The sequence below is a fragment of the Adiantum capillus-veneris genome, chromosome 12 (assembly GCF_014529385.1).
Source record: "Adiantum capillus-veneris isolate H3 chromosome 12, ASM1452938v2, whole genome shotgun sequence".
Classification (NCBI taxonomy): domain Eukaryota; kingdom Viridiplantae; phylum Streptophyta; class Polypodiopsida; order Polypodiales; family Pteridaceae; genus Adiantum; species Adiantum capillus-veneris.
This window is the reverse complement of record NC_140942.1, coordinates 61,805,932-61,878,020: the sequence shown is the minus strand read 5'-3', so window position 1 is coordinate 61,878,020 and position 72,089 is coordinate 61,805,932. Positions and strand designations below refer to the sequence as shown.

The 72,089-nt window shown below is 41.3% G+C and overlaps 1 protein-coding gene and 2 pseudogenes across 1 annotated transcript; 2 read left to right on the top strand and 1 right to left on the bottom strand.

Moving 5' to 3' along the window:
* Positions 1 to 17,872: 17,872 nt before the first annotated feature.
* Positions 17,873 to 18,579, top strand: LOC147445815 (uncharacterized; annotated as a pseudogene).
* Positions 18,580 to 24,979: 6,400 nt separating this feature from the next.
* LOC147445814 (uncharacterized) lies at positions 24,980 to 26,713 on the top strand (annotated as a pseudogene).
* Positions 26,714 to 30,482: 3,769 nt separating this feature from the next.
* On the bottom strand, positions 30,483 to 33,358 carry LOC147445813 (uncharacterized). Its single transcript, XM_086524635.1, has 7 exons — positions 33,297 to 33,358; positions 32,975 to 33,053; positions 32,786 to 32,877; positions 32,215 to 32,420; positions 31,993 to 32,115; positions 31,377 to 31,505; positions 30,483 to 30,700 (listed from the first exon to the last, which is right to left on the bottom strand). Exons 1-7 carry the CDS (start codon positions 33,356 to 33,358, stop codon positions 30,483 to 30,485), a joined length of 909 nt encoding a protein of 302 aa, XP_086380761.1.
* Positions 33,359 to 72,089: the final 38,731 nt, after the last annotated feature.

The window sequence follows — 72,089 nt, the reverse complement described above, 5'->3', positions numbered from 1 at the left end:
TGCGTACACCCGCATACTAATAATTGACAGTTTTTATCAATTTCTAGGTGATGAACCACGTGTTAATCATGTCCAAATTGCAAATTGAACACACAAATGTCTAATTGGGCATGGCCACATCAGATTTGAAAAATCACTAAGCACACATTGATTTTTTGGCGGAACACACAAGGGCAAATTAGTGCATACACCTAAAATTAGTCATACAAACACTCAATTAGAGTACTCGCACACACACTTGATCGTAGTGCACACAATTGCAATTTACCATTCAAGCATGCAATTAGCAAATAAACAATGAAAATTAGTACATGAAACCATCAATTTATGCACATTTGATTCTAGAAAACTTTTGGCATTGCTACAGCATGCAAAAGCACACATCCAAAATCCAAAATCATAAAATCAACAATGGCTACGCATACCGTATAAGTTTTAAATTCAATGGCACCATCCAATTGCCGATTTCTCAATGTGTAGGCCAATTTCGTCCATGCTCCAAGCCCTAATCTTGCATTCCAAAATCAACAAATGGTTTTGTGATGATCAGCACAAATCGACATTGTTAGAATGCAGTCCAAGCCTCTAATTAGGACAATATCAAAGCATGTTAGTTCAATTAGTAGAAAATTAGTGTGTAATCTAGCACAATTAATGAAAGTATCAAGACAGTAGCGAGAAACTAGAGCGTGTAGGCACACAATTAGCAAGAATTGGTATCAAATCAGGGAAAATTGAACACAATTCCATATGCACACACATTCAAAATCCACAAAACAACAAACACACAATTTGAAATTCGTGAAAATTTTAATGAGAAAACCAATTTGATTATGCCATAATTACACTAATGTAGGCCATCAATCCCCAACAATGGCGCCAAATGTTGCGGGTACCATCGTAGCATAGCTCCAATGACCAACAATAAATCTCAATCCAAAGAAAGTTACTAGTATTTTTTGCAAATTATTAGTATTTTTTTGCTAATTTATTGCCCAAAATTTTTAATTTTTATCCAAAAACGACAAAAAGAAAATATTTTGATGCAAAATATAAATCCAAACTGTGTGTTCCGTACCGATGAGTTTTCATTGACTTTTTGGCTTTTTTGGGTATTTTTGCGTAATTTTTGAATTTCGAACAAATTTTTTAACTTTTTTCATTGTTTTCTTTTTTTTTAAAACAATAATAAGGAAATTTTTCAGCTAGTGCATGGAGGCATGGAGTCAAGAGAAATTCAAGAAGAGGATCCTAATCAAGAGACAAGAATAAGGGAATGTAATGCTAATAGTGAATGCTACTCAATGTCTACTCTCTACTCTACTCTAATCTCACAAATAAGGTGGACAATAGTGCACACTCTCATTAATCACTCACACACATAGATAAATAGCTCAAATAGCTCACAAATCAAGTGAAAGAGAAGAGCCATGAGAGCGGGAAGCAACAATTAGAGACTAATTAGCACTTAACTACACACCATTAATACAAATGACAAAGAGATAGAAAAGTAAGAGCACGCCATAGGAAGAGTGGAATCACAAAAGGAAGCTCCACTACAAGCATCACCATCTCCACATTCCTCACAAGCTTTCCATGAAAGCTCTACTTTTGAGAGGATAAGTAAAAAAATGACCTAACTTTCACTTTTATACCTAGGGCATAAAAAATATGTTTGGCCTCCCATGAGATGCATAGAATTGTGTGCATCTCTACAACTCCTCCTAGGCATCATGGTAGCATCAAATATACAATCTAGAACTCATATAGAGCCCGTAAATACATCAAAAGTGTATATACAAATGATATGTCTGTCAGAAATGAAGCATTGTATGCTTAAAATAGCATCACTAAAGGTCTTTTGTTGCTTCATGTTGTCACTGCTAATAGAATCCCTCAATGCCAACTTTTTCCTTCAATAATCCTCTCTTTGAGGATTCAAAATTACTTATACCAGACAAAATGTTTGTAGTAAGAACAAGAATGTAAAAAGTCAAGTTGCTAGGGTGCAAAAAACACTCTTTGTCATAGTGAGAGTTGGGTTGTTGACCCAAAAAATGAGCAAAGCATTAGTCCCAAAGCTTCAAGTCTTATTAAACTATGTGCTAAGAGTCGTGGTTATTAGGCTTACGCTCAAGCTAGAGAGTTTCAAATAGCTAAGTCGTGTCGCTCATGTTGGAAGAGATGAGCATACGAGTCGAAGTTTATTAATTTAATCATGGTGGAGTGAGTCTATCATTCATGCAAAATGCACAATAAGATAAGAGCACCTATAATAGACAACAAAAACCCTTCCTAAAAGAGTGCTAGCTTGTAAATCCATGTCATATGATTTTATAGCTACACTTTCTTTCTAAAGAACCCCTCAAAAATCTTTCTTGCACAGCATATCATTTTCCATGCATTTCTATGTATTCATATAGGATGTCCCATCATTGGACATATGCATTAAACACTCTTTTTTGCTTCCACCTATGCACTTGAGGGACTACAATAGGCAAACTAGCTTCCCATATTGCTACCCTCATATTTATTGCTCTCTTATTTCTATATCCATCAGCAAATAGTCCCTTCAGTTCTATATTAATATTTCCCATGCTAATAAGCACTTTAATAATGCATGTATTCCAAAGGTACTTTTTTCCACTAGTTTTTTTTCGCTTTGGTCATCCAAGTATTAGAACCTAATTTAGATCCTCACCATTCTACTTCCTTTGCACATACTCTTATAAACAAACAAAATTCTCGCCATTATGCTACTACAATAGACAATGCGACATCATCTCTCACATTAGAGACAAATTTGGACATTCAAAATGCTACAAAAAAATGAACCTCATCAGAAAATTCATTGACCAATGATGAAAATATAGCCCATCGACAATCAATCAACAACCTTCCAACTTGCTCAAACGCTTCTCAACAATGCCCAAGGGCAGGCACTAAAATTAGAAGGAGGAAATGTTAAATGTGGTGACGTGAGTTAAGAGGAGTTGCTAAAAGGCCCAACCTTGCAAGTTCACATCAAAGACAAATACGAAAAAGCAGTAAAGATTGGAGTTACAAATTTTCTCAATGCCCTAATTAAAAAGAGAGGTGCAAAAACTACAAGATATAGTAAAAAAGAAAGTTTGTTGCAATGTGGCACTAATACGCAAGGAATTTTGTTGCAATGTGGGACTAATGGCTCACAATTGCACCCAAAATGCAACCCTTTCCTAAGAAGGGAAGTTTTTTTAAGGCCTTCAAAATGAAAAGTAGAGTCAAACTTCAAATTTGAGGGTTGATTGGCATTTTGAAAAAATAAAATAAAAAGGAAGAACAATAAAAGAAATAAAATGAAGTAAACCATTGACAAATAAAAAAAATTCAATGTTTTTATAAGAAAAGACAGTTTAGTAAGCATAGAAAATAATAAAACAATTCAATGAGATGGACCTTTATGAAGCTTTTTCTCTTCCAAACTCACAATTGTGAGTGGAGATGTTACATTAAATCAACAAAGAAATGTAAAAATTACCTCAAGCACAGCTTGTGCCTTGAGGGAACATCCCTACCAAAGAAGGATAGACACAAGAGAGCTACTAAGATAGATACAATGAAGGGTACCAACCACGAGATGGTTTTGAGAGATTTCTTCTGGTCTTTAAATTCTTGAGTTACCCATGGTGATGAGCACATCCATATTTTCTCATACAATCGCTGAGAAGACAATTGTCGAGAGGTCTATTCTAGAGATGCAACAATACTGATCTTCCAAAAATGCAGAAGAAGCCATTTTGGGTGCAGAGGTTGGCCAGGCTGGGATGGAATCTAGTCATTGCAATCGTCTTTCATGGTGCCAACTAGCCAAGAGCGAGATGGCTTGCACCGTTTGAACCCACTCACCAAAGCTCCTCCTACTTTTTCCAATAGAAATTATCACATCCTTGCTTTGTTGGACAATCAGATTGTTGAAGAATTAGGACAAGACACTTTTAGGCTGAAGGATGTGTTTGGAACTCCCGTATTGAAGCCGATGAATAAATTTTGACTAAAAAAGTGTTATGGGAAGATCCCTTATATCCCTCATTGGATGGTGAGTAAAGTTGAGGAGATAGCAGTTAAACGGGTAGAGGTTGTACCACAGGCCACAAAGGAAGCCTCAATGGATTTTGTTGGTTGTCAAGTGATCAATCATGATTCATGGCTGCGGATTTATTGAATGTGGAATGCGGAAAGGTACATAGAAAGGTCACATTGCGAAATTAATGAGCAGATTTGTCATATGAGAGATCATCTTTTGGGGGTCCTTAATATCTCAATGGGATGTTCAAGTGTGCCATATGTGAGGAGGCTTAAGTCAAGTGCGCCTTTTGAGGATACTCATTACTCATGCAACTTGCATAATAAGGAGAAGTTGAATGATAAAAGCATAAGGGAGCATACGATTTTGCTTGTACATGCATTTAAATCCCTTGTATGTGAGTGTTTGCTATCACATATCACCATGTTTTACACAATTTGAAGAAGCAGTAGTTGGCTGACAGGCAAGAGCTCACAAAGTGAATCAATGACACAAACATGCTCCATGACCACTACGATGGAGGAGCTCCTGCACCCAAGGCGAGCCATCTTAACTATTGTTGATAAAAGCGAGGAAGCTGAGTCTGGTGGAGATAATTTAGCAAAGGAGATTGATGTAGATGAGGGCTTGGATGTGCATGATAAGGAAACTCACGTTTGGTTGCGGCGAATTGGTCTTTATGGCTATGCATGTTTGCCATGGGGGCTTTGGGAGAAGAATGATTTTGTAGAAAAGCAGTTATGCCATCTTAGGGAGAGCTCGGGCTACATTTGTGGATGATAAGGAGGTTATGCCTCAATTAATTGCATAAGTTTTCAAATTGCATCATAATCAGGGGAAAAAATTGAAGAAGATTATTGATGTCACCCCATGAGGGTAGAAGTTGGAGCACTAGAAGGGAGTAGGTCATACTACATGTTTCGGAATTGCGGAAAACTCTACAGTGTGCATTTGTTTTGGTACTTGGATGAGCTGTGTTTGTTGGCGAAGTCATCGTATATGTCCAAAGAGACTTTTGCACCCTTGTATCATGCAGTGAGGGGAGTAACAGTAGACTGGGCTACATTCATCTTTGATCGGATGTAGTTGATGGAGCCTCAAGACAAGAGGAGGCCTCCATCTCTTGCAAAGGTATCACCTTATCTGGTGGCAATCTTTTCTCATGTGTTACAGGTGTCACTAGGTACGTCGGTATCACCGGCACGTTTTATCAGATGACTAGATCAAGGTATTTTGAGTGAGATCAAGAAGAGGAAATTTGAATGGGAGCCACAGTCACTTGGAAAGTCAAAGAGTGGAATGCGGCTAGCTGTGAAGAATCTGGAAGGGAGCCCCAATAAGGAAAAGGATGCAATGAAGATACTCTATTTCCTCAGCTACATGTGGTGCCTAGATCGGATTGTTGGACAACGACCATCACCTTGTTACTTCATAAGCATAAAGACAGATTCAAAACTTTGGCCTCTCAGTATTCCATGTGGCAGCACTTTTCAAACAATTAGTTGTCTAATATAGCTCCTATGGTTTTAGACTCTTGTACAATGTAAATCAGCTTGGCGTTTGCTTCTTCTTCTGCAAGGCTTTCCAACAGCTGAAGTTGCACATGTGTAGCATCTGGAGCCATTTTTGCAAGTGTTTCCTGTGTGTCTTCTTTGTCATCATCAAGATACATCTTCTTCTAAAGATCTTCTTGCTCTGCTGTAGACCCCTTGGAGCACCTCGATAGCTTCTTGCATGACGTTTTGAATTCAAGGAATCAAATTACAATGTTAAGGCTAGAGCTAGAGGTTGCGAGGTTTGTGAAGAGTCCGAAGCAGCAACGATTGATTTTGAATCCAATGTCTCTTCATCGTGTTGCCCAACACTATCCATGGCACTAGACAACAATATTCCACCATCTCCATCACAAATTCTTTTGGTGAAAACTCTAGAAACTAGAGTGCTAAAGCTAGCAGGTATACCTGTTGATTTCATATTTGACTCAAACCCGCATCATCGCCACCTGGGAAGCTTGCGATTAGGCAAAGAACAAGGGCGAGTTCCATTGGCAACAATGATTAGACTACTTCAGGAAGGATGACCCCGATCAAATCTGATGGACAAATACAACAAAGCTAGGGCACACATCTTTAGCAATATTAGTGATATATTATTATAAAGAGCGATGAGTGCCTTAATGATGCAACAAGCAGTAGTGGATCTGAAAAAGATGAATATGACAAGTTAAGGCAGTGAGCCAGTGGCAGTCTTTAGAGATAGAGATAAGGATATGAAAAAACCTGCAAGGTTCTAACACAAAAAATAGGTTGCGAACAAGCAAAAAATAAAGGTCGCTACATTTGGGCTTGGTGGTATTGGGAGGGGTATGTATGACTATTGCGGACTCTTAGCAGCAGGCCATCGTGGACCCAACAAGGGGGCCACAAGATGTGCACCGTTAAGAAAGTTCAGGGAGCAGATCCAACACAGCAGGGCATTAGCCCCTCACTCTCATATATTTTGAGCTTTGGTGCCTGCAAAGGATTGTGGTACCAATCCCTCTCCTTGAGGGTCAAGTTGACATTGATCCTGGGAGAGCTATCATGTAGCATGGCTGATTATTGTAGGGTTTAATAAGTAGGTTGTTGAACAAGCCGTGAAGAAAGGCCTTTCCTTCACACTTGATGGGCATCCTTTTTTCGATGTCTCTTCGGGCGCGTTGATTGTAGGAAATTCCCAACATGGTTGTGAGAGGACCGAATGAGAAGAAAATACCTCTTTATATAGGCAAATACTTTGAAAGCATCACCCTTCCTAAGATGTTGACAAGGGTGAGAGAATTCATGATGAGAGTGCTAGAAAGATATCATTCTTTGGAGCAAATGCCTCTCTCTAAATGAAATCTCCTTTGCTTGCACCTCTCACCTTCTGCAAGATCTTCACATGGGGAAGAGAATTCATGATGATATTCCTACATAGAGGATGTTGGAGAAACATGTGCTTGGCAATGCTTTGGTGAACATGTATGTCAAATGTGAGGTCCTTATGAAAGCGCATAAAGTTCTTGATGATATTTGGAATGGGAGTTGGTCTCTTTAGACAGCTATTCCAGTGTTAGAGTTCAGAGCTACTGATTATCTAGGTGGTTCAATTATTAAGGACTGGAATTAAGTGCTGGACTGAAACAGAGAGCTGAACTGAAAAATTGTAATGAAATGGGAGACACAAACTGAAAGACTGGGAATGGTATTATAAGTTCAGATCGGTAGTACAAAAATAATCAGTATAGTGTACACTATCTGATTCTTAGATGGAACTACCCAGTATCCTTCCACTGAACCTGCTTTCTCTTGCCCTTCTTCTTTGTTGGTGCCTCAGAAGTCCCAGTGCCAACATTGTCCTTTTGAATAAGTCTGTAAATGGCCCCATGCTCAAGCTGATCTCGCCTTTCTATGGTTATCTCGATTTTCCCCTCCTTTTCCACATTTAGTTTTTTATCTCCACCAAATTTGGTAGGTATACTTTTCATAGTGTCTATATGTCACCCATTCACTTGTACTTTGAAATTGATATGTTGGGCAAGGTGTAAGTTAGTTTCAATCACTTGACCAAGTAGGAAATTGATGAGGATAATCTCTATAGCTCCAATGAGTGTGAAACCTTGTGGGTAGGGCTTGATAATTTAGGGTATCACATATATAGCTTCAAAACAATCTTTGATGTCATGAAAATCACGATTTTCTCCTTGTTTTTCAAATTTGACTTCTAAATTGAGTGATACTTGGTCAGCACCTTGTACTTGATTCTTTAAGATAGTTGGTCACCTTGCACTTGATTTGGACTACTTTCACTAGTTTGGGACTAGTTTCAGGCCTTAATTTTGAGGGAATTTTGTCATAGGTCATGGTGACTTCCATTTCATAGGGTCTCTTCTTAAAACTAGTTTCTAGCCTAAAGTGGATATTAAGCATAGTAAATCAACTCCATATTATCCGAGGTGCAATGGTCAAGCAGAGAGAAGTAATAAAGCCATCAAGAATATTCTGGCTAAGATTGTTCAAAAAGAGCCACACCGGTGGGATATCAAGCTCCAAGCTGCTCTATGGGCCTACAGAACAACTTATAAAGTCACCACTAGAATGACACCTTTCAGAATGATGTATGTATTGAAGCTGTAGTGCCTATTGAATTTGTAATTCCTAGTCTCAGAATGGCAATTGAATATGGATTAGATTTTAATCATAATCTCAAATAGTCTGGAGGAATTATTGCAACTTGATGAGTTACAATAAATAGCCATGCTGGAACAAGAGATTGTTCCTCAACGCAGAAAGCAATGGCATGACAAAAGGATAAAGGTTAAGGAGTTTCAAAAGGGTGACTTGGTTTTGCTATATCAATCCAAAATGGGTCCTAAGAAACCAAATTTAAAGATAGCTTGGGCTGGTCCATTTGAAGTTGATTGGGTATTTTCAAATGGCACAGTGAGGCTGAACAACTTATCTAAATTACTGTTGCCAGGTGTTTATAATGGAGCCAAGATCAATTTATATTATTCTAATGACAAGGATACTTCCGGAGGTGATCATATTGGTATTCCAGGAACTAATGACCAGGGATTGTCCGATTCCGCTATTTTAAATCTTTTCCATGTCAATCCACCAGTAAAGTCTTAGTATGACAAACCAGTACCAGTAACAAAGCGAGTGGAGTTTCAAAATCAGTACCAGTTTCTATGGGAAAAAGGGCCAATTGGAATAATTATGGTAATCATGAAGGCGATTATGGAACAGCATGGCCAATGCATGTGTGCCACGTCGCCACCAGCGTACATAACTCTAGGAATGGTAAGTAGTGGAGCTTTTATGGCACGTATACGTATAAAAGTGAGGTGTGTGGGCACTCTTCCTCACATGTATCTTGCACGACAACTACCTGCTATCACGGACTCGCCATCGCCAAGCTCCAAGAATTATTCGCTCCAACCTGAAACCTCCTTGTCGACAACTTTTGTTGGTCCCTATCCGACAGTACCTGATACACCTCGCTGCGGGTTAGCATACACAAGTAAGTCTTCTTCCTCTACAACTTCGCAGTCATGGCAGGATATGGGTCCCAAGAAAGTGTTAGAGAAGATGCAGGACACAATGGGTGAGACTGCAACAGTCATCGCTTCTATTCAGGCCTCCCTACCACTCATTCCACATCGCAAGATACACAAATATGTGTTTAATGAACAGACAGAATCACCGCTCTGCAACTATGGGGTTTGCATGTGGTAGTACAGTCTAGGAGGTTTGACTTTGATGCAGATGTTATTAAACATTTCCTCGATTCTTTTGATGCTGATGAAGGTAGTGCCACTATCAACGGAATCAAAATAACAATGACACCTAAAGCTGTTGCTTATGCCTTCAGATCACCTAATGAGGAAAAGCCCAACACAACATCTGCAGAACAAATCAGTCATGCTCTTGAGGAAGATGAGGCCACCAAGAAGAAAAGGAAGGCTGGTGGGCAAGGGATTCCAGCAGTTGCACTGGATGTTCCCTCAACCTACAGATTTTTTGCAGAAGCTGTTAGCTTGAAAAACAACCCAACATATGTGTCTGAGAAATTGTTTGCAATAATGTTGGCAAAAAGGCTAGATGATAAAGCCAAAATCAATCTCTGCCAGATTTCATCTCACGATGTTTTACAGCAAACTGCCAAACTGAAGTCACAAAGTGTACTCAAAGCTTGGTATGTTTGGTAGTTTTTGTACTGGGCTACTGCTCCAGAGGCCTTTCCCTAGGTAAAGCGGGCTTGGAGTCCTAGGCCTATTCCATTATAATGGACAATTTGGAGTTATCTTCAGATGAAGAGGACCAAGGAAATCAACTGGCCGTCACTGGGCCAAAAGAGGAAGGCTGCACCACTGGCCGAGGCCAGTAGTTCAAAGAAACCCAAGATACTGTTTGAAAAGAGTACTGCTCTACTGAAGCAACTTCAAAGTCACGTCCAGTCCCTGCCCACTGGGAAATCTGCTAAAGACCAGACTTCAACAATGCCTAAAGGGCAAACTTAAATAGTAGTCAGCACTGACACAAGCCAACAAAAAGCAAGCATTGAGCAAGTGGCAGCTAATACTAGCAAAGGAAAGGGCCCAACACTTGCCATCCCAGTCACCAAAACTCTTTTCAGTGAACTGGATTTATCAGTAGCCAAGAAGAATCGGTTACAACAATTGTAAAACAACCATTTAAGGGCAGATTGGTCCTTCAAAAACCAGATTTGGCAGCATTACCATATGTAGCTCTAGTCATGGTTTATGAGCTAGTTGAATCTGATGTAGCTACAGTAGTTGATGGCTGCTTAGCGATCATCCAAGCATCATGAAACACTATTGTACATTTTCTAGGACATATGATGGATGTATCAGCTTCCATTGTAGAAGTGGCTAGACTGAAAGAAGAACTGGAAAGCAGCCAACATCAGGCTCATGAACTTCAACAAAAAATGGCTAATTAGTCTCTCAAGCATGCTATTGTTGAGAATCAGTCAACATGAACAATTAAGGAGTTGCAAACAAAGATGCTGAAGCTCAAAGCCTAAAATCGATGACTGAATGAAGAAAAGGAAGCTACCTGAGATGCTGACAGATTTCAAACCATGTTACGAATGAAGCGTGCAGAGTTCAAAGAACTGCTCAACAACCACAATGTGTTAAAGGATTCCATTGTTGAGAGATACATATGCAATAACCTTGCTGATATATTGAATCCTCAGGGGAATAATGAATATGGATAATTTGAAGGCACTCCTTGAGCCTATTCAGAGTCATCTGGAAGATAAGAGCACTGAATATAATACAGCCATGGTAAATCAGGCTCTTATGGATTATATTAGCAAGCAAGATGATCCTGACGAGGAGTATGAGCAGGAAGAAGAGCACGAGAAAGAAGAGGATGACAAGTCGGACGACAAACCTCATATTGATAACTCTCCTCCTTCCCCACCCTTAGGCTTTGGAGCTAGAGGATTAGCTGCAACTGGGGGCAGTGGACCCAACAAAGGCAATACGGGTACTGCTCAGGACCAGCAAACCCAGCAGACGGATGATCAACAGTAGCAAGGCAGTGACCAGCACCATAAGGGAAATGTTGGAGAACCTCCAATACACCAGCCACATCATATTTCAGACAGCAAAGGAAAAGCCAAAGCTGTGACTGGATCTTTTAAAGCTGATATACAACACTCCTTGCACCTCATCACACTGAATAAGAGATTAAGGCATCAACAAGCTCATATTACTAGACAGTATTTTGAGGATGACACTCTGGTCTCTGATTTGGAATGCTTACAAAGGATGTATGTAGGAGACAGGGAGATGGTTCAGCATTGGAAGTTGGCTGCTTTTCATGATCAAGAGCTGTGCCAACGACGTGTTCATCCCAACAGTATTCAACTACTGGAAAGGGTGCTTGAGTGGACATTGACTTCTGATGATATGATAGTCAACTCACATTGGCAGAGACAATCTAATGCAAATTGCCACTCCATAGCTATTGAATTGGATTTGCTGCTAGGAAACAGACCTACATACAGATGTATGAAAGAGGTCAGAAGTCAATTAAAAGAACTCTTGCTCCAGATGCAGATTGCCAGAGGTGCAGACCACCATTGAAGATCAGCCTTCTAGCAGTAAAGGACCTAGAACTCAAATGCTAGTAGGAGAATAGGCAATTGCTCTTCGAAAAAATCTTTTAGTTGGTCCGGATTACTAGGAAGATGATGCAGCAAGAGAACCAAGCTGTTGTCAATTTTTTGGAGTTTGTACCTGATTCTTCAGTACTCTTGTATGCTTTACCTGCCAAGGAGGTGGAATTGCTAAGATTCTTTGCAACCTTGTATCCTCAACATCCGGAACCAGTAGATCGGCTCACTTATCTCAGTATCATTGATGGACTCCGTGACTGGTATGAGCGGGTCACTATGGAATGGAAAGCCTGGCAATCACTTATCAATAATGCCCTCAAAATGGACACAATCATGGATCTACAGGGAGAAATAAAAAAGTTCAACCTCTGTATGGGTCAGTGGAAGATCCAACTCCGTGGATTAATGAAGATCACAAATCAATTACTTCAATTGACTGTGAAGTCCTCCAAGATTCCTGAAAAGGATATCACTACCAAACTAGGACTGGGACCACAATACAGAGAAATGTGGAGATTCTCTTCAAAGCTAGAATGAAGACGAATCAACCACTCCCGCAAGGATGGATTCACAAAGCCTTGCATTGTCATACACTGGCCAAAACCCGTATGATTAAGGGCAAACGTAGTTTATATGATCCCGACACCAAAACTTACAACGCTCTCACGACTTATCTATCACCTGAAACAGCTTTGCATCTATTGGCTCATCCCTCAAGGATACTTCGGAGTAGCCTTCAATACTTTTAGAGAGAAAATCAGCACCACAATGAGATCTACCAGGCTTGTGGAATGTGCAAAACTCAAACTCCATCAGGAACATCATCCATCTGATTAATCTTCCTTGGATAATAACTTTGTTGATCAGAAATAGTAGTGCCTGATGATCCACATAAAAATGAGATAATTTGCCTAGTAGGTAATGTTGAAACTTGGTGGCACTGAAAACCATACCCAGTGCTTCTCTCTTTGTGTAGTATATCCTTGTTCAACTAGAGTAAATCTTCGACTGGCAAAATAAATTGGATAATCCGTCCTTCCATCTGGTTGAGCCAAAATTGCCCCCACTGCCACCCCCAAAGCATTGACATGCACATGGAATATAACATTCCAGTCTAGTTGTCGGAGTACTGGCCTACTGATAATGGCATTTTTAAGACATTGAAAACTTTCTTCACATTCAAAAGTTCAAATGAACTTATTGGTTTTCTTGGTAAGTTCATATAGAGGTAATGTCTTTGTAGCAAACATATGAACAAAATCTTTTGTAAACATTGACATGCCCCAAGAATGAACTCAATTCAGATGCTGTGCGGGGTGCCTTGGCATACACTGGACTTTATCATTGGCCATCTCTATGCCATTTCTAGACACTATATGCCCCAGTAATTGTCCCTTCCAGACCAAAAAGACAGACTTGAATGGATTCAAGCAGATTCTCTTCTCCTGACATCGCTGAAAAACCATTTCCAAAAATAGTAGATACTTCTCCTTGGTTGAGAATACAGTGAAGTCATCCATGAATATAGCTAGAAATATATGCAAGAATTCACTAAATATATCCATCATGCAACGTTGGAATGTTGCTAGAGCATTGTAGAGACCAAATGGCATGAGTAAATACATGAATGCACCCCATTTAGTAATAAAAGTGGTTTTTCTCCTATCTTCAAGATCAATCTTTAACTGGTTGTAACCGCTGTAGCCATCCATAAAACTATAATATCATGGCATGCAATCTCATCAAGAAGCATATCAGTAAAGGGTAATGGAAAAGGATCTTTGATAGTCTGAGCATTCAATTTTCGGTAGTCCACACAGACTCTGAGTTTCCCATTCTTCTTTGGTACAACCACTATAGGGAATAGCCAATCACTGATGGCGACTTCTGTTATGAATCCGGCTTTCAGAAGGTTGTCAATTTTCTCTTTGACCTTCTTAGAATAATTTGGATTTATTATCTACCTCTACGCACATACTGCTCTGGAATCTGGCTTTAGAGGTATTCTATGTTGGCAAACCTCTGGATCTACACCTTTCAAATCAACGTGTTCCCATGCAAATACATCTTTGTATTTCTGGAACATAAGTCTAGCTTTTTCCTTCATTTTTGGGTTCAGATGCTTATTCACCTTGATTAATTGAGGACTCTCTTCAGAACCCAAATTCCATTCTTCGGTCTCTTGATCATCTAGAAGCAGACAATTCAGACCACCTCCTTTTCTTTTGGTTGACTCCGCAGCATAATCCCAAGACGGATTTGTTAGTTTTGAATTCTCATTATGGACTCTAGTGACCTCTTTAGTCTGCACTGGTGTATTGGGATCTGAATACCCCTCTTTGGAGTCAGATGGTTCCTCTAACCGTCCAGTTAACTGAACTGGTCTCTCTCCAGGATTCAGTTCAGTGAACTGATCTGGAAACTACTTTCTCTATTTCTCAGCTTGAGCCTTGTCAAATATTACTGCATTCAAATTGATTTCAGCTAATGGAAAAATGTTCATGGTGGCTGCAAGCATCCGTTCAATCTTCTTGACCCCATATTTTTGGCAAAGTTCCTCCGGTCGAAGTGCTTTCTTCTAGCTTCTGGTGTTATTTGTCTGGAGCTGGATTCTCCTACTGGCTCCCTAAACAGTTAAGGTCTGATTCGCATAATCACGAACAGCTTGCGACATTTGAAGCCTACCATATGCTCCTTGAACATCCAATACGATAAAGCTGGTTTTGAATTTCTCTTTTCCCACCCAAATTTGCATATTCTCAATCATACTAGTTGCCTGAACAACTCTATGATCAGCCATTCTAAACTTAAAGGGTGCTATCTTTAAATCAGTGATACCAAGACGTTGTTGAAGATGTGCCCCCAAAATATTCACACCGGCCCCTCCATCCAGTATAACACTAGATAGCAGCTCCCATTGTTTCTTGACCTTGTAATCCACCTGGATTAGTGGCACCTCATCATCTCTGACAGTCGACAAATCAACTGCTTTGGCATCTGCTTCAGCTTTTCTTTGTTGTTTGATAAACTTTGCTGCTTCAGGTAAAGTCTTCCTGATATCCTCTAATTTGATTGTCAATTTTTGAATTCGTTCACATATTTTGACATGGATCTCTTCTCTCTTCTGGTCAGAATTATCATCAGAACTCAAGGAATGAGGACTATCTTCACATTGCCAATCCTCTGTTCTGGTGTCTGTGCTGATCCTTGATTGACACTGAGAAAGACACCATGCTTTCCCAAGTTCAGTATTTTCTATTGCATTCAAATCTAATTTGACCTTCCCTAGATCATCTACCAGTCCTTGCACTGCAGAAAGCAAGCATGGTCTCAGAGATTCCAAATCCTGACTGATCTGGGTTCCCTTTTGTCAAAAGAGTGGGCTACTATCTTCTAAATAACACAAGCATTAGAACTCTCCCTGGCTGTTTTGGTAGCTTCTTAGCTAGATCCTCTATGATCCTAGCTACGAGCTCTCGTTGCTTTTGCCATTCATCGACTACCTTCTCCTTATCCTTAGCCTTCCAGACTACCCTCTGCTAAGTCCGTTTAATTGGTTTCAGGACTAACCGGTTTCATAGGCTTGTTTGGGATTTCTTCAATAATCACCCCTTTACTACGAGCGATTGCCCGTACTAGAACTAGTTTCGGCACTTTTGCCTGAGTAGCCGCAGTACTGGGTGCTTCTAGACACTAAGCTGCAAAGTGCCCATATTTCCCACAAGTATAACAATTAAGACTTTGGTTCTGAAAATTTCCACAACCTTAGCCTCGGCCAGTACCCCTTGGTATCTGCCGCGACCAATACCAGTCCCACTGGTACCTAAATTTTATTCTTTGGCTCCACTGGTCATCTATACCTTAACTCATTCGGCATTTGTAAATGCAATAAGAGACAAATCCTTACCTTTCTTGAAATGATGGATTTGAATGCCACAGTTATTCCACAGATGGCCATACGCTTTGCAGTACGTGCACTATGGGCATTCGTTGGAAACATGATCTCTGGATTTGCATTTGGAACACCAAGTTTCCATATTCTTGACTGGTTGTTTGGTCTGGCTGATTTCAGCAATTTGCCTGGCCATTTCGTCAATTTTTCGAGACCAAGACCTTTTCTTAGCCTTGTCCTTGCTCTTTTCATCTGAACTACTATCAAAACTTCTGGAAGTCTCACTGGAGTTAGAATTCTCCGTAGAAGAGTTGCTACTACTAGACCTCCACTTTTTATGGCTTCACTCCTTCTTGGCTTGCTTCTCAAGCTTTAGAGCTCTCTGTACCAAGTCATTAAACTTCTTTGTAGGTGCAGGTACCTCTTGCTCTCTCAGTTTCTTGCTGCAAAACCCATTTGTCCGAGTACTCAAGTCTGAAAGCTTTGATCAATTTATCGTAAGACTTGAGCTAACAAGTTGGATATTGGTAATACCATTTCCTTGCCGCATATTCTCCCCATTCATCTTCATCAATATGCTTTAATTAATCATCTTGCTCAAAGGATTGAATGTGGACATCAAGATCGTCTTTTTTCCCACCTTTGAACACTAGAAAAGAGATCTTTAATGAAGCAGTGTAATCAGGCCTGTCTGTATCAACACTGGTTCCTCTAATCTTGGTAGCTTGAATGCGTCTAAATGACTTCTTGTAATGATCAGTGTCGGTATCCCAATGACCTTCTATTTTAGTTTCAACCTTAGTCTCTTCCTTGGCCTTCCTGCTTGTACTATGACGACTTGTGTTCCTCACGCTCAACCCTTCTCCTCCTTGAGTGACTGGAATGCTGAGAGTCTTGGGCCTCTTCAGCATTACTCTGCTCCTCCTGAGCCTCAGTCTCAGTCTCGGGGTTCTTCTCAGTATTTCATTCTCTTTCTAACACTTCTGGAATAGGGTCAACTCGCGTGGAATCAATGCGCGATCGGGTTGACAATTTTGGACCACGACTGACTCTGGGCGGCATGCTTGTAGCCAAGAATTCTAACTGGGAGACAAAGCTCGCTGGTCCAAGAGCACTCCTCTCTAACCCCTATGATCGCCAAAATGGAATGGGATATGGTCTCTTTAGATAGCTATTCCAGGGTTAGAGTTTAGATCTATTGATTATCTAGGCAATTCAGTTACTAAGGACCGAAATCAAGTACTGGACTGGAAAATTGTACTAAAATGGGAGACACAAACTCGAAGACTGGGAATGGTATTATAAGTTCAGATCAGTAGTACAAAGATAATGAGTACAGTGTACAACAGGCTTAAACTCAGATGAAGTCTGAGAATTGATTATAGGAGTAAGTGATTACAAAGTTGAAAGCCAAAAGCTTATGAAGCTAAAAGTCTAGAAGCAAGAGCTCGTAAGCCAAAAGTTAAAGAACCCCCAAAAGCCAAAAAGTCTGGAGACACTATAGCGGGTCCTATTTATAGGCTTACAAAGTTACTACAGTAACTACTGTAACTACTACTGAATTACTATTGATGTAGCAATTCTTGCTGGTCAGCCTTCTAAGGAGCACTTCTTGCCTAGTGGGACTGTCCTTGCCTTCTACAAGATTTTTGTCCAAAATGTCAAATTTTGGAATGTATTTGTTGCAAGATATGCATGGCTATGGCAAGGAAGCATTAAGATGTTTTCACCAGATGTGAAGGAAAGGCCTTTCTTCACGGCTAAGATTTTCTTACCAAATATGTGCAACATGGGTATGGAAAGGAAGCACTGAGATGTTTTCACCAGATGCAGAGGAAAGGCCTTTCTTCAAATGCAATTACCTATCCAGTTAGGATCTGCGAGGAGTCTGTTGGAGAAAACTATTGTGTGTGGCAATGTGTTGGTCGATATGTATGCCAAATGTGGTGCCCTTATGAAAGTGCAAAAAGGACTTTCTTGATGGGATTTCTGTCTGAAATGTCCTCTCTCCTTAATGAGCTTCAGAGTCAGCTTCAGAGTTGTATAGATGAACGTGATCACTAAACTAGAGAAGCACTTCAAAAGTTCATATTATTACAAAATGATCTGGCAACAAATATTACATTGGCAAACTCCTTGATTTGCATGCATGTTTGCTTTGGGGATCTTGCCCAAGCTAAATGTGGTGCCCTTATGAAAGTGCGAAAAGGACTTTCTTGATGGGATTTCTGTCTGAAATGTCCTCTCTCCTTAATGAGCTTCAGAGTCAGCTTCAGAGTTGTATAGATGAACGTGACCACTCAACTAGAGAAGCACTTCAAAAGTTCATATTATTACAAAATGATCTGGCAACAAATATTACATTGGCAAACTCCTTGATTTGCATGCATGTTTGCTTTGGGGATCTTGCCCAAGCTAATCAATTTTCAAAGTTTTAACCTAGTGCTTCTACCTAGGGTGTCATTAATTCGGCCCATGCTAGGCTATTGCTCTTTATCATGAGATTCTCAACTCAGGAGTATTGGCAGATGGTCTTTCTATGTAACAGCTCTTAAAGCATGCTCTACTGTTGGAATCCCTTTAAAGACTGGCATATAGGTGCAGGCTCATACTGTCACAAATGGTGAGTCAGATGGTCTTGTTGGCGGTATGTTGGTTGACATGTATCTGAAGGCCCGAAAGCTTGATATTGCCCAAGTGCTCTTTGAAAGAGTGCCACACAAAAATGTTGTAAAATGGACTACATTGATCACAAGGTACATATATCATGGTCAAGCAGAGGAAGCACTTTATTGTGCAAAGCAAATGGAGTGGGAGGGTCTTCAACCGAACAAAGTCAACTTCCCTGCGCTTCTCAAATCATGCTCTAGCATTGCAACTAAAGAACAGGGCAAATGGGTACACGGCCAAGCTATTGAAAGGGCCTAGATATGGACCCATTTAATGGAAATTCCCTTGTTGATATGCATGAAAGTGCAACAACATGGAGGAGGCTTGACACAAGGGAGGGGAGATTCCATCTTATCTAAGGGTTGGCAAGGATGATCATGAAGAGGAGGTAGATATTAGAGATGCATATACAATGATGCTTGATGGTGCATACAAGAAAGTTCTTCAAAAGGAAAGTGGTGGGGTAGTCATTAAGAACCCAAAAGGCGATGTAGTCTTTTCTAGATTTTACAAACTTGATGAAGCTGAAAGTAACAATGAGGCCGAGTATCCCACGCTTCTCCTTGGGTTGAAGCAGTGTGATGAGTTTGGATTGAAGAGGGCAATTGCAAAAGGGGATGTGTTGCTAGTCATGAATTAGTAGTCTATAAGCTAAGGACACATTTAAACATATCAAAATTGGGATATAAAAATCATGCATTGTAAACACAGGATTATGTCAATCTCTCTCTCTCTCTCTCTCTCTCTCTGTCCTCTCTCTCTCTCTCTCTCTCTCTCTCTCTCTCTCTCTCTCTCTCTCTCTCTCTCTCTCTCTCTCTCTCTCTCTCTCTCTCTCTCTCTCCAGGATTTTCTCTTCTAGGTTCTTGTTATCTCTTATCCTCGGACTCACTTAAATTGAATACAAATGTGGCTAACAAAGCACTCTAGTAAGGAAAGTGAGGGAGAGCTATGGGGAACAGAATCCGATTACACACGCAGTCAGAGAGAGACTCCATCTCCATTTTCAAAGGGTCATAGTCGGTAGGTAACCGGGATATTCTCTGTGCAAGATACAGTGCAGAGTATGTCGGAATTGAATCATTCATATGTAATCATGAGGCTATGATATTAACTTTGGAGACACAGAAGTTGTACGAGAAAAGATTGACATGTTGGAAAGTGAGGTTAGAAGATTGCAGGAGCAGATGGCTCATGCATGAGCCAAAATGAAAAAAAATCTATGCATAATTGATCATTGTAGTGCATGAATTTGAATGAGTTGAAGGAGGCCACTGAGAAGCAATTCCATGAAGTGTAAGATAAGATCACATATTTTATTTCTCATAACAATTTTTTGATGAGCAGACTGACACCTTTGGTGGAGTTGGAGAAGGCCACATTAGATGGGCAAGGAGTCATTGTAGTGCTGCTAGCTGAAGTGGATGCAGATTTAATGAGGAGGGAGGTGTTTGATTACACCAAGGAGATTTGGAACCAGTCTACAGGACTGTTTCAAGAGCATTTGGCATGCCCATTGACAAATACAAAGCATGGTTTAAGGTTGCAGGAGAGCATGATGTCAAGGTGGAAAATGTTAAGTTAAAGGAAAGGGTTGTAGGATTGGAAATGCAGGTGGAAGCAGCAAGGAAGGAAGGGATGATGCACAGGACCAAATTGTTGACTGATGGATACCAACTTGTGCCTACTCTAGATGCCATAGTTCCCATAGTCCCACCTCATAAGAGAACCGTATGGCCTTTGCATGCCGGCCTTGCCTTGCATTGCAACACTATCTTGGTCCACTCTTTCTTAGGGTACTATGTATCTACCCCTCATCCAAGTCTTGCCATTGGCTTGTTCGCCCCTCCTCTGTAGGAGCTTGTTTGTTATTGCCCTACTACACTAGCAATGCCCAAAACTATAGAATTTCATGAATAGTTGCACAATGCATTCTTTCCCTCCTCCCATGATTTGCTTCCACCACACATACGTGCATTCACCTGTATCCTACTCCGTTTCTTTTGATTTGGAATTCCTTTCCCTCCGTTGCCGATTGTAGACCTTGAGTAGCCTATCCCCCTTCGACTTCAAGCATGCTCTTGCCGCGTCCATACCCTTCACCCGGGAGCATTACAGAACTTCCATGCACTCGCCATACCTCTCACCTATTGTCACCCACCACTTCAATCCTCTTCTGCCTTGGATTTGCCTTACTGATTAACTCTAGTCCCCACGCCCTCCACACATCCACTCGACACCCTCAAGGCCCATTACCTTCATTGTGGCCACCATCATAGCCCTACTCACCTTTCGTCCTCCATTGTTTTCTACTTGTTGGTGTGCCCCTTTTCACCTTTCCAAGGCCGTGCCCCTTGGATTTATCAGTAGCAAACATGTCATTTTTGCCTTGCTATCTTAGCTATAATCTTTCCATAACGCTCGCCTGCTCTCTAAGACCATGCCCACCATTGCCAACTACATTGATTGCTTATCTCTACTAAGCATGTTGCCATTGACATAACATTGTCACCCATGGAATTTTCCCTGTTGCTCTAGCCATTCTAGATATGCCTCGTGGCGTGCAACGCCTTGTTGATGCTCTCTACACATGCTGTTGATCGACTCAAAACCCATTATTTGTGTACAAGTGTTGTCATTACCTTCTCCACCTTGCCGCCTTAAGCACCATGGGGCTCCCAACCTAATGCCAATTTCAAAATGTCTACCCAAACAAGCCAAAATAAACAACTGCAAGAAGAGAAAATAGCAATGAGAAAATAAAAATAAAAATAGAATGAGTCTCCCTTCCATGATTCACTTGCAATATATTTTATTGCCTTTGTAATGGGTAGATCTCCTATCTCTTGCAACTAATAAAAAATTGTGCATCTTATTAGAACTAACCTCCCCTTTTTCATCAACAAAAAGGGCGGCATCTTGTTAGAACTAACCTCCCCTTTTTCATCAACAAAAAGGGAGGCATCGTTAAGTCCTTACCCCTTTGGGATAGGCCAAAACAAAGGTGTGAGAGGCTCAAAAAGACTTTGTGTGGCCTAATACACAATTCCCTAATTAAAGAGAGAGGTACACAAATTACAGGATATAGTAAACAAGGAAGTTGTAATGTGGCACTAGTAGGTCTGCACTCATGTCTGATTGAGAGGAATCTCACAAGATACCTCTCTTTGAGAAAGGAAAAAGAATAAGTCTAATCATAACTAAGCTTAGTACATCTTTCCACGTGCAGGGAGGCAGCAGTGCCATCTAGAAATTTCTCTCTCTTGTTACCAAAATACCCTTCTAATTTGTGGAAATTCTCAAAACACCCCTCCAATTTCAAAATTCCCAAAATACCCTTATATTTATTGTGGTTGGATTTTTAATCTTTTATTCCTTTTTGACAATTGAGATCTGCGTTTCGCATGTAATTTGTCTAAGTATAATGAAGCAATTTATCTGCTAAGCCTGCATAACCAGCTCAATTTCTCAAATTTGAAAATTTGGAAGGACATTTTGGGAATTTCTGCTCGGATTCAGAGAAATTTTTTGGAAGGGGTACGTGGAGCAGAGAGAGAGAGAGAGAGAGAGAGAGAGAGAGAGAGAGAGAGATGCCAGTTGTGTTCGTAAAGGCACTAAAGGCAGATGTGGACGGAGAGAGAGAGAGAGAGAGAGAGAGAGAGAGAGAGAGAGAGAGAGAGAGAGAGAGAAATTGCGAGCTGGGACAGCAAGGGTGATCAAGGCTTCATCAAACACTGTCCGAGAGAGGAAAAGGAAAGCATGGTTATCTCTCTCTCTCTTGCGAGAAGCAGTGGGAAGTAGAACAATGCAATTTTGTTCTCTACTTAATATAACGCTCTCACGCCCTTTATGAAAAAAAAAAAAAACATATAGACAAACAATTTTAAGCTCAAGAAGTGTCGATTTTATAAGGCGAATCACACAGTCTTGACTCACTGCCTGGGAGATTACAATAGTCCTAATTGTGACAAGCTACAAGAGGTTCTCATGAATGGGTCTTACGACAGAGTCAAACAAAAAATGATTGATGCTAGAGTAGTAGATGTTAAGATGGTTGGACAAATTGCTGATGTTGAGAGACTCATCACTCATATTGATGATGCTATTCATGCCTTTCCTTGAGGTGCTTTTGATCCCGTCTATGAACAGTTTTGTATATTTTTGTATGGAGCTATGTGGCGTGGGAATGTACCCTCAATTCTTCGGATATTGTAATATTTTGATATGTCTCTCTTAATATAAATTCTTATATTTTTTTTGGGAAAAAGAAATCATCTAGGCCGTTTTCTTGCAAACATGTCACCATCTCCACTTATAGGCCGCTAAGGGTCAGGCACACGATTACTGTCCAATAACAAGTCAACTACTTGGAAAGGACAAGGAAGTCAAGTGACACAACGAGCAAGTCGATTGCACCACAAGGATAGCAAAGCTAAACAATAAATTTCACACCTTTTGACGGTTAAAACGTTCATTATGGTGAATTGGAGACGCCTTAAAGACTGGCCGCCAATGAAGAAGACCGGACAGTAAGTGGGAGCGCTAATCCACGCGACCAAGCTCTTGAAAAAGTAGATTCCTTTGAAATGTGAAACTTTAGAATACGCTTTTATAAAATTCGGAAGTTCTAAAACGCGTGTGGGGCTTCTCTTTTCATAAGTGGACTGTGGCTATCTACAAAGAATGTGCTCTTTAGACAAGGAATGGGAAGAGAGTGCGTCTTTTCCAATGTCTACGACTCAGGGTCCATTCAACTTGATGCAAGTGTCCAATATTCCCACAGAAAGATCGCACGTACGCAATCTGTTCTTGTTGTACATGAGAGAAATATATTCAACACACGAGCACAAAGGAACCAGGATACACGTATACGGTATGGATTTTCCCCTGTGCAATGATATGGTTAGCTCACATGTGACGTTAAAGCTCTATATGCAATCCCTAGTGACTAAATGGCAAGAGGCCTTGAATGAAGACGTCGCCATGGGATTGTCGATGGTGGACGACCGAAGGTGGGGATCTCGAGGAGATTCGATTGCAAAAAGAAACAATGGTGCGTTCCCCCCGGATTTCAACCTTGACGGGCGCTGTGATAGCTCAATGTGCTAACTGTGTGCGTAGGTTGATTTCGTTGAAATGGGTGTGTGTTTAAACTTACTTATGCTTGTCTGAGTTTACTCTCTATATATTCGAGTTTACAAAATTTGTCCAAGTTTACTTTTTAAAAATTGAACGGTGCCGCATGCCTTTGCTGTTCTGCCTAGAGTTCTCCTCCGTGGATCCCATGATGGGGTCTTCATTCAAGACCCCGTGTTCTTTAGTCATGAGGGTTGCAATCCATAGAAATTGTGTTGTAGAGTGTAAGGAAAACAAGAACCAAAAGGACGAAGGAATCCATATATCCAGAATGCCGCACTGTAGATTGTGTACAATGAGTTTCTCTTAGTAAGAGTCAACCCGCAGTGCGCACTAAGGGCTAGCAGAAGGAAGTGGCCACAAAATTTTCCTTTTTTGATAGATTGTCCTCCTAAAAATGAAGGGGTTTTGCTATTATGTAGGCGAAGCAAAATTGACTATGGTTTGTCTACCCATTTTAACCAATCAACTTGTTGAAGCTTCCGTAGCCTTTTTGCATATCTCAGCACTATTCTCCTCCCAACAGTGCAGGGGTAGTGGGGAGAAGAGTTAACCATGGGCGCAGTGCTGGGAGTAGAGTAACATTGTAATAATTCTGTCGAAAAGTTGAAGAAGCTTCAACAAGTTGATTGATTGAAATGGGTAGATGAACCACTGTCAATTTTGCTTCGCCTTAATGATAGTTAGCCCCTTCATTCTTAGGAGAACTAGTGGGGCGATTGCAATGCTGTTAGGAAGTAGAAAATCTACCCAAAAAAAGAAAATTTTGTGGTCAATTTCCCTTGCTAGCACTGAGTGCCAACTGAATCTTAGACTCGAGTCCCGCTTTGCTCTGGTAAGATTCATGAGATCAAAATCATTTGCTTCCTACTTCAGAGAGCCAAGGGACTTGTGTGTTATGGAAAGAAATAGACCAATTGGCTACCCAATTTCACCTCAATGGTACTGAAAGAGTGCCAGTTAACAAAGTTTTTGAAGGGCTAGACAACATCTTGATGCCTATCAACGAGTCTAAATTCGAATGGAAAGCTTGTTGGTGGCCCAAGAGTAGACATCTATATCTATATACTACATTAAAAAGATAGCCTTGAAGCTCCACGTGGCTACATTTGCATGCACCCACAGCCTAAAGGTCTGCCAAAGGCTTCTGCCATGTGGGCATGAGATTGCCAAAGGCTTCTATATTATATTATTATCGGCAAGGGTGGATAGCAACGTGGTAGCAAATAGATGCAAGGCCTGTCTATTTCCCTCCACCTTTGTTGCCACGTTGGAGAAATACCAAACTCACCCATGTGGATCTCCCTTTACTTGCACTCACTCGCCTTGAGCTGCGGGTTTTCTTTCCTTGACCTGCGGGCCTGGCTTTGATCTGCGGGTTTAGTGGGTTGTGTTTATTGTTAAACACCTACCCCTCTTTAGCAGTCCCTGCTTCCACCTTCAACACCCACGCGTTGGCCTTGCACACATTCTTCTCCCCCTGCCCTCTGCTAGCGCACACAAGCTCAGCCAAGCCCTGTCATTTTGCTACCATGCGGGACATGGCACGCCTTTCCTCATTGAGTTGCCTGAAGGAAAGTCCCCTTCAAGCCCTACGCCTCCAGCATACTAGCCTCTGGACCCAGCTTGGCGTGGAGGTCAGCGGCACAACCGAAAGCCTGGCTGATTACTTGCTCTCCCTCTTTGCTCCCTGCTCTGGTTGGAATGCAGATCAAGACATTTATTTGACGAGAGCCAAGAGTGGGAGCTCGCCCAGTCCTTGATCCACAACTTCTCGCTATGCACGTTGGTGCTCCCTGAATAGCAAAATCCTGCAGCAAAGGCCAAAGCCATGTCCATCATGCGTCGAAATTCCATCTACAGGTCTGGCCAACTCCTGCAAGAGCCTCAGGTGAAGCCATCTGTGGCCAAGCTCTTTCTTTGTGGCCATGGAGAAGCCAATCATTATTGGCACCCTTATGAATTCCAGCATATTGTGGTTTGCTTCGCAAGCCAATCAACCGGTCACGAGGTATGGATAGTGGGTGGTTTTGCAATAAATTCATAGGCAATCTCTTGGCAGCCTATATGACACAAGAAGCATCTAGGAATACTTCAAGTGTGGAAGATCTGTCAGTGCTATAAGTTCATATGCAATCTCTTCGCAACCGACTATCCAGAAGAAAAGAGCATCTGGGGATACTTCAAGAGTGCATGATCGGTCACTATGGAGGATAGAGAGATCAGAGATTTACTGAGAAAGCAAGAATGCAAGGACGAGTACCATCTTGAAGAGATGGTGCTTTTCTTAATTAAGGAGAGAACAAGCACAACACATGATGCTCACGCCTCACAGATGTTGCTTTTCCCCGCATTGGTAAAGCAAAAGCAGGTTGTATATCCAAAAGTGGTACCCGATTTAATACCTCACAGCATGAAGCCTTCTTTGGGAGGAGACTGAAATGTCAGGAAACTTCAATGCATCTGATACCATCTGGACTTTTTACCAGGCTGTAAGTGAGGCTACGCACCCCTTTGCGATGATTATTAATGCTACCACCTTGGCTATTGCTGGACATCCTTCTTGAAAGGCAATGTTGGTGTTGTGGTGCGCTTTGGAGGGGATGTCACTGAACCATGGGAGAACAAAGCATGGATTGATCTTCTGGATTTTTACCCCACTATAAGCGGCTCCGACATCAGTCAACTGCAAGAAGTTGAGAACTCCAGGTCCGGCCTAACTGCTCCAGAAGATCTGATGACCCATATAAAAAAGTCTTATTTATGAGATATGCCAGTCAATTGATTCTTGGGAATTCCAACAGTGGTACTAGAAGAGTGGGTTCTGCATGGCACCCTATGCCTCTACATTTGCCATCATAAGAAAACTAAGAGGCTTGAAGGATGCTATGAATTGGGGATATGTCAAAATACCTCCAACACCGGTAGTCGAGGTTCTCCTATCAACGGAGCTCGAAGAACATGTTACAGATAGGCAACTCATCCCTCTTGCAACAATCACAGCTGAATTCTCTTTGAGCACAATTGATGGCGAATTCCCAAAACACTCACATGGAAAGGAACATGTTGACAATATTGTGGTGCTATTAGAGCAGCCCCAAGATGATAGTCTGAGTAGAGCGACACATGAATCTCCACTAGATTCATTGTTTAAACGGATCCAACGGGAGCTGCAATGCTATGATCTACGGCAAGAGTCAAGGTTTAGGACCTTATATCCGAGTGTACAAATGCTTAGAACACATATTGATGCATTGGGAAAGTGCTTACGCTGAGCTGAGAGGGACATCATCTTCAACTGGTCCACCCATCTTCTGAGATATGAGCTTACAAGAGACCATGCCACGATAAAGGGAGAGAGGCCGCCGAAGGCGGCCGGCTGTACTAGTTTCTATAAATCACAAACCAAGGATACCTACCACACTCTAATGATCAAGGCCGATTGGTTCCCCCCCTTAACAAGCAGTGGGGTAAGCAATAGCCTGAATCAGGATGGGTGGAGATAGCAAAAAACATCTAGAGTCCTCAGTGGACTCTTTCGATGAAGATTGTTTTGTGGAAGGTGCTATGGGGGCCTATGCCACCAATAAGCATCAAGAGTCAAGATCGAGGTATCGGCTCAGATAGGTGCTCATGGTGCTCGACTATGGCCTTGGGGGACTATGCCACCAATAGGCATCGGAGATTCAAGCTCGAGGTATTGGCTCAGAAGGGTGCTCACGGTGCCCGACTATGGCCTTGGGGAAAGATTTGCAAATGGATTTAAAAGACCTCAAAAATTGGGTTTCAAGAACGATTTATGTCTAGGAGGGAAGGTGGTGAAAATCCAAGCACTTTTCATCTGTATCTGTATGTAAGTTGTTAAATTTTTCTACTTTTAGCAAGTCTGGAAGGCTAGAAATCGTCGTCACTATATGGAACGGCTCTGGCCAGGGGGGATCTAGGGCCCAAATTTGGGGGCATCAGGCGGCTTTAATCTTGGCCGTCGAATCACGGGGTGAACTCGGGGCAAAAATGGCGCCCCAAGTTCACTCCTAGTTCACCCCCCTAGTTCACCCGCCTCGCGGGGTGTGGGTCGAACCTGGGACGTCTCGGTTGCCACACGAATGCCCTACCACCACGCTAGCGCGTATCGTTGTCCATGTTGGCATGGCACATGATCATACCCTAGTTTAGGCGCCCCTAGTTCACCCCAGTTCACCCACCCCTAGCTTACCCGCCCCTAGTTCACCCTCAGTTCACCCCTAGTTCACCCCCAGTTCACCCCTAGTTCACCGCTAGTTCACTTTGTGATTCGACGGTGGAGATTAAAGCCGCCTTGCGCCCCAAATTTGGGCCCTAGATCCCCTCTGGCCCAGAGCCGTGCCATATAGTGACGAGGGGGGGGGGGGGGGATGCAAGTGCGCAAAGGCATGAGAGCAACAATGAGAAAAAGATACAAAGAGGGAGAGAGAGAGAGAGTGCATTGCTAGCTAGCCTTTCAGCTTGCCAATAGAAAATTTCTAAGTAGTAATTATGGGCAAAAGAATTTACGATCATATTTTTAGTTGGGGACTCTTGAAAGAAAACATCGAGCTTGGCAATGCCTTGGTTGAGATGCATGCCAGAGGTCGCCTACTTCATAAAACCTAAAAAGTGCTTGAAGAGCTACCCATCCCGGATGCCCTCTCTTGGCGATTTTTGATTGCAAGATATGTCCAACAGGGGCAGCCTTAGAGGATGTGAAGCGAGGGCATCTCTCCATAGGCAATTAACTACTCTTGCATTATGAAGGCATGTGACTCTGATATGGGCGAAGTCACGATGAAATTGTTAGTTAGGGGCAATTGAAAGAAAATGGCGTGCTTGGAAATGCCTTGCTTGACACGTATGTCAAATGTGGTGCACTTCAAAAAGCACCAAAGTTGCTTGAGGAGATACTTATCCCAAATGTTGTCTCTTGGAATTCATTGATGGCGAGGTATGCCAAAAAATGGGGCAAGGCCACGAAGCTCTAAGCTGTTTTCAGCAAATGCAAAGCGAGGGCATCTCTCCACATGTAACCACTTATGCTTGCATCTTTAAGGCCAAGAAGCTCTCGGTTGTTTTCAACGGATTCAAAGCAAGGGCATCTCTCGACATGCAATCACTTACACCTGCATTTTGAAGGCATGTGGCACCACTCAAGATGTTGATTCGAGCAAAAGAATTCACGACATTATTGTTAGTCAGGGACTGCCCAAAGAGAACACAATTAAAATCACATACCCTTTTGTCTTGCACGCATATGGCACTATGCAATACACTAATATGGGCAAAAGAATTAATGATCATAATGTTAGTTAGGAGCTATTGAATGAAAACATCGTGATTTGCAATGGCATGGTCAACATATATGCCAAATGTTGTCTACTTCAAAAATCACAGAAACTGCTCGAGGAGTTGCATGTCCTATATGCCCTCTCTTGAAGTGTTCTGATTGTGGGATATACCCAACAGGGACATAGGCAAGGAAGCTCTATGTTGTATTTAGAGGATGCAAACTGAGGTCATTTCTCCATATGCAATCAACTATGCTTGCATTTTGAAGGCATGTGGCCGTGCGCAAGACAATGATATGGGCAAAAGAATTGACGAATGATATTGTTAGTTAGGAGGTGTGGAAGAAACATGTTCTTGATAATTCCTAGGTCGACATGTATGGAAAATGTGGTCTACTTCAGAATGCATAGAAAGTGCTTGAGGATTTGCTTGTCATGTATGCCCTCTTTTGGGGGTGTTATGATTGTGGGATATGCCCAACAGGGACAATGCTAGGAAGCTTTGGGCTACTTTTAGAGGATGCGAAGTGAGGCCTTCTCTCCATATGCAATTACCTACACTTGCATTTTGAAGGCATGATGCACTACACAAGACACTGATATGGACAATAGAATTCACGATGATATTGTTATTCAAGGGACATCGTGCTTGGCAAAGCATAGAAAGTGCTTCAGGAGCTACATGTCCAGGATGTTGTCTCTTGGAATTCAATCATTGCAGGATATGCTCATCAAGGCCAAGGTCATGAATCTCTAGGCTGTTTTCAATGGATGCCGAGCGATGGCATCTCTCCACATGCAATCACTGATGCTTGCATCTTCAAGGCAAGTCACATCACTCAAGGTGTTGATCCAGGCAAGAGATATCACAATGATTTTGTGATATCTCTATATGTGAGAGAAAACGTCTTGCTTGCCAATGCCTTAGTTAACCTATATGCCAAATGTGGTGTACTCTAGAAAGCATAGAACGTGTTGGAGGAGCAACTGTCATGCATTATGATGCTCCACTGCTAACAAGTGCTCGGATCAGGCGCAATTCAGCCCTGTGTTTTCATATTTCATCCATCTCCTTCACTTGAGAACCCCGGATCTGTCACTCCTAGCGTTTCCATTGCAGCCCGACGACCTTCAACAGCCCATTGAGCCTCTCCTCGGCCATCTCTCCTCGGACATTTCCTCACCACATCGAGTGCGGGGATTTTTTTTCTGCGAGCTTTCAAACCTTGATTTTACAAAAATTATATCAAGTATCATTGTGTAGCAGAAAAGCTCAAAACCTCACAGTAAAATCATTCAACTACCAAACACTTTGTAGAAATATGGAAGCACAACAATGCTTATGCAAAATGAAATTTTACAAAAAGCACCATTTGTGTGTGTTTTTGAGCCTGCACATAAAACTTGATTTGAAATTTTTTTGCCAGAGTCTCCTTTGTATGGAGACCTCTTCTATTAAAAAACTGTACACCCTTGGGATTTCCTTAACATAAACTCTTATTTACACTACTTAAATGATTTGTTATCTCACACAAATCAACACACAAGCCAATGGTGCCAACATAATACAACTACATAGGAAAGCACAATCAAATTCATCTCCACATCATGTGGCCATCATGTACCAAACAAACACAAAAGAAACATCCAAATGAAATGTATGGAGCACACCAAAACGCCATGTCAATGTCATATGGCTACCATGTACATTTAAATATTAATAAAAAAATGAAGATGTCTACTGTTAGAACAGTGTTTCCCCAATCAAGTGTGCATCCGCAATCAACATTTCACAGGTCCACATGCAATGTCTGTCAAAAAATCTTTCGTAGAGCGTATCATCTAGCTCTAGACACATGCAATGCCTCATATATTTTGCAGAAGCTTGGCCCAAACCACCACACCCTGCAAAAAAGTCCAAAACATAGTCCTGAGGCTCAGTAAACGTTGCCCAGCAACCACCTAACCATATAAACAGTAAATTAGAAACATATTGCAAGCACATATATACCATAACATTCACAAGTATCATAATTTGGACTAATCTTACCAAAAGAACAAAGTAGACCGCTCTGCCCCACCTCTAAGAATGACACCATCAATCTCAATGGGGAAGACTACATCATCTATCATGTAGCTACAATCTACTGGAAACAATCTTTCGGCAATTTTCTCCCCTGCCTCTCTATCATAGTGTGGCACAGGATGGCCAACACGATACCAAGACACATGGTAAGTCAAGTACCAGCATTAAAAATAACTCAAATAATTTCTTAGCTTTAAAATTTTTAGTTAGGACATAAAACTATGAAGCTAAGTTTGTTATCTCACCCCCTCTCTAGTGAGTGGATGCCGATATGCCTTCTTGGTACACATGAGGGTCCATGTACGTAACATCACAAATCCTACCCTAGTAGCATCTGCAATAAAATATCCAATATGCTCGGCCATGCACATGGTGACTAAAAACCCCTCATTTGCCAAAAACTCACGAGCTACATCCATGCACCCTATCACTAGATCCCTGGAAAATGTGTTCCACTTGGGAACACTCATGCCCTCATCAAAAGTGAATGTAGTTATGTAAGCATACAACCATAGTTAGCTGTAGGTATTACCCCAAAGAAAAGTTACTTACCCAATGGAATAGGTCCTAGACCATCCACAAGTAAACTTGTAGGAAAATCCGCAAAGATAAGCCTAGCCACCTCACGACAAGGCACACTATCTTTGCTATATAAATTGGTATTTTGTGTAATTGTTGATGCTACAGGAAAACCAAACATGAATCATGTTCAAAATCATAGAACAATGAAAGAAGAAAATGCAAAGAAGTAAGCATTATAGAAATCCACCTATCAAGGGCAAAATTATCAATTTGTGATATATCCACAAGCAAAACATCTACAATGGTTTGGTAATGGAACCCTACAAGCATTAATCAAATTAGATTTTAATTAGGAACTATGAAAGACAGATTTGCTTACAATTTTATTAAACTTACCCGCAGATCGTGTAATCGGTTTTCTCTCCCAAGCCTCTCGCCCAAGTGAGGACTTCTCAACATACGAAGTTGTGTGTGCTAATGAGGATGTAGTGGGCACATTAGAAGAGGGTGTCATATGGGGTATAGTGTTCACCAACAAAGAGGACATGCCGAGCTGAGTAGATGGCACAATGGGAGGCATCGAAGGGGGAGTAGTTAATCTTGTTGTACTTGGAGGCTCCACGGTCTCTTTACCCTTCTTGAGTACATTGCTTGCTAGTGGAGTACCTTGAGAGCCACTCAACGGTGTTTGGAGTAACTCCAAGTGACACGGGAGGGAGAGACTCTTCTTGTGTCTCCTCTAAGTACTCATCACTCTCTTTTTGAAACCCTTTAGTCAACAAGCATACATCACAATATCACATAGATTAGCACTAAAGTAAGACATACAATCTCAAAAGAAAATAGTGACAAGTGTATAGGTACTTACTTGCCCGTAATTCCAACTCTTGCTTTGGAATAACTCCCAGTAGATAATCCAACCACCAAGGACAAACATTGGCTTCCCATGTTGTCAAATTCCTTTCAATCAAAAAGGGAGAGAACATTGTATTCTCATCACGCACATTAATCCACTCTCTAGTGAATAATGGGGCTTTATTCAATTCATGTGTCTCAACGCATTGTATAACCCATCTACAAAGTTTTAGGGCATCATCAACTTTGAAAACCACATACACACAATACTATAACAAATGACACATAACCCCAAAAAAAACGCCAGAGTCTCCTTTGTATGGAGTACATTTTTTCAAAATAAACCATAAACCCTGTCTTGGGCTCCCACAAGGGATTTAAGTGTTTTCAACATTGGATTTTACACGCCGTTTTGTCAAAAAAAAAACCATCCACTCCATATTGGGCTTCCATAGGGAATTTAAGGATTTTTTGTAAACAGAAAATGATATGTCACCAATCTCAATATAGCCCACTATCACCTAACTATGGCAAACAAATGAAATGATCTTATTTTGCAAAGAGTGCAAGTGGAAGATGCAAACCTGTAGATCACTCTATTAGCCGAAAACACAAGCTCCGGCATCTTCTCACTAGAGTCGGAAGATTTCACCGCATCCATTAGAAAAAAAAAAAACTGCACACATAGTAAAAATAAAAAAGCATACTCATCTTGATCTTGTGTAAATTAAAACATGGCTATATTCTATTAAAATAAATGGTGAAATATCTACCTGCAAAATATGATTTTTCATGCTAATCTTGTAGAATAGATCAAAAGAATTTGGAAGTGGTGGACCTTCTACTTGCATCCTTTCAATCATAAGTGTAGCTTCCCCATGCAAGTGAGCCCAATAAGTCTCCTTTTTCATGTAGCTTCTAAATAGCTTGCAAGCACCAAATTGAAGATATTGTGGATCCTTAGACTTAGTGAGGCTCATTAGGTGCAAAATTATCTTCTTTCTACGAGTAGAAAAGACAAAATATCACTCAATCATATAGAAAATCAAAATGGATCAAACACAATTACAAATGAGAAACTAATAGCTAGAATACCCCTCAGAAGTGATTTTAGAGCTTGTCAAACAATAGAGCTTATCTCTAGTGATCTTTAGCATTCTAGGTTCATCCCACTTAATGCTTAAAAAAAACTTGAAGAACTCATCACCATTAAGAGGATTAGCGATTGATAGGTAGTTGTAGCCCCTATCTTTCAACCGTTCCTCTTCTACCTTTGTGGCCTTGTCAAGTCTCTTCTTCTTCTCAATATCATTTAGTCCAAGAGCATCTAGCTTTGCTCTTTCTTTGGACATAAAGGCAGTAAAATCATCCTAATACAAAACACTGTATTGAAACCACAATAAAATTTAGCAGTAATTACCCAACATGTAGAGTAGGTATCACCTTCCACACAAGTTGTGATATCAATCCACATGGAGTATTGTACCATGGTGCTGCACCATGGTAATACTGTGCCTCAATAGTCATCTCCACTCTAGCCCATTCTCTCATATCGGGTGCCAATTTTTGAAGGATAGACTCTTTATTTGCCATGCCGAATCTTTGAAACATGTACACTTCATGAGTGATGTTTGGCATGACATGTGCCCTAGAAATGCTGCAGCAAAATATAAAACAAATAGTTAAACACAAACATTGTTAGCACAAAGAGAGAGCCGAAATACAACTAACAAACTTACGCATTGGAAGTGTCAAGTGCAAGAAGCAACTCTACTTCTTTTTCTATAGACAACTCAAGGAATTGGCAACAAACACTAACATGGTATAGACCATTGTTCGAATACTCTACCACAAAAACAATAATCGCAATTTTAAAAATAAAGCTTTGGAACAAAAGAGTGAAAAGGCAAAAGGTCTCACTTTCTTTGATTCTTTTCCACCATGTTTTGAGCCTGTGGTTGCTATCCCATACCAGAAATTTCTTTCCTTTGAGCTCCTGCCACTCTCTACCAAGTGCTCTCTCAAGCTCAACATTTCTTTCCCGCCAAAGTGGTCCCCATTCCTCCATATCCGCCGCGGTCACGGGAATGGTATTTCCTCTAGAATCCCTGACGGACACAAGAAAATGCCCCATAGTTTCTAAATACCTAGTAGAATCAAAAGAGGAAATGAGCCATTCTACATCATCTCTAGAAAACCTAACAGCCTCATGCACCATGAGACGACAAAGTGGAACAGGAGGAGGCAATGTCTTCTTCTTGACATAAAACTGACTTAGAACATCTTCATCAAGCCAAGTAAAATTTACCTGCCTAGGTGTTTGGAATGTTTATTCTCATCATCCCCTTCATGATCACTATCTTCTTCATTGTCATGAGGTTCTTCAATGTGAACATTGGTCTCTACATAAATAAAACACACAAACATTTAATTGTCCAAAAACATATACAAATAGGATTAGATAATCCAAGGTATTTAAATTACAAAAAAATTTGCCGGAGTCTCCTTTGCAGAGAGAAAAATTTTTCAAGAAAATATCGCACACCCTAAATAGGGCTGTCACATGAGATTTAAGGATCTTTTCTCAAACATAAACAAAAATAGTATTTAATATTTTCTCAGCAACTATCAATGGTATGTATACAAAAAATTATTCACCCTTTCTTAATCATATACATTGTTGAGCACAACCAAACTTTCTCAACAAAAATCAAACGTCCATAGAATTTAACCATCTATCATTGCAATTAAAATTATAACATATAGCCATAATTTACGTGTGATCTCTATGTCATCTTCGACATTGTTGGAGTCTTCATCAACCTGAGCCTCATCGTCAATAAAAACACACCTTTTAAGAATCCCGTTCTTTTTACTGGGGGGAGAGTCTAACTGCCGGACTCGTGATGAAGCCTCTTGATCGATAGTTCCCTTTGGTATACAACCGGATCTAAGCTTCATGCTCACTTGACGGTTGCTAAAAGGCGAGACTACAGGTTTTCTTTTCTTGCAATCCCTCTTTGGTGCCATTATCTACAAAAAATATACTATAATGTTTTTAGTTCATATATAATATCTACTCTACGAAGTAATCTATCTTAGAACTATATTAGATATATATCTATGTTATATAGATTATCTACTATACACTCTTTATTATATACTCTATATACTATAAATTTACAATATACTAGGTATTCTACATACTTTATATTATATGTATACTTATAATATTGTATACCCATTATTATCTATTGTACACTATATATATTATATAATTTTTATGTTATATATAATATCTACTCTACAAAGTAATCTATCGTAGAACTATATTAGATATATATCTATGTTAAATATATTATCTACTATACACTCTGTATACTATATATTTACAATATACTAGGTATTCTACATACTTTATACTATACGTATACTTATAATATTGTATACTCTATATATTATATACTCTCTATACTATATATTTACAATATACTATGTATTCTATATATATATATATATAATATCTAGTATATACACTATATATTATATATATTACATAATATATAATGTATTAATAATATATAATCTATACCACAATTGAAAAATTAAAAAAAAGGGGGGGAGACAGAGCTCCCCCCTTTTGTTTTATGTTTTCAGTTGTGATGTATCCCATAATATAAGTGTTACCTAATTGGTTTCAAGTAAAATGGTTGTAATAAAACACATATTACCAATTATTTCCTTCAATAGGCTCATTGATTTGACAAAAAAAGGGGGAGGCAAAGCTCCCCATCATCCGCGCGCATGGAGATGATGGGGGAGCTTTGCCTCCCCTTTTTATGTCGAATCAATGAGCCCAGTGAAGGAAATAATTGGTAATATGCCTAAATACAAATATGTATTGCTCATTACATTGATAAACATCACTTCTCAATCCATAAAAAGCAAAAAAAGGGGGGGACACAGCCCCCCATCATCCATGCGCACGCGGATGATGGGGGGCTTTGTCCCCCCCCCCCCCCCCCCCTTTTTTTTTTTGGATTGAGAATGATGCTTATCAACATAATTAACATTAATCCTTAAGGAGTTTTCCGCTTGTAGCTTATGAATAGTCTGCCCCCACAGCACGTTTTTGCAAAAAAACAAGGGGGGGGAGGGGGGGGCAGAGCCCCCCCATCATCCGCGCATGGATGATGGGGGGGCTCTGTCCCCCCCTTTTTTTTGCAAGAACGTCAATTGAGAGTAGATGCGTGTTAACATAATGAGCAATAATCAATGTAAAATCTCAAGATTAGGATTGATAATCCGTTTGGATGCCGTGGCTTGCATCCTCTAAACAGTCCCCCCCCCCTTTTTTTTTGCATAAACGGGATGTGGTGGACTATGTAGAGGATGCAAGCGACAGAATTTGAGAGACAAGATTTGTGCTAGATAGCAAGGGAAGGTACTTGTTGTGTATACGTAGATGGACCAAGGACGTCGTAGGGAAGATCAAGAGAGATGAGCTTAAGAACATGAACACAAACACTGCAATACAAAAAATTGCATTGCCCTAGGTTAGAGCCATTTCATATTATGCCCGGACAAAAACTACACTAACTAAACTTTCTATATATTAATATACTATATCTTATAGTAATTATAGGATTTATATGTAGTATATAATATATAACTATGCTAGGTATATTAATATATATGGTATTTATATGTCTATATATAGTATATAGTATAATATACATTTATTAGTTAATATATAGTATACATACATTAATATATAGTAAGTAATATATAAATCTTTTATATTATATAGTTTAAAATATAGTATAGGTATATTAGGTAAGTATATCATTATATGAAGAAGTTATAAAATTTTAGGATACGATAATAATATTAAATAGTATATACAATATATGATAGTATTATATAATTACAAAATACATTATATGCTAGGTATAATATGATATAATAACATATAATATTATACACGAATTATATATTACGAACATAGTAATATTTTATTAGTATAATGTATGCTATATTATAGATACATATAAATAGATATAATAAGCATTCAATGTACATTTATAATATATTCTTATATAATATGTGTATGTTATATAGTTATAATATAATATATAATATTTAGGTTTATAATATTAATATAATATATAATAAAAATTAGCACATTATATATATAATAATATTACAATATACATTAATTTTATATAATAATATAGTATGTATAGTTAAAATTTTAATAATATAAGTCTAATATGTACAGTCTAATTAGGATACTATATTAAATAAGTATATAAATATAACTATAGCTATAGGTAATAGTGTTATAACTATAGCTATATATTATACTTATGGTTATATTTTATAGTGTTATACCTATATTTATACTTATAAAGTTATACTTATTGTTATTATATTCATACTATTACATTAAGCAATTATATCTAAAACTATAAGTTTGTGTATAGGAATAAGTATACTATGTAATAGCTAATAAGTATATCATAAGTTAATAATTAGTTAAAGCTAATAAGTATATTATAACTATAAGTATAGCTCTATATATATGATCTACTATGATTCTATATTAAGTACGTACTATTAAGTACGTTCTATAAGTATAGCTCTATATATATTATCTTCTATGATTCTATATTAAGTACGTCTATTATATATGTAATTATAGCTATAGTAAATAATTATAATATTAATGATATATTATATCATTATAGTTTAAATATAAACTAAACGTATAATATGTGTAATATGCAATATACCAATATATTGTATACTACAATAAGATATATTATTTTAGTGTAGCTCTATATACTATATACTTAAATACCATATATTCTATATATACTATGTCTATTTTGATTTTCAAGGGTTTAATTGGTGCTATATAAATTATACACTACACAATATATATATACTCTATATTCTATTCAATATATAATTTTATAACATCGCATATTTTATATTTTTTTAATGAGAAGATTTTGACAACTCTAAAAATTAACAGATGGATTTGATGAAATGCTGATTCAAATGTATCTTAAAGGCTATGATTGTTCAAATCTTAAAGACTGAATATTCCAAATCTACTTAGAACAGTTTTCAATGAATGCATTTATTTCTTTCAGATGCATGCTTTTATTCTTTCTTTATACCAAATACACATTCTCTTCCTTCTCTTTTCGTGATTCTATTTACCTCAAGTATTATTCTTTCATGTTTGTCTCTAACATGACATCTACTACTACAACTATGATTTCTTGGACGATTAATGGTGCTCAAATGGATTACAGAGTCTCATTACGAAATGGAGAGCTTTTGCTTAGTAAATACACTACAAGAGGTTGTGTGCTCTTGTGACGTTGTTAGCGACGGAAATACACTGGGTTTTTATAACCCCCGGCGTCGCTACAACCGTCGCTAATAGCGTCGCTACGAGAGCGTCGCTATATGCGTCGCTATATAAAGACGCTCATAGTGACGGTTATAGCGACGCTCTCACAGAAGTCTATAGCGACGCTCCAGAGCCATAAATAGCGACGGTTATAGCGACGCCCGAGAGAAATTTGTTTTGGTGACAGGGCATTGAATGCCCTGCCACCCATCAACCATATTGTACTTGATTCACTTTTTAAAAAAAGTGCAAGGGTAGATAATAGACCCAAAATAGTCACCCACAAGACACATTGTTTGCAAAATTGATAAGCGTAAAATTGACAATTGTACACATCATAGGCAAAATGAATTGATTGGCAAATGTAATAATGACAATTGTACAACATCATAGGCATAAAGAATTGATTGGCAAAATGAAGTGCGGTGACAAATATAATAATATATATGGTTCAAAAAGACGTATAAAATCCGTCTCATGATACATAAGCTATGAGAAACCCTAAACTAATGCTATCTAGCTACGGCTAAACTGACTTCGTCTAGTCAGACGTCTCATCGCGTCCAAGCGGCGTATCTGTTGGATTCTGCAAAAAAAGACAATAAGACAGCTTTCAGTAATTATAAACATATAACGACATTTATAAAACAATACAAAAAATAGAAAAGAGTAAACCCTAATACTAACCATGCCGCCGCGAGAACTGAGAATGTCCATCAAAGCGTTTAAGCCCTTCCTGCCTGCGTACTCGCGCTCGTACGGTGTGGGATCACGTCCTGTCATCGACCACTGTCAAAACATACAAAGATTTCATTATGTTAGAATTAAAAAACTCATAAACCCTAAACTATCGAACATAAAGAGCAATGCAAAAACACTTACAAAATCGGCCTCAAATGATGCCCATCCACCGCTCCCCAAGTGGTGCGAGCTCCCTGCCTCTACTCGCGCTCTGGCTGCATCCTTTTGTTGCTTCCACTTGTTGGGATTCTCGCGCGCTGCTTTCTTCGCATTCTTCCAATCTTCTTTGGCCAGCAAAATCTGGCCTGTTCCACCCATGCTTGATTGCTTTTTGCACTTCGGAACGCTTGTGTTTGCAGTATTCGCGCATTCGAATCTTCATCAGGTCTTCATTGAAGCGCTGATCCCGTGTTGGAACGGGAAACTCATCATGAAGTATGCTGATGACTCTGTTTTTTAAATCACTTGGTACTTCACTCCATTTGTTTAGTATGTAGTGTCTAAACAGCTGAGAGCAAAGACCACGCATGCGCGAGATCACCTTCTTGCCGTCATCATCCATGATGATGCCGCCGCTGAAGTCGACGGAGTAAGGCAAGCCCTCTGGCCGGTGACGCGTGAACCTGGGTGTCCCGGCAGGGGTCTCTAGCGGCGTGTCGATGGGGGTACGGACGTCAGGTGTCTCCACCGGCGTCTGGGCCCCGAAGCGAGGAGTGTGGAGTGGGGTGGCTCCTGGCGGAGTAGGTAGAGGTGTGTAGCTACTAGGAACAGTCAACCGCGCAAAACCTGGCGTAGATGGCGATGCTGTGGCTGGTGTGGGGGCAGGCAAAGAAGGGGAGGGTAAAGAGCCTCGTCGAACACGAGGCGGTGTGGAGGCATCGGCGGTGGAATCCCCACAACAACCGCCACCACCACCACTCGAGCGCCGGTGTCTAGATGAGTGTGAAGATCGTCTCGTTGACGCCGAAGCTTCGGAGCGCGCCGAATGCTCCGAAAGAGAGGGAGATGCGGATGGAGTAGGAACGTGCGATGATGCGCCAGAGCGATGACACTCCACGTACCACTGTCTCTGCTACGGTGACAAAGAAGAAAGAAACTCCTCATCATCCATACCTGCATTAAACACACGAATATTTAAACTTAATATTGAATGAATAGAGTAGACAATGACGCAAAGACCATTAAATACAATGACGTAATGACGCATATAAATACAATGACGCAATGAATTGAGTGATAGAAGAGGCAAGTCAAAAACTCAGAATTTTCAATCAAAAGATGTGAGCGCGAGTAGAAAAGAGCGTTATACACCATGGAAGGTACTTAGAGAGCCAGAGCTAATTTTACAACACAGAGCAAAATTGTTCAAATACAATATTTGTGGCTTTAACACTAGGTTGGTAACCTAACAGGACATAAAAGTGTCCTTTCAGGGTTTTGAAAAAAACCTCCAAAACCATAGTAGATCCATTCATTTTGTAAAATCCTTTCATGAGGTTATAGTTCAAGGCCTACTACACATGGAAAAAATAAGAAACTTGTAAAATTTCTCATCTTTTGGTCACACCAAGCCTCCAAAGTTGATGGACCAGTACATTTTCATGAAAACAGTCATTTCTTACGTTTTGTTGCATAAAAATAAGATTAGGGATTTTTGTAGGACTTGAGATAAATTCCCTAGTTAACTTCATTGGGTTGGTGATCAGAACATATGATTGCTTCTCACTCACTATTTTTTGTTTTGCCAAAAGAAATAGGTACAAAAAAGTTGAATTTTAACCATTCTGCAAACCTATCATCAAAGTTTCTATAGCCACGCTCAATACAAATAATATATGCATGTTTTCTTAGTTCCCTATTATCCTTTAGGTTCATAAGGAGCCATGGATCATGTCAAAAGAATAATACATCTCTTACCAAGGGGAACCTTGGGGACAAATATGAAGTGCTAAATACAACAAACATGAAAAAACTGGGTTCAACATTATGGGTTGTGGAATCCCATATAAACTATTCAATATCTAGCCAAATTTGATCCTCATGACTAGATATGGTTACTACCTACAAAATGCATGTAGTTGTCACAAGAAACTAACAATATTGAAAAAGCTATACTTGATATAGTAGAATGTTTCATTTTCTTCTATAATTGAAAAAATCAACCATCGTTGTCTACTATGCAAAATAGGGTATTAGGTGCCCTAAAACTTAAGGAATATTAGCTTTATATTACAATATGCGACATAGAAAATCAAAACTGCATTTGGATATTATGAAAGCCACCAAAAAAATCATAGAAGAGCTAAAATTGGCTAAAAAACAGGATTTGACAATGTTTGTAATTTGGTCATAACTTACAACTTTAACATTTATTTCTCCCTAGAAGCATCAGGACATGTTGAGGACTACTAAAGATAGTTCTCTAGCATTATAGACCTCACAAACATGAATTCTAGAGTGGTATAGTTGCAAAAAGTTGAAAAAAGCCAAAAACAGGACCCGTTTTTTCACACAGTTTAGGTTGTGAAATGTTGTGCAAGGACAAGGTTAAAGATGGAATTGATATGCCAAAAAAATGTCGAGTTTTTTTCAGCTCATGAGACAACTTTCTAGATAGATAGCACCTCAAAATCCATTTTGAAACTCTTGATATAATTCAAGGAAAATGGTCACTTAACAGGACATAAAAGTGTCCCATTACCAACCTAGTGTTAAGAGATCTCTCTCTCATCCTCGCATAACTCAGCATAACTTCCTATATCTATATAGAGCTCTCCGTTTAAACACATATGCTCTGTTTCATTTTGTAGCTCCTCTGCATGCACCCCATATAGAGTAGTAGCATCTTGATGCTCGTCTGGCACCACCGTAGTGGCTTCTGATTGAGCATCTTCTCTGATCTCCTCCATTGATGGCGTTGTGATTGGCACATGGTAGCCTTCATACGTCCTTGCACTACGAGGGGCTACCTCTATGACGTACCACCAGTTTGATGTAGACTTTGTAGGATGAAATATTACCTGCCAGAGCCACATAACTTACGTGAGAGCTTTCAAGCACATAACTTGTAAAAGGGGGATGTTAACTATTTACATACTTACTTGTTCACAATGCTCCGGTAGTACGAAAGTGTCTCTTAGGTCAGTCCATTTCTTAGTAGAATCCACCTCAAGAAAACCAGACTCTCCTCTACGCACAGCAGCGTTGCGACCCTCCATGATTATCTTGAACCATTGCACGTCGAACAAGTCGACAAAAAATCCTCTGTAATCGATCCTCAAAATCTCTTGCAGCGTGCCGAAGTAAGTGAGTTCCGCCACCACAGGATCTGCATGAGAGGAACGTCGTCGAGTAGACTGTTCAAATTTTGCCATGATTCCACAATCTTGAGTAAAACGCTTTTTGTCGATCCGTTCCACCCTAAAATGTTGACCTTTACACCATGCTGCTGTGTATGACTTATACTACAACGAACAAAGATTATGAGTGGCCGTTCAAACGTTTAGAAATAAAGTCACTAGCTAGTCGTACATTGCAAACTTACCTTGGTCGCGCAACCCCGAGAGTACTCCCACTCTTCCTCAGTCACTTCGTCACCGCATTGTTGTGCGCTTTTCAATTGGTTGTGCAACTATCTTAAGCTCATGAATGTTGGTAGGCTCTCCAGAACCGTCGGATAGTGCATCGGTGGTCGTCTTCCCCGTCTCCACTCGATTCATGCCCTTTGTCGCTCTTGCTTTGCATCCTCATATTGTGAAATCCACTTTTGCATCACTGGATTGTGAAGCATGCAAAATCGGTTGATTTTAGCCTCTAGATCTTCCGTCATCTTCTTCTCAACACCGAGATTGCACATGACAATCCCAGATATGCGCTCATCATCTATGGTTCGCCATAGCATGTCTCAGGCTTTATCAAATCCGTCTAGCCACTCTCCAATGTACACTAGGGACTCTGATACCAACCAACCTTCTGCCATGCTACCCTCCGGACGTGCCTTTTGACGCACATGTCCCTTAAGCGTTTTCATGAAACGTTCTAAGAAGGACATCCATCTCGAATGAACTGTGCCAGCTATTTCCACCTCATCAACTATGTGAACAAGAAGATGCACCTGAATGGTTAGCATGGTAGTAGGAAAATGTTTCTCAAACATGCACACAAGCTCCGCAGCATTTAGTTTGGCGAATGGTATGGAGTCTACGTTGATCTCCTTTTGTGAGATCCATTGCACCAGCTTTGCAAGTTTGTAGATTGTGTTACGGATGTCGAGAGACAAACATCCCTCAATGGCAACCGGTAAAATAAACTGTAAAGTATGAGCAGCAATGATATTAAAGTCCACATTTTATGCAATGATATTAAAGTCCACTATGAACGTACCTGACACATTTTATGCCAATTGTGTGACTTCAAACCGGTAAGCTTTCCTTCTTTAGTAAAACACGTTCGGAGCGAGTGCATTATGCCAGTGGCGGTCCGCAAAGATCAAATGGTCTGTTTTACTTTGCGTTCTTGGGCTCCTGTGAAAATCCATGGTGCTTTAGGGAGTTTTATCGATCCATCAGACGCTGTTTGCGGCCAATATTGCTCCATACGATCCACATTTCTAAGGTCAACTCTGGCTCCCAAAGTATCTTTCTTGCCGGTCAGATGGTCCCATAGTAGATTACCCACATTCTTGAATATGTGCATTGGATCGAGCAAGTGATTGATCATGAGTCGGGGCAAGTATGGTAACTCGTACCATAGAGATAGTCTCTTCATCCCTGGAGGCAATCCGTCATCGCACATCTCCTTCTGCTCTAACCATGCTTGTGCAGACATCCTTGGTGGCTCTCTTCCCAAAAAGCCGTCGCGTAACACATGATTCTCTGGAAGATACGCTTGATGACCTTTGTAGATTTGCTTCTTCAGTGAGGGCGCCCTACGTGCATTCAGTCTAGGTCCACATGTGACACATGCTCTGTATCCGCTTGTTTGAAGCCCTGCATGTATCCACATGATAATAGATCAACTATGGGAAAAAACAAGATTTACAGTGTCTGAGTGAGGAGTGTCAATAGATCACCTGAGCATTCTGTTAGCCCGGGATAGTCATGCATGGTCCACATTAGAATGCCTCTGATCAAAGCATTCCGTCGTCTTGTGTGTCGGCTCATATCCACCACCTCTATGCCAATCCACAATTGTTGTAGCTCTTCCAATAGTGGACGAAGATACACATCCATATTCTCCACTTTATATCTCCCTGGCACAATCAAGCTTAGCCATAGGTGCCCCTTCTTCGTAGTCAACCACGGGGGAATGTTGTAGTTGACGATGACAACGGGCCATACACTGTAAGATGTTGATCTTTGACCAAATGGATTTATGCCATCCATAGCCAGGCCTAAGCGCAAATTTCGAGCTTCCCTGGCAAAATCCGACCATGTTCCATCTATATGTTTCCAGGCTGCGCAATCTGCAGGAATTCGTAGCACACCATCCGAAGATTTATTCTCCTCATGCCATGATGCTAGGGCGGCCATGGACTTACATTCGAAGAAATGCTTGATGCGAGGAAGCAGAGGAAAATGTCGCAAAACCTTTTGTGGAATTTTTGTCCCGTGGAGATCTACTCGATATCTTTCGGAATCACATTTCGGACACTTTTCCATGTCTATGTATTCCCCTCTGAAAAGAATGCAGTCATTAGGACAAGCGTGGATAGAATTGTAATCGATCCCCAAGTTTCACAAAATCTTTTTTGCTTCATCTCGGGAATCTGGCATCACATTGTCAGCTGGTAGTATGTGCTCTTTAAGCAATCTACACAACATAAAAATACGATACAGTCGTGTAAAAATCTATCAGATCGTTATACATTTAGAGTTTTATTAAAGTAAACTAATTGTAATAGATCACTTGAAAAGCGTTGTGATGCTAGTGTCACTCCATCCAAACTTTGCCTGCATGTTGAGAAGAACCAGGAGTGCTTTCAATCTAGACATACGTGCTCCATTATACAATGGCGTATCGGCTTCACTTTTCATATCATCATAGATAAGCCTTTCTGAATCCATGATCGTCTCGATCATTTCATCAATCTCGGGCTCAAACATTGCCTCGTTGGGAATGTGCTCTACATGATCATCCCCCGAGCTGTCAGAGGTTACATCTTGTGGCCTCACATATGCTGCTTGACCAAAGTGCCTGCGAACACATCTATTGGGTTGCAAGATTGCTGCTTGTTGGCCAGCGTCAGAGTCCGACGAGTTATAATTGGCAACAACTCGATCTATAATAGATGGATCGAACTCGCCAAATTCGTGAACGTGCTGCAAAGAAACACGTCTTGTCCGTCGCAGAGCATGCTTGCATTGATTACAAGGACATAAGACCCTTGTTGAGAGATAGGTGTTTCGGTTGGACGGTCCCACATCCTCGTCACTACTCATAATGAGGATAAAAATCTTATAACCTGGACAACAAATTGAATATTGTATTGGCATTCTTCGTCTTATCTCTCTCTCTCTCTCTCTCTCTCTCTCTCTCTACCTCACATTCTCTAGTCATGTCCAATCCCCGCACACCTCAGTCTAGAGGTGCATGGAGATCAGAACCACCGGGTTATAATCTCATCTTTATTGGTCAATACCTATATTTGTGGGTACAAGAAATCTACAGACCCACGTCTACATGATACTACATGTAGTGGACAAAACCCCTTTGCCTCTTCTCTAGCTGTAGCACTTCACAGCATCTTAACATCTTTTCACAGTAGATCTTTTCATTGTTCGTCTAACTCTAAACCCTAAACCGTAAGTAATTCTTGCGTGGACTCGATCTAACGTAAATAAGCATAAATCTAAATAAACATAAATCTAACTAAAAATAAACCTAAATCTAATTTAACGTAAGTCTACATCTAACCTAATCTTTAACGTCTTTTGGGATAGTTTCCTACGACGTTAAAACTCTCTTCTTCTTGTGTGTGTGTGTGTGTGTGTAAACCTAAATAAACCTAAGTCTAATCTAATATAACATAAATCTAAATCTAACGTAAATTATGTTATATTAAAAACAAAGAACTAAACTAACAGGGATTATAAGAACCTTAAAACTGATTTAACACATAATTTTTCACATAACTCGGCAAGAGTTGGCATTCTCATCACTAAAGATGTGAGAGTTTACTTCCGGCGGTGACGCTGCCTCATCTCCATCCACATCTGACGACAGCAATTGGCCCTTTGGACCGTTCTTGCTCTTGTTACTAACTTTGAAGTTGCCGTTGAATGACTAGAGGTTGTCTAGATGGTCATTGTCGGGGATGTAGTGACTCTTTCCGCCCTGAAGATCCACCTTCTTCCCTATCTTCTGAAGACATTTCACCAGTACTTTTGGATCGACGGAGCCCACCATGAGTGAAGGCAGCAATACCCTATATTCCATTGAGGGCTTTCTTCACCCGCTTCATGCAGGCATCGTAGTCTATGGAGACCTAAATCTAATATAATATAACGTAAATCTAAATCTAGCGTAAATAAACGTAAATCTAACTAAAAATAAACCTAAATCTAATCTAATTTAACTTAAATAAACCTAAATCTAATTTAACGTAAGTCTACATCTAACCTAATCTTTAACGTCTTTTAGGATAGTTTCCTACGACGTTATAACTCTCTTCTTCTTGTGTGTGTGCGCGTGTGTGGATGTGTGTGCCAATAAAAAGAGATAAATGGTATAACCTTTCTATCATCCATGCCAAGTATGATAGATTGGTTATGCCATTTCCCTCTTGAATAATAGGTCTTGAGTTCAACTCCTCGTCAGTTAGATCTTTAGGTCTTTTAATTTTAATTAGTTTCCTACGACGTTGTCAGGAGTTTTTTGGAGCAAGGGATTGCGCATATGTTCATACCCATGCATGGTGCATCAAATAAAGTATTGCCCATTTTCCAGAGCCAGGTGGTTACGTGGGGCCCACATGTGTACAGGTAGGACAGGGTGTACATAGTGCATCGATTTTCACTATCACCAGTACCAGTATGTTTTTTCTACAATAATGAGGAGTTTATAGCGCGTAAAACTTCTCGAGGAAGCTATCCGCGGGCCGACGACGTGAGGTCAACAGGTGCGTCAGATGGCATCTAGTGGCGTCAGGAGGGCGAACGGGGTCAGTACTTGCACGTGGATAAGTACAGATACAACGTGGGTGTTTTCTTGTGAGAGTTATGCAGAAAGGTCATCATTAGGATCACTTTTTGGGGCCACTTCACGTGGTTGCGAGACGCATTATTGGAAAAAGCTGAGTGCCAGGTGTGCGGATGATGCAAAAAGGTGACAACTATGCACTGCGAGGTCAGTTTTTGGCCTGTTCGGGGTCCGTTTGAGGTCATCTAAAAGGCCAAGGGTGCCCAACTAATAAAGCTAAGTGTGGGAACTGAAAAAAGAGAGAGAAGACCAAAAAAAACGTGGAGAAGAGAGGAGGAACAGCCGCAGCTGTGTTTTTGCTCATTTTGGAGCCTGTTTTGGCCGTAAACTGCTCATCCGAGGTCGGATTTGAGCACTTTGACATTGTAGACTGGGGTTTTGGGCCGTTCTGGACGCGATGGCGCTGTCCATTTTGCCAAATTCCGCACTCTTTTCCTGCTGTTTTTCTGTGTAAGTTTCTCCTATGAGCGAAGTTTCTGCTCTATTTTGTGATTGTATCTGGCTTATTTTACCCATATTGTGTGAGCTATTTGCCCCATTGGTGTTGGCCCAAGCTCAATTGTATCTAAACATCAGAAATTCTCCTCTTTTGAGCTGAGTTTTTTGGGTGTGTGTGTGTGTGTGTATGTGTGTGTGTGTCTGTGTGGAGTGGGCAAGTGGATAGTCTCTCTCCTCTCACTCCAGAGGTGTGTTCCCTGTCTCGGCCAGGTGTGTTGTGTAAGCCGAGTGGTGCCCCATAGTGTGTATGTGTATCTTCCAAAGAGTGTGTGTCGGGTCGTTATAGAGGCGTTGTGTGTGTTTTCATCCCGCTCACATTCTTTTGGCGCCCCCACGGAGGATCTTCTTCGAGTACCTTCTGCTTCGAGCTTCAAGGTTCGAGATTCGGGATTACAGGTTACAGGTTACAGGTTACAGGAACAGGTACAGGTACAAGTGATTCACACAGGTACAGGTAGCTGGAGTACAGTGATATACTAGCAGTGATGTCACTTGCAGTTGTTGTGGGTATGCATCACTTGGCGCCTATTTGAGCGCATTGTCTGCTGGATTGTACGTTACTTGTGGAAACTGCCATTGTACTCATTTGTGGAGCCATACTTGGTTGTATTTGGCAGTCCCAGCCATTTCTGAGACTTGGTCTGGAAGATAGTCATTTCTGAGACTTGACTATACGCGATTTGCATTAGCCTTCGTGTGAGGGTCGATAGCGTGAGGTTTTTATTGAGCTGGGGGATTCTCAAATGTGGAGATCCTTTCGGTGATACAGGTAGCTGGAGCACCCTTTTTGTGACCTCGCCATAGGCTATGTACTAGTGAGTCCTACTTGATGCTCGGGTTCTATTGTTGACAGTTTATGCATACATAGACAGTCTATATTTTGGGTTCCTACTGCTCTACTTCTGGGGAAACTCTGTCGAAATTTTCCCAAGTTATGATGGCTGGTTTTTTGGTATTTTGAGCCATTTATGCTGTTATGCTGCTGAAATTTTGGCAAAATCAGAGGTTGAGTCAGGTGTGCCTTCTTGGGAGCTTCATGGTTGGCTTTAATGGATGATCAAAATGGCCCTCAGTTCACTCCTTTTCATTTAACTCAAAGAATTCAGATTAATGTTCATGTGTCCAGGAAGATCTTTTTCCAGCAGCGCATAGTCTTTATGTTTGGGCCAAGAAGATTGAGAGAGATCCTGGAATGTCCTTTGCCTGTTGTAATTCCGATGATCAACTATGAAAACTCATTTGATGTGCATGTGTTTGTTCTCATCTAAAGCTGAGCTCCATTGAGGTTTCTGGGGATTGGGTAGTAAAAAGTTTTGGGTTCTTGTACGTGTGTTCAAAGGGGTTCTCAAAGCATTTTAACTTGGGTAGCCATGCCTTTCTCTTATCCGGAGTTTCATGGAAGAAGTGATGAAGATGTGGAAGAATTTTTGGAAAAGATGGAGGTTGCCTGCATTAGCAACCAGATTCATGACCCTGCGCAGATGTTACGCCTTCTCCAAATTTGTTTGAAGAATGATGCACGAGTTTGGTCTAAAGCATTTGAAGAGGAGTGGCGTGTGGCTGATCCACCTGTAAGGTTGAGTTGGGACAATCTACGAGCAGGGTTGGAAGTGGAGTTTGTGAAGATAGAAGATCCTGACAAGGTGTGGCAAGAAGTATAGGCTTTGGTGCAGAAGGAAGGTGAGCCAGTAGATGCGTACATACGTAAGTTTTCATTGGCATGGGAGCGAATGTGCAAGGCTTTAGCACCACAGGTACCCCCGCCTGACATGATGAAGAAGGACAGGTTCTTGGCTGGTCTTTGGGAGAATATACGTTGGAGAGTGGAGCTAAAGAAGCCTAGGACATATGAGGATGCACTAGAGGTAGCAAGGAACAAAGAGTGGAAGCTGAGGAAAATGAGCCAGTTAGGGGTGGAGTCTTTGCCAATGAGGTCTGAATTTTAGCCTATAGAGTCTTTACAAGGGCGCATGTCAGGGGTTCATCATGAACCAGTGGTTCCTGTTACTACTCAGGTTATGCCAACAGTGGTCACTACAGCAGTGCAAGATGATGGGCTAAGGCAAGACATGAGGCAAATGGTAGATTTGATGAAGAATCTCAGCCTAAACATGCTAGGTCAAGTGGGAAATAATCGAGGTCGAGGAAGGTATGCAAATCAACCAGGAGGTGAAGAAAGACCTAGGAATGGTGTTGGACAAAGCAATGGTAGGTTTTGGAGGCAGACGCCCACCTGTTACAATTGTGGAGAGTTGGGTCACATCAGCCCGCAATGTGATAAGCCACCAAGGATGGGGGGAGACATGTATCCATTGCCAAAACAGGTGCTAACTAGGTCAAATGATTATGGCATCGAAATTAAGGGAGATGAAGGAACCAGTGGACTGACCCAGGAGGAAAAGGGAAAGACAAAAGTGCTAAGTGTAGTCACCTTGGAGAAGGCATCAAAGCTAGAGGATACATTAGTGATGCCTATTGGGAAGAGGACCACAGAGGATAAGGAAGGAAGAAGTGTCCCAGGTCCTAGTAAGAAGAAAGGAAAGAGCCATGAAGGCGAGGATGTCAAGGCCAAGAGGAAAAGGAGAGCTCGTCGAAAGTTTCATGTTTCAGATTTTCCACTAGGGGATGGGCAATTAAGCTATGACTTGAAGGAGGATCTGACGAGCAGGAAGGCAGATGTTACTTTTGGACAGCTTATAGAGATGGTGCCTAAGTTAAAGCGACAGTGGAAGATGATGGTTAACCCAATGGAGAAAGAGCCAGAGAGAGGTTCAGTAAAGGTGTTGGCAATGGATGAGCTACCAGACATTTGTCCAATAGTAGATGTGTGGCATAAAAGGAAAAATTTGGGACAAGGTTATGTGGATGGCGGAGCCCAAATATGCGTCATAACACACTCATGCGTTGAGAAGATGGGTCTCACAGTGGCTGGGGTGTCTGGGTTTCGGATCAGATTGGCAAACCATCAAAAAGTAAAATGCTTGGGTGTTGTAAAGAGCTTAGAAGTGGAAGCATATGATGCAAAGGCAGTGGTTGATTTTCATGTGATGCCAGCAGGGTTGGGAGCATATCCTATTATACTGGGCAGACCATGGTTACGTGCAGTGGGAGCTGTTCAAGATTGGAGACATGGTACGATTAGCCTCTATGGAAAGACAGGTACCAAGAAGCTTTATAATATAGACACAAGGAAACGATTAGAGGAGCTTTATGAAGATGAGGATGAGTCTAGTGATGAAGACTCTTCCACGGTGACAGATGAGGACAGTGATAGCAATACTAGCAGTGATGAGGATGCTGATGTTGCATTTCTTTTGATGGATAAAGAAATCCAGGAGTGTGGTTTAGTCGCATTTGCGAAGGAAGTTGAAGAGAAAGTGAAGGGCCTTATGAAGTGATTGAAGGGCTGATGCAAACCAAGATTGAGTTGTCAAAGAAGCAGGAATTAATGACACAAATGATTAGTGGAGACCTCTCAGCTATGGAGAAGGATATATATTTGCACATGCTGGCTAGTTTTCCTGATTTGTTCATTACTTCATATGAAGAGATCAGAGGGTTCAAGGGCGAAGAGATGCATATAGAGCTGAAAGAAGGTGCTAAGCCAGTGCGGCAAAGGCTAAGAAGGATGGGTCAAGAGCAAATGGAAGCCTTGCGGGTAGAGGTGGACAAGTTATTGAAGGCAGAGTTCATAGTCCCTGTGGAGACCACAGAATGGGTGAGTCCAATAGTAGTCAGTCCAAAGAAGGATGGGAAGTGGAGGATTTGTGTAGATTTTAAACCCTTAAATGCAGCCACTAAGAAGAACCAATATCCTCTTCCATTCATCGATCAGATCTTGGATTCAGTGGCAGGTCATGAGAGGTACAGTGTGTGTGATGGTTTTTCAGGCTATTTTCAATTGAAGATTGCTCTTAAAGACCACACAAAGACAAGTTTTATTACGCCATGGGGCTGCTATTGCTACACAGTATTGCCATTTGGGTAGCGGAGAGAAAGTTATCGGAAGTAGAGCTAGTGATGGCCAGTGTAATATTTGCTTGTTGACGATTTCGTCATTACTTGCTACCACGGCCTTTTGTTTTCTTGACGAGTTATGCCTTTTTGCCACAATTAATTAATGGTATTAACATGTCAAATGTGGTGAAGAAATGGGTAATTGAGCTGCAAGAGTTTGAGTTCTCTTTTCTAGTGGAAGATAGTACAAGGGCTACCCTAGCTGATTTGTTGATCTACAAGGAGAATCCCCTTATTGTTAAGGAAGAGGTGGTGAGAAAGGTAGTTGAAGAAGTGCCACAGATCAGCAATGCACATGTGTTGTTCTTTGATGGTTCATACAGAAAGAGCCATGATGCAGCTTCAGGGGGTATAGCACTTTATGATCCAGAGGGGAAGCTAGTATGCAAGAGAGGGTTCAAATTGGATGCGCATAGTAACAATGAGGCTGAATATTCTACATTGGAAGCCGGATTACACATTTGCTTGAAGCATGGGGTTCGAAGGTTGAGCATAAAAGGTGATGCCTTGTTAGTGGTGAAGCAAGTGCTGGGTGTGTGGAAGAGCAAGAACACCTCATTGAAGGAAATGTGCTTCAGAATTAAAGGCCTGTTAAAAAAGTTTGAAGCATGGAGCATCAGACACATTGAACGTGCTCTAAATGGAGAGGCACATGAAGCAGCTCAAGGCATGATTGGGGAGCTATTCGTGTTGAGGACCAATTTACCTCTTTATCATGGCCGGGAAAGTTTGGCTCAAGAAGAGGAGTTTTTGCTAACAGGATTCATTCCAAAGGAGATTCAGAAGTCTAAGAAGTATGGCTTTGTGCGTAGAGCATATAGGTACAAATTGATTGGTGATGTCTTATACATGAAAGGGGCTGATCTCGTGTTGAGACGTGTACCTTGGCGGGAGGAGCTTTACAGAGTGTTGGAAGAGAATCATGAAGGCGCATGTGGTGGCCATTTTGCTCTAAAGATCACCTTGCATAAGATTTTGCAAGAGGGGTATGTATGGCCTAGTTTGCACAAGGATGTTCACCATTGGTGTAGGTCTTGCAATAGGTGTCAAGCATTTGGGAAGAGAGTGTTGAAGCCAGAGCTACGAAAAACCATTATGGCGTTTGATGTGTTTGAAAAGTGGGGGATTGATGCAATAGGCCCGTTACCTATCACAAGCAGGGGCAAAAGCTATATCTTGACGGCAGTGGACTATCTCTCTAGATGGGCAGAGGCTATAGCAGTAAAACAGATCACTGCAAAGGATGTGGCAAAATTTGTGTATGATGAAATATGTTGCAAGTTTGGGGTGCCATTAGAGCTACTTTCAGATAAGGGGCCAGGATTTAGAGCTAAACTGCTAGACTTCTTATGCACAAAGATGAAGATTAGGCACCAGCATACCACTCCTTATTACCCACAGTGTAATGGCTTAAATGAAAGATTCAATGGTGAGTTGGTACAGATTCTTTCGAAAGTGACAGAGCACCAAGGAAAGAATTGGGATTTGGAATTGCCTAGTGCATTATGGGCTTACCGTACTTCGGTGAAGACAGGTACAGGGTTTACTCCATTTCATTTGGTGTATGGAAAAGAAGCACTATTGCCTGTGGAAGTAGAGTTGCCTGCGGTCAAGATGTTAGAGAAGTTGCTTGGGCCGCCTAGTGATGCATTCAAAGAGAGGCTCTTGCAGTTACAAGAGGTCCAATTGGATAGGATGAGCGCATTGGAGCATTATGGGCAGATGTAGGATAAGGCTTTGGCAAAGATAAATGAAAAGGTCAAAAGTAAGGGTATCAAGAAACATGACTTGGTTTTGCGCTACAACAGTAAGCTGGACAGCACCTTCCAAAAGAAGTTTCAAATTAAGTGGGAAGGCCCTTTCAAGGTAGTAGAGTGTTTTCCAAATGGCACATATCAGCTGGCTAACCTGGATGGTGTTCTACATAAGTCAAGGGTAAATGGGTTGCGTCTTAAGTTGTATCATGCCAGGTTGATGATGGTGGAGCAAGATGAGTTTTCTGAAGAGCGAGTGATGTCTGTGAGGGATGAGGAGACCTGTGATGCGGCGAATCTCATATCTCTCTTTGCTGCTGCTGATCATGAATGATCTAGCAGGCTAGGGGGTGGGCAAATTATGTCAGGAGTTTTTTGGAGCAAGGGATTGCGCATATGTTCATACCCATGCATGGTGCATCAAATAAAGTATTGCCCATTTTCCAGAGCGAGGTGGTTACGTGGGGCCCACATGTGTACAGGTAGGACAGGGTATACATAGTGCATCGATTTTCACTATCACCAGTACCAGTATGTTTTTTCTACAATAATGAGGAGTTTATAGCACGTAAAACTTCTCGAGGAAGCTATCCACGGGCCGACGACGTGAGGTCAACAGGTGCGTCAGATGGCATCTAGTGGCGTCAGGAGGGCGAACGGGGTCAGTACTTGCACGTGGATAAGTACAGATACAACATGGGTGTTTTCTTGTGAGAGTTATGCAGAAAGGTCATCATTAGGATCACTTTTTGGGGCCACTTCACGTGGTTGCGAGACGTATTATTGGAAAAAGCTGAGTGCCAGGTGTGCGGATGATGCAAAAAGGTGACAACTATGCACTGCGAGGTCAGTTTTTGGCCTGTTCGGGGTCCGTTTGAGGTCATCTAAAAGGCCAAGGGTGACCAACTAATAAAGCTAAGTGTGGGAACTGAAAAAAGAGAGAGAAGACCAGAAAAAACGTGGAGAAGAGAGGAGGAACAGCCGCAGCTGTGTTTTTGCTCATTTTGGAGCCTGTTTTGGCCGTAAACTGCTCATCCGAGGTCAGATTTGAGCACTTTGACATTGTAGACTGGGGTTTTGGGCCGTTCTGGACACGATGGCGCTGTCCATTTTGCCAAATTCCCCACTCTTTTCCTGCTGTTTTTTTGTGTAAGTTTCTCCTATGAGCGAAGTTTCTGCTCTATTTTGTGATTGTATCTAGCTTATTTTACCCATATTGTGTGAGCTATTTGCCCCATTGGTGTTGGCCCAAGCTCAATTGTATCTAAACATCAGAAATTCTCCTCTTTTGAGCTGAGTTTTTTGGGTGTGTGTGTGTGTGTGTGTGTGTGTCTGTGTGGAGTGGGCAAGTGGATAGTCTCTCTCCTCTCACTCCAGAGGTGTGTTCCCTGTCTCGGCCAGGTGTGTTGTGTAAGCCGAGTGGTGCCCCATAGTGTGTATGTGTATCTTCCCAAGAGTGTGTGTCGGGTCGTTATAGAGGCGTTGTGTGTGTTTTCATCCCGCTCACAACGTTAAATTAGTTTCTCTCTCTTTCTCTCTCAATGTGTGTGCGTTTTTTGTTTATGCATGTTTTCTCTCTCTTTTTCTCTCTAAATGTGTGCGTTTTTTGTTTATGCATGTTCTCTCTCTCTCTTTTCCTCTCAATGTGTGCGTTTTTTGTTTATGCATGCTCTCTCTCTCTTTTCCTCTCTCAATGTGTGTGTGCATTCTTTGTTTATGTATGTGTGTGTGCGTTTTTGTTTATGTTTGTACTCTTTCTCTCTCTCTCTCTCTCTCTCTCTCTCTCTCTCAAAAACACTATGTGTGTGTGTGTGTGTGTATGTGTGTGTGAGAGAGAGAGAGAGAGGGAGAGAGAAAGAGGGGAAGGGAACATGAGAGTGAGGAGAGGGAAGGAGCATACCTGGCTCTCCTTCCTCTCCTCGTGTGTGTGTGTGTGTGTGGAGAAGAAAGAGAGAGAGAGAGAGAGAGAGAGAGAGAGAGAGAGAGAGAGGGAGAGGGAGAGCGTTACCTGCTCCTTGCTTGAGGGCGCCGAAAAACTCAGATATGAGATCTGAGTTTTTGGGCGCTCTTTGTTATTTTTTTTAGCCTAGCCGGCGTCGCTATGAGCGTCGCAAATTTACAAGTAAATTTGCGACGCTCATAGCGACGCCGAGATTATTTTTTTTTGAGCGTCGCTGTGTGAGCGTTGCTAATATGAATAGCCTCTTGTAGTGATATTTTCTTCAAAGTTTGTTGCCTCCTTCAATTAAGTTTGAAAGCTTGCAGGCAGTTCATACAGGGGGTCACGGTCTAGGGTCAAAGTTTTGCCAAGATGGGATCATGAAGATCAAAAACATTACCTTCTTGAACATACTCTATCCTTCTCTTACCACATTCTTTATTCAAATGACTTTGTTTATGTAGCTAATAGTTTGGAAACAAGTGAAGAAGTCGGTGATCCTTTTGTGCTTGCTACACCATGTAACAAAAGATGAGGGGACATACGCAGTTGTTTTAGACAATGTAAAACTAACCAGGTCAAAAGAGTCCTTTCAAGACACACAAGATGGGGTGGAGCATACAAGGCAGGATACATCCATCATTTCATGGATGGCATAGAGAGGTAAAGTGTGCAGACTGTCTAAACTTTTAGAGCCTCCGAAAAAGGTTGATGAACTCCCAAATTTTTATGTTGGCAATGTCTGTTTCGAGCTTCCTCCAGTTCAAAACAATAAAAGGATTCTCGATATGGAGCAGAAGTATGACGGTCACCTTTGGTCTCGCCCAGCATCGACCAACATGGCCATAGATTGCACTGTGCATTTGAGTTATTGTCTTGGAATCCTTCAATGTTGCAGAGTGACATGCCCTTTTTACCGTGGTGAAAGGACATACAATGATGCCTTCTTTCATGGAGATTTGGACAGACAAATCAACATGGGCTATCCGGAAATCTGGAATAACCTGCCAATGTTGTGACTGAACGCTCACTTGTTTGAATGTTTGCAAGTGTATGATCTATTATGTGATGCCAAAGGAAAAAACAATAACACGTTTGGTGATCCATTTGGGAGTGCATGACCAGAATGTAAATCCAACAACTAGAAGGGCAGCTCTTGAAAAGTTACATAATCTTCTTAAGATAGTTTGAAAGATCGAGAAGGGGGGTCCTAGAAAATTACAAATGTTAGTTGCTCGCCAGATGCTATTTCAATCTTTGACTAGAGAAGATGATGTAGAAGCCACTGATGTAGAGCTTAACCATTTCCTTGAGGAAATGATGCCCCTTGTACAGAATAGGGGCTTGAAAAGTATTGTGTCAAATGAGAAAGCTAAACAGGGTCAAGTTGTCGGTGATGGATATGACAATGTACTAATGCTACAAAAACGTGTGTTTTTGACTTCTTTCATGGAAGCCATTTTCCAAGCCAGGGTGGGCCTGGCGATAAATGCTACGTATTCAAAATGTCCACTAAAGGACCAGCTTCTGGAGTTGAGTTAGTGAATAGAATGAGGTGAGGAGGGACATGAGATTTGAGTAGAGCTTGGGTGCACTTCAACCATACTCATCGGATTGAAGGATGGGCAACTATTTCCTGGTTGGTTTATGATCTTGGGTAAGTGAATTTATAAAAATATGATATATAGAATGTTTTGTTATAAGATAACTTTTTTTGAAAATTTGTTCTATGTGTACAGCATGAGAGCATTGCAGGTGATAGCAATATGTGAATGTAAAGAAGAAGATGAAGATACACAATCTTGTTTTGGAGAAATTGAAACTCAGTTATGGAGAGGTGTGGGCATGAACCAACTGACTTTGCTGGGTTTATGTCTGATGAAGCCGGGGCTAATTGGCTAGCAATACAAGATGTATACAATGGAGGACGGCATAATGTAATGGAGGGGAGGAAGCACTTGTGTCTTTTCCAATGGGAACAGAGTCTACACAAACACACAAAAAAACATGTCGCTATGGATAGACAAATGCATCACATTGAAATGTGTGAAGCATGGTTCTTAGCAAAGAGGAAATCCATACACCAAGCGGAGAAAACCGAGCATCACTACAAGAGGCTATTCATATTAGCGACGCTCACACAGCGACGCTCAAAAAAAAAATTCCCGGCGTCGCTATGAGCATCGCTATAAGCGTCGCTATGAGCGTCGCTATGAGCGTCGCAAATTTACAAAGAAATTTGCGATGCTCATAGCGACGCTTTTAGCGACGCTCATAGCGACGCCGGCTGGGGTAAAAAAATAACCGAGCGCGCCCAAAAACTCAGATCTCAGATCTGAGTTTTTCGGCGCCCTCAAGCAAGGAGCAGGTAACGCTCTCCCTCACTCTCTCTCTCTCTCTTTTTCTTCTCCACACACACACACACACACACACGAGGAGAGGAAGGAGAGCCAGGTATGCTCCTTCCCTCTCCTCATTCTCATGTTCCCTTCCCCTCTTTCTCTCTCCCTCTCTCTCTCTCTCTCTCTCACACACATAGTGTTTTTGAGAGAGAGAGAGAGAGAGAGAGAGAGAGAGAGAGAGTACAAACAAAAACAAAAACGCACACACACATACATAAACAAAGAATGCACACACACATTGAGAGAGAAAAAGAGAGAGAGAGCATGCATAAACAAAAAACGCACGCATTGAGAGAGGAAAAGAGAGAGAGAACATGCATAAACAAAAAACGCACACATTGAGAGAGGAAAAGAGAGAGAAAACATGCATACGATCCAAAAAAACGCACACACATTGAGAGAGAAAGAGAGAGAAACTAATTTAACGTCGTAGGAAACTAATTAAAATTAAAAGACCTAAAGATCTAGCCGACGAGGAGTTGAACTCAAGACCTATTATTCAAGAGGGAAATGGCATAATCAATCTATCATACTTGGCATGGGTGATAGAAAGGTTATACCATTTATCTCTTTTTATTGGCACACACATCCACACACGCGCACACACACAAGAAGAAGAGAGATAACGTCGTAGGAAACTATCTTAAAAGACGTTAAAGATTAGGTTATATGTAGACTTACATTAAATTAGATTTAGGTTTATTTTTAACTAGATTTATGTTTATTTAAACTAGATTTAGATTTACGTTATATTAGATTAGATTTAGGTCTCCATAGACTGCGATGCCTGCATGAAGCGGGTGAAGAAAGCCCTCAATGGAATATAGGGTATTGCTGCCTTCACTCATGGTGGGCTCCGTCGATCCAAAAGTACTGGTGAAATGTCTTCACAAGATAGGGAAGAAGGTGGATCTTCAAGGCGGCAAGAGTCACTACATCCCCGACACAATGACCATCTAGACAACCTCTAGTCATTAGACTTACGCTAAATTAGATTTAGCTTTATTTTTAGTTAGATTTACGTTTATTTAGATTTACGCTTATTTACGTTAGATCGAGTCCACGCAAGAATTACTTACGGTTTAGGGTTTAGAGTTAGACGAACAGTGAAAAGATCTACTGTGAAAAGATGTTAAGATGAAGTGAAGTGCTACAGCTAGAGAAGAGGCAAAGGGGTTTTGTCCACTACATGCAGTATCATGTAGACGTGGGTGTGTAGATTTCTTGTACCCACAAATATAGGTATTGACCAATAAAGACGAGATTATAACCCGGTGGTTCTGATCTCCGTGCACCTCTAGACCGAGGTGTGCGGGGATTGGACATGACTAGAGAATGTGAGGTAGAGAGAGAGAGAGAGAGAGAGAGAGAGAGAGAGAGAGAGAGAGAGAGAGAGAGAGAGAGAGAGAGAGAGAGAGAGAGATAAGACGAAGAATGCCAATACAATATTCAATTTGTTGTCCAGGTTATAAGTTTTTTATCCTCATTATGAGTAGCGACGAGGATGTGGGACCGTCCAACCAAAACACCTATCTCTCAACGAGGGTCTTATGTCCTTGTAATCAATGCAAGCATGCTGTGCGACGGACAAGACGTGTTTCTTTGCAGCACGTTCGCGAATTTGGCGAGTTCGATCCATCTATTATAGATCGAGTTGTTGCCAATTATAACTCGTCAGACTCTGACGCTGGCCAACAAGCAGCAATCTTGCAACCCAATAGACGTGTTCGCAGGCGCTTTGGTCAAGCAGCATATGTGAGGCCACAAGATGTAGCCTCTGACAGCTCGGGGGATGATCATGCAGAGCACATTCCCAACGAGGCAATGTTTGAGCCCGAGATTGATGAAATGATCGAGACGATCATGGATTCAGAAAGGCTTATCTATGATGATATGAAAAGTGAAGCCGATACGCCATTGTATAATGGAGCACGTATGTCTAGATTGAAAGCACTCCTGGTTCTTCTCAACATGCAGGCAAAGTTTGGATGGAGTGACACTAGCGCCACAGCGCTTTTCAGGTGATCTATTACAATTAGGTTACTTTAATAGAACTCTAAATGTATAACGATCTGATAGATTTTTACACGACTGTATAATATTTTTATGTTGTGTAGATTGCTGAAAGAGCACATACTACCAGCTGACAATGTGATGCCAGATTCCCGAGATGAAGCAAGAAAGATTTTGCGAAACTTGGGGATGGATTACAATTCTATCCACGCTTGTCCTAATGACTGCATTCTTTTCAGAGGGGAATACATAGACATGGAGAAGTGTCCGAAATGTGATTCCGAAAGATATCGAGTAGATCTCCACGGGACAAAAATTCCACAAAAGGTTTTGCGACATTTCCCTCTGCTTCCTCGCATCAAGCATTTCTTCGAATGTAAGTCCATGGCCGCCCTAGCATCATGGCATGAGGAGAATAAATCTTCGGATGGTGTGCTACGAATTCCTGCAGATTGTGTAGCGTGGAAACATATAGATGGAACATGGTCGGATTTTGCCAGGGAAGCTCGAAATTTGTGCTTAGGCCTGGCTATGGATGGCATAAATCCATTTGGTCAAAGATCAACATCTTACAGTGTATGGCCCGTTGTCATCGTCAACTACAACATTCCCCCATGGTTGACTACGAAGAAGGGGCACCTATGGCTAAGCTTGATTGTGCCAGGGCGATATAAAGTGGGGAATATGGATGTGTATCTTAGTCCACTATTGGAAGAGCTACAACAATTGTGGATTGGCATAGAGGTGGTGGATATGAGCCGACACACAGGACGACGGAATGCTTTGATCAGAGGCATTCTAATGTGGACTATGCATGACTATCCCGGGCTAACAGAATGCTCAGGTGATCTATTGACACTCCTCACTCAGACACTGTAAATCTTGTTTTTTCCCATAGTTGATCTATTATCATGTGTATACATGCAGGGCTTCAAACAAGCGGATACAGAGCATGTGTCACATGTGGACCTAGACTGAATGCACGTAGGGCACCCTCTCTGAAGAAGCAAATCTACGAAGGTCATCAAGCGTATCTTTCAGAGAATCATGTGTTACGCGACGGCTTTTTGGGAAGAGAGCCACCAAGGATGTCTGCACAAGCATGGTTAGAGCAGAAGGAGATGTGCGATGACGGATTGCCTCCAAGGATGAAGAGACTATCTCTATGGTACGAGTTACCATACTGGCCCCGACTCATGATCAATCACTTGCTCGATCCAATGCACATATTCGAGAATGTGGCTAATCTACTATGGGACCATTTGACCGGCAAGAAACATACTTTGGGAGCCAGAGTTGACCTTAGAAATGTGGATCGTATGGATCAATATTGGCCGCAAATAGCGTCTGATGGATCGATAAAAATCCCTAAAGCACCATGGATTTTCACAGGAGCCCAAGAACGCAAAGTAAAAGAGACCATTCGATCTTTGCGGACCCCCACTGGCGTAATGCACTCGCTCCGAACGTGTTTTACTAAAGAAGGAAAGCTTACCGGTTTGAAGTCACACGATTGGCATAAAATGTGTCAGGTACGTTCATAGTGGACTTTAATATCATTGCATAAAATGTGGACTTTAATATCATTGCTGCACATACTTTACAGTTTATTTTACCGGTTGCCATTGAGGGATGTTTGTCTCTCGACATCCGTAACACAATCTACAAACTTGCAAAGCTGGTGCAATGGATCTCACAAAAGGAGATCAACGTAGACTCCATACCATTCGCCAAACTAAATGCTGCGGAGCTTGTGTGCATGTTTGAGAAACATTTTCCAACTACAATGCTAACCATTCAGGTGCATCTTCTTGTTCACATAGTTGATGAGGTGGAAATAGCTGGCACAGTTCATTCCAGATGGATGTTCTTCTTAGAGCGTTTCATGAAAACGCTTAAGGGATATGTGCGTCAAAAGGCACGTCCGGAGGGTAGCATGGCAGAAGGTTGGTTGGTATCAGAGTCCCTAGTGTACATTGGAGAGTGGCTAGACGGATTTGATAAATCCCGGGACACGCTATGGCGAACCATAGATGATGAGCGCATATCTGGGATTGTCATGTGCAATCTCGGTGTTGAGAAGAAGATGACGGAAGATCTAGAGGCTAAAATCAACCGATTTTGCATGCTTCACAATCCAGTGATGCAAAAGTGGATTTCACAATATGAGGATGCAAATCAAGAGCGACAAAGGGCACGAATCGAGTGGAGACGGGGAAGACGACCACCGATGCACTATCCAACGGTTCTGGAGAGCCTACCAACCTTCATGAGCTTAAGATGGTTGCACAACCAATTGAAAAGCGCACAACAATGCGGTGACGAAGTGACTGAAGAAGAGTGGGAGTACTCTCGGGGTTGCGCGACCAAGGTAAGTTTGCAATGTACGACTAGCAAGTAGCTTTATTTATAAACGTTTGAACGGCCACTCATAATCTTTGTTCGTTGTAGTATAAGTCATACACAGCAGCATGGTGTAAAGGTCGACATTTTAGGGTGGAACGAATCGACAAAAAGCGTTTTACTCAAGATTGTGGAATCATGGCAAAATTTGAACAGTTTAGTCGATGACGTTCCTCTGATGCAGATCCTGTGGTGGCGGAACTCACTTACTTCCGCACGCTGCAAGAGATTTTGAGGATCGATTACAGAGGATTTTTTGTCGACTTGTTCGACGTGCAATGGTTCAAGATAATCATGGAGGGTCGCAACGCTACTGTGCGTAGAGGAGAGTCTGGTTTTCTTGAGGTGGATTCTACTAAGAAATGGACTGAGCTAAGAGACACTTTCGTACTACCCAAGCATTGTGAACAAGTAAGTATGTAAATAGTTAACATCCCCCTTTTACAAGTTATGTGCTTGAAAGCTCTCATGTAAGTTATGTGGCTCTGGCAGGTAATATTTCATCCTACAAAGTCTACATCAAACTGGTGGTACGTCATAGAGGTAGCCCTCGTAGTGCAAGGACGTATGAAGGCTACCATGTGCCAATCACAACGACATTATTGGAGGAGATCAGAGAAGATGCTCAATCAGAAGCCGCTGCGGTGGTGCCAGACGAGCATCAAGATGCTACTACTCTATATGGGGTGCATGCAGAGGAGCTACAAAATGAAACAGAGGATATGTGTTTAAACGGAGAGCTCTATATAGATATAGGAAGTTATGCTGAGTTATGCGAGGATGAGAGAGAGATCTCTTAAAGCCAGAAATATTGTATTTGAACAATTTTGCTCCGTGTTGTAAAAGCTCTGGCTCTCTAAGTACCTTCCATGGTGTATAACGCTCTTTTCTACTCGCACTTACATCTTTTGATTGAAAATTCTGAGTTTTCGACTTGCCTCTTCTATCACTCAATTCATTGCGTCATTGTATTTATATGCATCATTACGTCATTGTATTTTATGGTCTTTGCGTCATTGTCTACTCTATTTATTCAATATTAAGTTTAAATATTTGTGTGTTTAATGCAGGTATGGATGATGAGGAGTTTCTTTCTTCTTTGTCACCGCAGCAGAGACAGTGGTACGTGGAGCGTCATCGCTCTGGCGCATCATCGCGCGTTCCTACTCCATCCGCATCTGCCTCTCTTTCGGAGCATTCGGCGCGCTCCGAAGCTTCGGCATCGACGAGACGAGCTTCACACTCGTCTAGACACTGGCGCTCTAGTGGTGCCGGTGGCGGTTGTTGTGGGGATTCCGCCACCGATGCCTCCACACCGCCTCGTGTTCGACGAGGCTCTTTACCCTCCCCTTCTTTGCCCGCCCCCACACCAGCCACAGCATCGCCATCTACGCCAGGTTTTGCACGGCTGACTGTTCCTAGAAGCTACACACCTCTACCTACTCCGCCAGGAGCCACCCCACTCGACACTCCTCGCTTCGGGGCCCAGACGCCGGTGGAGACACTGACGTCCGTACCCCCATCGACACGCCGCTAGAGACCCCTGCCGGTACACCCAGGTTCATGCGTCACCGGCCAGAGGGCTTGTCTTACTTCGTCGACATCAGCGGCGGCATCATCATGGATGATGACGGCAAGAAGGTGATCTCGCGCATGCGTGGTCTTTGCTCTCAGCTGTTTAGACACTACATACTAAACAAATGGAGTGAAGTACCAAGTGATTTAAAAAACAGAGTCATCAGCATACTTTATGATGAGTTTCCCGTTCCAACACGGGATCAGCGCTTCAATGAAGACCTGATGAAGATTCGAATGCGCGAATACTGCAAACACAAGCGTTCCGAAGTGCAAAAAGCAATCAAGAATGGGTGAAACAGGCCAGATTGGCTGGCCAAAGAAGATTGGAAGAATGCGAAGAAAGCAGCGCGCGAGAATCCCAACAAGTGGAAGCAACAAAAGGATGCAGCCAGAGCGCGAGTAGAGGCAGGGAGCTCGCACCACTTGGGGAGCGGTGGATGGGTATCATTTGAGGCCGATTTTGTAAGTGTTTTCACGTTGCTCTTTATGTTCGATAGTTTAGGGTTTATGAGTTTTTTAGTTCTAACATAATGAAATCTTTGTATGTTTTGACAATGGTCGATGACAGAATGTGATCCCACACCGTACGAGCGCGAGTACGCAGGCAGGAAGGGCTTAAACGCCCTGATGGACATTCTCAGTTCTCGCGGCGGCATGGTTAGTATTAGGGTTTACTCTTTTTTATTTTTTGTATTGTTTTATAAATGTCGTTATATGTTTATACTTACTGAAAGCTGTCTTATTGTCTTTTTTTGCAGAATCCGACAGATACGCCGCTTGGACGCGATGAGACGTCTGACTAGACGACGTCAGTTTAGCCGTAGCTAGATAGCATTAGTTTAGGGTTTCTCATAGCTTATGTATCATGAGACGGATTTTATACGTCTTTTTGAACCATGTATATTATTACATTTGTCACCGCAGTTCCTTTTGCCAATCAATTCTTTATGTCTATGATGTTGTACAATTGTCATTATTAAATTTGCCAATCAATTCATTTTGCCTATGATGTGTACAATTGTCAATTTTGCAAACAATGCGTCTTGTGGGTGCTATTTTGGGTCTATTATCTACCCTTGCACTTTTTTTAAAAAGTGAATCAAGTACAATATGGTTGATGGGTGGCAGGGCATTGAACCATATGGGTGGCAGGGCATTCAATGCCCTGCCACCAAAAAAAATTCTCTCGGGCGTCGCTATAAGCGTCGCTATTTATGGCTCTGTAGCGTTGCTATGAGCGTCGCTATAGTCTTCTGTGTAAACGTCGCTATATGCGTCGCTATAGGCGTCGCTATATGTGTCGCTATACGCGTTGCTATATAGCGACGCTCATAGCGACGCATATAGCGACGCCTATAGCGACGCATATAGCGACGCCTATAGCGACGCTCGTAGCGACGGTTTTAGCGACGCCGGGGGTTATAAAAACCCAGTGTATTTCCGTCGCTAACAGCGTCACAAGAGCACACAACCTCTTGTAGTGCATATCATTTTTTCGAGCAAAAGTAAAGACAATTGTAACACAAAATTCCTTTTTGTATATAAGCCTAGGTACCATAATGTCAATTGTAGGAAGTCCAACAAAATGGTCAATCCATAGAAGGTGAATACCTGTAAAGCTCTACTTATGTTAGTGCAACCTAATGCACAGACTCATGAGCTAAAGAATCCAACTCAAGGACACAAAAATACACAAAGTACATGTGTTTTCAAGGTACTTGCTATCTCTTTTTTGGAAATCCTCACAAGTACATCAAGGGAATTCTGCAATGGTCATAGCATAAGTCACCCCTTTTTAAACCGAGCCAGGAGTGCTAACATGAAAAACATGCGATGCATTAGGTACCAATATAAACTATTTCATTAGTTGGGCTTGCATGTTTCTACCCAATGATATCATCTCATTCAAGTATTTGGTTAATATTGCATTCCATCTAGCATGCTTTCCATCTTTGAATTTAGCATGGAAAGTACTAGGATGTGTTCCAATTTTCCCACTTGTCCAGTTGTTCTATTGTGTTGCCGCATTGTCACCTTGCAGCACAAATCCATTGTCACTGTGTCGAGATTGTCTAAGGCACCTTCTTTTCCAGGCATAGACTTGAAGCGGCAAAAGTATTTGCTTGCTTTGTGGTACATTGTATATTGGTGTAGTGATAGTAAAACATTGTCTATAAAATATGGCAGGTTTCTTCAAGAGTTTCATCGAGGTCAATAAAGATTGACCCAATTTTTGTATACTCTTTTCCCGTATCTATCTCTATTCATCTCTGGACTTAGTACTTGCATTTCAAGAATTGCTAATTGAGCTACATCAATAGGTTTTCTATTTGGTGCACATAATGATTGAATGCTCATAAATCTGGTTTCCATGTCTACCATTCTTGTCCTATGGATGATTGCATATTTTGATGTGCATGTAATCATTTGTAATAGAGTATTTTATGCTCATCTTGAAATGAGGAATTTATACAATTAACAGTGTGCTTAACCATGCGTTGCTCCCAATGAAAAACACACGATCTCTCTTTCTCAGGCATCTTTTTTTTGGCTCCACCAAAGTAGATTGGTCAAAAATTGGGGCCATAAAGGTTTCAAGTGCATAAGTGAATTTTCTCCCCAAACAAGTTATCTTCCTCAACTTTATTCAAATTCACCTCGCTGCCTACGCACATGTGCCAGACTACGAGTGGAGGGACACATGCCCTTTATAGTTTTAAAAGTTAAGGTGTCCGCCGCGATGGAGGGTGTAGATCACCTCCACTTACATGTATACAAGCAGGACAATATTTAACCACAACCCCCTCTATGACCACCTTGGATGCCTCTTGCCTCCATACTCCTGCAACCACTGACACCTCCACGCTTAATTGTCACCCTACTCATCGGATCTCAATACAATAGCTATCCGAAGTTAACGAAAATTCACAAGTGCTCTCTCTCTCTCTCTCTCTCTCTCTCTCTCTCTCTCTCTCTCTCTCTCTCCTTTTTTTTTTGCCAAAACAATTATTATTGCAATAATCAGTAACACAAAGAGAGAAGCACCCGAATAGGTATATGGAAATAACTATTCTTTAAAGTAAGGCTTCAAGATTATCTGGAGACAACCTAAACCACAAACAAGAACTACAAACCTTCCACAATGAGCCTACACCTGAAGCCTTTTTCCACGTACACTCATGCAAATTGATCGAGTTGCTCTTCCTCTATAAAAATATACTTTGTTACACTTTGGTATTTAAATAATCAGCATCAAAATGATGCACACATACATAACCATCTTAGGCTCCACTTCAGAAACCTTTGCCATCGAGATTAATCAAAGCGAGAGCATTGATTGGACCAAAATGCCTTTCTCTCTCTCTCTCTCTCTCTCTCTCACACACACACACACACACACACACACACACACACACACACACACACACAGACACACACACACACACACACACACACACACACACACACACACACACACACACACACACACACACACACACACACACACACACACACACACACACACACAATCCAATGAGCACTTGCAAAAAAAGCAAGGGTAGGTATGTGTACCAAAATTTGAAAGTCGATAAATAATCTTGCCTAGGAGCTGAGCATTAAGGGATTTACGGTACGAAGTATGGTGTCGAGCACTCCCCACCCTAGTGATCTCCAAAATTAAAATCTAGGACATGCTTGTGCTTCTTGGGCTAGACTTCTACTAGACCGATTGTACCACATATGACTCTCTTTATAAGATGCCCTACTGCTAAAGCCGACATAATCAGTGACAATTCTCGTGCCAAAACGGCCCCATCAACTATCCTTGCAAGCTTTTGTGCGTTAGCACCCGTTAACTCAGCATTTTCACCTTTTACTCCTAGAAGGTTTAAACATGCATCTTGCGATGGAAGCCGTGTACCACCTCTTATCGCTCCAACCTCCAAAGATGGCATAGTGATGGAAACATGTAGGTCAGGCCCGGCTTTTGTGGGCTCCATCATTATAATACACTACGTGCTCTCAACATTTTGAGCAAGGTCTTGACCTATTGCGATGAAACGAAGTACTACTAAGAATGTTTGCAACGTGGGTGTTAAAACCTCCAAGTGCATCGTATCTCTCTTTCTCTCTAAGATCATCCTCGGTGACCTTACATTGAATGGATTTCTCAGCCAGGCCGCTGTACCTTTACAACACCTCACCGAGACATTACCCTAAAGTATCCCGCGCCGACGCGGGAGTAGTTAGAGAAATGTCCAACTTGTTGTACAGATGTAAGGCAATAAAATTTTAAGCATGGGGTGTGTGCGCCTACATGGTCGGCGGACTCACTTTGGAGTCATGCCAGGTTCTGTCGATAAGCTGAAATCGCTTCGCAGACTTGTTCAGATTACATGCTTGGCCGCTGCCGATTAGGATTAAGGAGGGAAATGGAGTTCACAAAACCGAGGCATGCAGTAACAGAGGCAGGAGACAGGTTTTCGGCTGAGCCACCCTAGGATATAGGTGCATGCAGAGATGGCTTGCACTACAGTTGGGCAAGTATAGCGTAATCAGGAGTGGGGCATTAGACTTTTCGGGAGAGGATATGGCCGAGAGTCTCACTTAACTGACTCCTTCCGCGTGGACGCGATATGATTTAGGGTCGTGCCCCGGATTGAGAGGAGAAGCAAAGGTGTGCATGCAGCCCCTCCAGAAACTACAAAATCAAGTGCAGGGCTTTGTAGGAAAGTACCGAGGATCATGCCATAACTCCTTACGCATCAACGCGGGATGATTTAGGGCTGATACGAGAAGCAAAGGTGTCCCTCCAACAACTGCAAAATCAAGTGTAGACTTTGTAGGAAAGTACCTAGGATTGAGAAGAGCAACAGTGTAGGGTTCTAAGCACATGAAAGCACGCTCCTTTGGGACTTTTTAGGCTAATACCTTCAGGGCCGAACAACAGGATATGGTTTAGGAGTGTGCTTGGAATAGAGAAGAGCAAGCTCCTTTGGGACACTTTTCTAATACCTTCCATGCCAATGCGGTATGGTTTAGGAGTGTTCTTTGAGTCCCTCAATTGCCTACCATGGTTCTGAAGGATCACATTTTTTTTGCGCACATAGTAATGTTTTGTTGCCTACTACTAGGGCACCATGCGGGTGCTCATGCAAAGCATGACTAAAGCCATGCAGAAAAGGATGGATGCAGGGTTGAAGATGGGTTTGGGAAGCATGGGTTCCTTACACATAAGTTAGGAATTTAGAAGCCAAATAACGTGGGAGTGGCTGCTTGCATTGAGGAGGGGCCATGACGGATCTACACAAAAGTGACCAAGACCTAGCTGAACTAAGAGTGTGTTTTTTGCTGTTGCAGCATGTGGGGGAGTGCAACAATGTGCAAAGTCTATCTCTCACTCTCTTTCTTTTGTCGATTTCCGCCATTGCTAGATGCAGCAGTAGGGGCCCTTGAGTTCGTACTCAAAGGGCCATTACCCTAAAAGTGGCCAGACAGTTAGACAATTGTTCCCACTCATGCACTTTGTGGCAAGTCTTCAATGCTTGGCAAGGCCTTCAAGCCCTATACTATCCCACCAACCGGCAGTTGGGGCCCTTGAGCTCATACTCAAAGGGCCACTACCCTAAAAGTGGCCAGGAAATTAGGCAGCTGTTCCCACTCATGCACTTTGTGGCAAGTCTCCAATGCTTGTCAACGCCATCCAGCCCTACACCTGTACTGGTTGAGACCCATATCCCACTATCCAGTAAAAAGACAAAAATAAAAATAAAAATCTAGCAACGTTGTAAATTTTGAGGCCTGACTCAACAATATTCAAAGCATGTCTTTGTAAACACGATGTTTCGACAGTGCGGCCATAGGGATGATGATACAAAGAGGGCTTAGGAAAGGAAAAAAGCAGCACATTGTGATCACTAAATCAATTTGCAACATTCAATAAATTAAGAGAATTAAATTAGGTAATTCCATTAGTTATCGATCTCATCGATCCCGGAGCAAGGCTTTTTTGACTAGATTTTCATACAATACTAGGGCCACATCTTCTAATAAAACTATGGTGGCGGATACAATTCCACATTAGATGGCAAGCAAGGTTACCTAGAAATATGGCAAGTTAAATACTGCAAGCATCGGAAATGTTCGGAAAAGGGTCTTCTGAATTCGAGAAACTCCTACAAGTGCAAGGCATCATGCAGAGCAGACTACCAAACAAGGACCATAAGATTGACAAATTTTACAATTATGTGACTTTTTTTACTTCATATATGAGTGAATATTGCAAGAAGCCTCCAAAAGGTTTCCAAAGTAAATTTTGGTTGCAAAGACAAGGCATGTTGCTAAAATGGAAAATAGGGCAAAGAAGTTTGGCACAATTGACTCTTTGTTGGCTAGATATAGCTTTCTCTGTCATGCCTATGCTTGACAATGGAGGAAAACATGATCGGCCTATCCATATATTTGTTCCAATTCACGAATCCGAAAAGGGTCTCTCTTTCTTCATCTCCAAGTTTTGGGGTTTGAAGATTTACTAGGACATGTTTCCTAGGCAAAGTGTTTTTGCACTTGAGCCGATCAATTGTCATCATTCACATTCTGATGCCAAGGGTGGAGATTACAGAAAATTAGCAAGTACACTAAATTTTTGCTTTGGTCAAGTAGAGTTTGACATTAGGTGAAGTTTGATAGCTACATTTCCAAGCCTTGCCAGGCGGTGGCTAAAAGGATGGTGCAAAATCCATGGTACAATGTTCAAACCTATGTCAAACCATGTGTGTAAAAGACATGCCTTCATCAATGACGAGTGTGATTTATACTAAAGTATCATATTTTGTCCTTGATGAGACCAAATGTGGGAATTACTTTATTGTTAAAAAATGATGTTAGTTAGTGTTCACTAGAGTGTTACTCTTGACTTGGAAATGGTAGCAAATGAATCCTTCTTCTATGGTCGCTCTCTCTCTCTCTCTCTCTCTCTCTCTCTCTCTCTCTCTCTCTCTCTCTCTCTCTCTCGTGAATTTCGCTCGGTTTTTGTGTTCGCTCGGTGCTTGGTAAGACTCCCTAGCAAAGACTACAAATGAGGCCTCCTGTATAGCTTCCACAATACAAGAATGGTGGGTGCAAAATGTAACAGGGGATAATAAAAGGCTTTAGAGATATGGTTTAATTGGTGGGAACAACGTATTGCTCATTGGAGAAGCTCTGAGACAATGGTATATCAACGATATTTTTGGTTCTTATTAAATACATGAAAATAGAGATTTACATGTTTATGGTTTTACACGTTTGTATTTATAGGTTGGTAAGAGTCCATGGGAGAAAGCTCGATTATCGAGCATAAACTTGTCAGAGAGCATCCATGCTAGTTGGCTTGCAGGTGAAGGTGGTAAACGTAAAATATCACTTTATGATGCATGTGTCAGCAGTGACTTTTTGAATGCATATATTCAATGCACCAAAAGATTGGGATACACCACAGGCAGATACATCGGAAGTGGTCCTTCCATAGAAGCAATGATGGCCAGCTCCAAACGCAGAGAATCTCCAAATCCAACTCACTTTGCGAGTACCTTAAAAGGCTTGGTTGCTGGTAGTCCTTTGTATGAGGAGCCTATGATGGAAGGTGCCAAAGAGACCATATAATGGAGGACGAAAAATAGTGTAGTCGGTACAAGCTCACACATAAACCTGGATATGTAATGGAAGCAAGACAACGAAAAACCAGAGGGAGACCACGGAGTATACATTTTGATAGAGAGGATAATGAAGAAGTATATGTTGTCACTGTCAGTGAAGCACGAGAGAGCATTCCAGTGCAGCCTGGGGAGAACTCAACAAGGTGTATTCAAGAGGTCAAAGTTGCCCACAAAGAGTGGGCTTTACAACGAATGCTAGCCAATTGCATGAGGAAATGTT

Coding starts and splice junctions, on each gene's coding strand:
- LOC147445813 (XM_086524635.1), bottom strand. CDS start 33,358: ATGCTAAAGATCACTAGAGATAAGCTCTATTGTTTGACAAGCTCTAAA. Junction 32,116..32,214: donor AGAGTTGGAATTACGGGCAA/GTAAGTACCTAT, acceptor TGTTGACTAAAG/GGTTTCAAAAAGAGAGTGAT. Junction 31,506..31,992: donor GTACTCCACTAGCAAGCAAT/GTACTCAAGAAG, acceptor GTTTTCCTGTAG/CATCAACAATTACACAAAAT.